Below are 72089 nucleotides of genomic sequence, written 5' to 3'. Positions count from 1 at the left end.
CAAAGTGACCTTTTTCCTTGACATAGTTCTCAAGAATTCTTGTATTTTAAAAATCTGGTTTGAAAGTAAGTTCTGAATAGAATTTTAATATCTTCATTGATGGTTGTTTTGACTGGACAAACAGAGCTTAGGGGAGTCAGTCAAAAGTCATTCGACCACAGACTGAGTTTGTGTGATAAAACCAAATGGCCCCTAATATGGCACAGTACACAGAACGCAATTTACTAAGATCATCTTGAAGTCATGGATAAATCAGTTGGGAAAAACAGGTATTACACATTAGGTATACAATACACTTTGGGCTGGATACTTTTATACCACATTTTAAGACCAACATATTAGTTTTATTACAACAAATATGCTATGTTCCATGTACACCAAAACAGCATGGTACTGTTATAAAATAGGCATAAAAACCAAACGAAACAAAACAGAGAACCCAGAAATAAAGCCAAATACTGACAGCAAACTGATAGTTGAAAAGGCAAACAAACACATAAAGCAAGGATAGGACACCTTATTCAACAAATGGTGCTAAGATAATTGGCAAGTCAGTGTAGGAGAATCAAACTAGATCCTCAGCTCTCACCTTATACAAAATCAAGTTAAGATGGATCAAAGACTTAAATCTAACACCTGAAACCGTTAAAAATCTATAAAGTAACATTAAAAAAATCCTTCTACATATTGCCTTAGGCAAAGGTTTCATGACCAAGAACCCCAAAGCAAATCCAATTAAAAAAAAATAAATAGGTAAGACTTAATTAAATTAAAAAGCTTTTGCACAGCAAAAAGAACAGTCAGCAGAATATACAGATAACACACGAAGTGGGAGAAAAACTTCATAATCTATACATCTGACAAAGGACTAATATCCAGAATCTACAAGGACCTCAAATCAGAAAGCAAAAACAAGTAATTTCATCAAATAGTGGGCTTAGGGGAGGAACAGACAATCCTCAACAGAAGATTATACAAACGGCTAGCAAACATATGAAAAAAAAACGCTCGACATTACTAATTATCAGGAAAATGCAAATCAAAACCACAATGCATTACCTTACTCTTGCATGAATGGTCATAATCCAAAAATCAAAACATAATACACATTGGCATGGATGTGTTGAAAAGGGATTTTATCCTGTTGCTGGGAATGTAAACTAGTACAACCACTAGTTGTACCCTGTTGTCGGGAATGCAAATTAGTACAATCACTATGGAAAACAGTGTGCAGATTCCTAAAGAACTAAAAGGAGACCTACCATTTGATCCAGCAATCCCACTCCGGGGTATCTACCAAGAGGAAAAGAAGTCATTATACAAAAAAAGATACTTGCACACACATGTTTATAACAGCACGATTAGCAATTACAAAAATATGGAACCATCCCAAATACCCATCAGTCAATGAGTAGATTAAGAAAATATGCTGCGTGTTTGTGTGCGTGCATGTGTGTATACATATACACACACATACATTATATATATATACATATATATAAAATATATATGTGTGTGTATATATAAAGAATATATAGTGTGTGTGTATATAAAGAATATATGGGGTGTGTATATATACATATATAAAAAGAATATATGGGGTGTGTATATATATATATTTATATATTTAAATATATTTATATATAAATATATATTAATATATATTATTTATATATAAATATATTTACATATATTTATATGCACACACACACACCCCATATATTCTTTATCTACTCATTGACTGATGGGTATTTGGGATGGTTTGGTATTTTTGCAATTGCTAATTGTGCTGCTATAAACATGTGCCTGCAAGTATTAAGAAAATATGGCGTGTGTGTGTGTGTGTGTGTGTATACATTTTCTTTATATATATATATATATATATATATATATATATATGAACACACACACACACCATGTATTCTTTATATACTCATTGATATATAGTTATGCACACACCCCCCCATGAAATACTGCTCAGTCTTAAAAAGGAATGAAGTAATGGCATTTGCAGCAACTTGTATGAAATTAGAGATATTATTCTAAGTGAAGTAATGCAGAAATTGAATACTAAACATCACATATTCTCACTCATAGGTGGGAGCTAAGCTATGAGAATGCAAAGGCATAAGAATTATACAAGAAACTTTGGGGACTTGCAGAGAATGGTGGGAGGCAGGTGAGGGATAAAAGACTACACATTCGGTACAGTGTACACAGCTTGGGTGGTGGATGCACCAAAATATCAGAAATCATCACTAAAGATCTTATTCATGTAACCAAACACCATTTGTTCCCGCCAAAATCTATTGAAATAAAATTTTTAAAAAGTTGAAATCTTGTTTTGTTACACAATAATAATGCAAAACAGATAAAAGGTAATGGATGGTGTAGGTGTCAGAAGTTTGTGACATTAAGGGATGTGAGAAGATTAAGTGTTGAATGAGAGTGAAGGTTCAGCCTAGGGGTGAATGAGATGGCCTTGGATGGACAACAGATGTCTGTTAAGCACATTACTTGGTCATGAAAAGTAACAACATAGGCAATGAAGCACTTCAGAATTTATACTTAACCATATGAACTGTGTCAAACAAGTTCCAACAAAACACACCAATTCAGGATAAAGAATGATCTCTGGAATCAGATAATATATATATATATATATATATATATATATATATATATATATGTATGTATACATACATATATAAATGTATATATATACACACACACACACACACACACATATATATATATACACATATATATATATATATATATGTATATATGAATCCTAGCTCTACTGGTTTCAATGTGTGTAACTTTTAACAAACCACATAATTTCTCTGAGCCTCAGGTTCCTATCTACAAAATAGGGATAAACACATATGCAATGGAAGGGAAGCTTATTCTAAGGATTAACATATTTGTAAAAAAAAAAAATATAGTCTAATGTCTGACACTAATTAAACCCCAAATTTGTGGTATATACATAGTGGATAACGTTTAGTAGCTTCTGTGATGTGATTATCTTGAATAACTGGGAAAAGAAATGTGAAGCTAAGAAGATGATTTTCTAAGATTACTGTACAACTGATGAGAATCAAGAAAGATAAGTGTTGAATGAGTTAAATGTGACAAAATGATCTCATATTAATTAATATGTCTGCTTAGCTTACATTAAACATTTTTGTCCTCATGGAATCTGAAAAATTCATTTGGGGTCAAGCAAAATCTACAATTTAAGCCACAGAAGAATTTATACAATGATGGTGGTACTGGTGGTAGTGATGGTAAAGATGATGTGCAAGATAAAAGTATCCAGCATTTATTAATTCCTTGTTATTTCCCAACTTTGAAGTGTTATGTATACTACATCATTAATCTTCACAAGAACCATAAGAGTTAGGTATTAAAATTGTTCCTTATATACATATGAAAAAAGTGAAGCCAGGTAGTAACTCTCATAGTCTCACGGCTAGCATGTGTTAAAAGCTGTGATTAAAATCCATTAGTTCAACACAAGAATCTTTATTCTTAACAATTATATACTGCCTCCTAGAATTCTACCAAAGTTACCTGTTATTTGTCTCTTTCCATCATCTACATATTTAACCACAAGCAAGTCTTGATAATTTTAACTCTCATTTTTTATGTAAATCCAAAGTTATCATCTCCTACAAGAACTCCTGAAATCGCAATCTACCGATCTTTTTTTGTTGTCAAGATGGAACCTCACTCTGTCATTCGCGTTGGAGTGCAGTGACATCATCTCAGCTGACTGCAAGCTCCACCTCTGGGTTCAACCAATTCTCCTGCCTCAGATTCACCAGTAGAGAATTACAGGTGCCCACCACCATGCCCAGCTATTTTTTTTTTTTTTTTTTTTTTTAGTAGAGACAGAGTTTCACCATGTTGGCCAGGATGGTCTGCATCTCCTGACATTGTGATCTACCTGTCTTGGCCTCCCAAAGTCCTGGGATTACAGGCATGAGCCACCACACCTGGCCTCTATTAATATTCTCACCTCTTCTCTTGTGGCCTATAAAGAGGACTATAACAAGGATAATAACTAGAAATAAAGTTTGGCTTAAGGAAGAGCAATCTCTTCTTTCCAGGAAAGCTAAAGGAAGAAATTTCACTATAAATTTTGACTTGAAATTCATTAAAATTATATTAAGAAATAATGGGGTTGCTAAAGTTGAAGGAAATGAAGTGAATTATTCCTTTAAAGGCATTTTGTACAAGAATCGTCACCATCATTCTCACTCTGCTACTCTATTTTACTTCTTCTGCATTGATTCTTCCAGGATTAAACCCAGGGGAGGAAGGCATTGCAAAGCACAGTGTCTCATGGTTGGTATAGTTCTAATCTGTTATTGGGTTCTTCTGGATATCACTAGCACTATCATCAGCATTTACTTTAGTCAAGTGACTTTTTTTGTCTTCAGCAAAGACCTTCTACTGAATCTCCCTCAATACACAGCACAGTCTCTCCTCTGAATGGCCACATACTACTATTTCCTAAGCCCTGTATCTTATGGTCTACCCGTATTTAAAGGATTCTTTACTCTTTCAGGCAGACGTCTTTAGCAAAATTCATTTTAGGATAACCTAAAGCCAGATCCCATTTGTGTGGTATAAATTTGGTGTAAGTGAGCTTTCCCTTGACAAAGTCACTACAGTATGTCTTTAGCCCACCAGAGAGGAGTAGCCCTTTCTATTTAAATCATGAATTTTTAAGTACTAATGACTATGTCTTTCAAGCTTAGAGACATTTGAAAAGTTCTCTAAATTATCCCCTTGAATCCCCACTAGCATAGCTTGGCATTAAAGAGGAACAAACCTTTTCTACCTAAATTATTGTGAGACGTAGGAGAACCAGTATAAAAAAAAAAAATCTCTTAAAGACTATCCTCAATTGTCTTTTTCATCTTCCTCCTTATATAACCTTTAGTTATCCACATGTGTAATAAATTAATGGTAGACAGTTAAGGAGCAGAAATTGTGTATTTGTACATCGTGGACAAGGTGTACAAGAAACTAGCTATAAATATAAGGAAGATGTATTATTTCAGAGAGTACAAGCATTAAGCTTTGGCATTTTCCATGCGATGCTGAGCCTTTGCATATACAGAAGTCAGAAATTGAGGTTTGGGAACCTCTGTCTAGATTTCAAAGAACGTACAGAAACACCTAGATGTTCAGGCAGAAGTTTGCTGCAGGGATGGAGCCCTCCCAGAGAAATCTGCTAGAAGAGTGCAGAAGGGACATGTGGGTTTGAAGCCCCCACACAGAGTCCCCACTGGGCACTGCCTAGTGGAGCTGTGAGAAACAGGACATTGTTTTCCAGACCCTAGAATGGTAGATTCACTGCCAGCTTGCACCATCCTCCTGGAAAAGCCACAGATGTTCAATGCAAGTCTGTGAAGGAAAGCAGCTGGGAGTGGGGCTGAACCCTGCAAAGCCATAGGGGCAGAGCTCCCCAAAGCCATGGGAGCACACCTCTTGCATCAGCATGACCTGGATGTGAGACACAGAGTCAAAGATCATTTGAAACTTAAAAGTATAATAACAACCCTGCTGGATTTTGGACTTGCATGGTGCCTGTGGCCTCTTTGTTATGGCTATTCTCTCCCATTTGTTACAGGGGTATTTACCCAATCTCAGCACAATGTATCTAGGAAGTAGCTAACTTGCTTTTGCTTTTACACATTCATAGGCAGAGGGGACTTGTCTTGTCTCAGTTGGGACTTTGGACTTTTGGGTTAATGCTGGAATGAGTAAAGACTTTAAGGGACTCTTGGAAAGGGATGATGGTTATTTTGCAATGTGATGATACTAGAGTTGGGAGGGCCAGTGGAGGAATGATACGGTTTGCCTGTATCTCTACCCAAAATCTCATCTTGAATTGTAATCTTCCTAATCCCCATGTGCAAAGGGTGGGACCAAGTGGAGGTAATTAGAATGTGGGCATTGTTTCCCCCATGCTGTTCTCATGATAGGGAGTGAGTTCTCATGAGAGCTGATGGTTTTGTAAGCATCCAACGTTTTCCTTGCTTGCACTCACTCCATCCTGCTGCCCTGTGAAGGTGCCTGCTACTTCTTTGCCTTTTGCCCTGTTTGTAAGTAAGGTGTAAAGGTGCAACTATGATCACATTGCTATTTTACAGGGATCTAGCTCTGCCTATAAACTTTTACCTCAACAACTACCCCAAATGGATCATTTTTCTTTTCAAGTCCTTATCACATGGTTCATGTTTTTGACCTCTTTATTCCTTACTAAATTTCACTAAGATAACTTCTGTTTTACCTCCTGATTTTCTGATTCAGAAAAAAATTATGAAAATAAAATACATTCAGATTTTTAAAATGCTATTGTATGTCTTTGAAAGTCACTTTAGTTCTTTTCATAGGTTCTCCATGAATCAACACCTACAATGCTGATGGCCTCTTTTCAGGTTCCAGTTGTCATGTATCTTACTCCATATAAGTAATTTTTCCATGTCAGAATCAATAGAATATTATAGGCTATGAACACAATAGTTTTTAAATGCCTAAATCTGTGGCAGAAATTGCAATGTTAAGAAACTGAGAAAGGTGCAGATAGTGAAAGCTTTTTGAGATGAGAGGATATGTCTTTTCTCCAAAAATATGAAAAATCGGCTCATGGCTAGAAATAGTAACAGAGTAAACGTGTGAAACAAAACAATTAAAAACAAAATCATTTTAGCTAACTACATCACTGTTATTTAACTTCTTAACTGAAACTCAGTTTTCAAAATATCAATACATATTTTCTATGTGACTGTTGTATTAGCATTACATTGAAATATATAATACCATTTTATTCCAAGTTTTTTTTTTTTATTGTTTAGAATGGTTTGCATAGAATCATCAGGGATGTTAAATTTTACTTTATTTCTGAAAATTTTATATATGACTTTTTGTAGATAAAGTAATGTGTAATTGGAGTTGAGACTTCATTCTGTATTACCAACAATCATATATCTCTCTGAAATTTAATTAGTGTTACTAACCTAATAGTCACAGATTACTGAACCAAGCAAACAACTGGAAAGCATATCTTTTTATTTAGCTACCTGAAGTATTTAATATAAGCCCTCCTCTCCTGATTGTGTAAAGTGCACAGAGATATCTTTCTTGTTTTTGCTACCTATTCCATTTCATATAGAGGTTTCACGTTTGCATCCTAATTTTCTAACCTTGAAAGCTGGGGTCTTCCATATATTTAATGAAGTCTGGTAATAAATCTTCAGTTTTCCTCGAGTAAGCAATCCTACTGCAGACTCAGCTCTCTCTCCCTTGACATTCCTGAAACCCAAATAAGATTTGTGCTCTGACAGGGTGAGCATTTACTTTATCAGAAAGCATATTAGGATAGGCATGTCTCAGGATAATGTGCACCAGAATCAGAGAGGATGACTAATTTGTTCTGCTATTACGCAAATAATAAAATGATTTAGGCATGTAGATATGAAACAGCCAGCACTTTACAAATTATGTGTAGCATATTTCATTTTAAATCTGGCCAAGTCCAAGAACCTTTTATGTATTAAATGACATTTACAGGAAAGACAAGACTTTATCCAGAACTTAGAAATGTTTACCTAAGATGAGGTAAGAAGATAACAACTAAGAATTATTTGAAGGTATTGTAAGTCATGAACATTTTGTAAGGTTGTTTTTTTAATAATAGTCAAGCTTTGCCAATTTATTCCATGTTTGGAGGTTTTTATCAAATGGCAAAATGTCATGGAAGACACATAAAAAAGCAGTGTAAGAATGTTCATTTGAATTTTATTCTAAATAATATCTTGGTGATCACCTATGTTTCATGTGTATGCATGCAGGTGGATATACCTCTATTCCAGAAAACACTAATTATCTTTAAAACTGGCTAATGCTTATGGGACAGATGTTCTTTGCTAGGATTGTACATTGGTGCACTATTTCTTGAAATAATTAGAAAATACATATCAAGAATCTTTAAAAAATACAAACATTCTTTGAAGGGACAAATCCACTTTGGATAGCCAAACAAATATCTTGAAAAGTCATCAATGACCTATAAACTAAACTGTTTATCACAATAAACATTTATACTTAGAATAATTCTGGAAATATCCAAAATTTTGAATAAGGAAGAAGTGATTAAATCTTAATACTATGATACAATAAAACATCATGCTCTTATTAAAAATTATACTTTCAAAGTTTTAATTGCATAGAGGGAAATACATATACTAAAATTCTTTATGAAAAAGCCAGACACAAATTTACATATATCTTATAGGAGTAGCATAGAATTCAATTATTTAAAATAATTACTTTGTTTTCCCTGCTTGAGAAATTATTTTCTACTTCAAGATTTCAGATTTTTTTACATTTTACAAGTCAAATGTGTCTCTCTTGCAATCAGAAAAGTAGCATACTAAAGATAATCATTATATAAGTTGATTAACAGGGACCATAACACTATACTGATCCCATACCCTTAAATCAAAATATGTATTAAAATTTCTAAAGACCTTTTGAAAACGAATTATGCAAACTATGGGAGCAGTAACTCTAAATTTGTCTTTTGAAAATTAATGTAATTTTGCAGACTTACTTAATATCTCCTTCACTTTAGATCTGTCTTTCTTGACCTATGCTGTTTATAAAAATGTTTTATAAGGAATTAACATTTAATGTTTCAAGGACAAAGTATTTATACTTTTAAATGAAATTTTTCTGGCAAATTTTTTTTATCTTTAGTTTTCATATGGTTTTTGCATCATTGCAAAGGTACTAATTGTCTTTTTGTTTGATAAACAAAGTACTTTCAAAGCAGTCTAAATGACCAAAATGCGTAAGAATCAAACTTCATTGTAGCCCTTCTGAATTATGATTTTGACAAACATAATATCATGACTCTTATACAAACATAAAATGAACTACATTAAACATTTCTTTCAATGTATTAATTAATGAGATTAAATAAGCTGGAAACACTGGTTAAAATCAGAATTTGACTTGCAGAGGTTAATATTCTGTACTAGACAAAATTAGCTTTTCTTGCTAGAGTCAGGAACCATTTGTATTGACCTGAGTTTTCCACAGCTTAAAAAACCAGGCAATAAAAAGTCATTCAAAGATGCACACCGCTAGAATCATATAATCCTATGTAACATCCTTTGCCTATTTCCGAGAGCCAGACAATATTTTTCTGACAGTTTCAACTATTATTTCTGATGGATTTAGGTGGAACATTAAAAATTATCAGACAAGAAAAATGTTCTTTCCAACAGAAGCACAAAGGTATTTGAGCTTCATCTTTCACAGATCATACACCTATTGGTTATCAGCTTTTGTGTCTTGGTTGCTGTCTTCAACATTCTTCCCATTCTTTCTATAATTCAAGAATACATATGCACCGATTTTTAAAAAACTGCCTACCTAAAATGGAGAAATATTTCATAAGAAAGCAGAATATGAGTTCAGGTTGTAGTTTCAAGGGTGTGTGCCTTTTTTCCTGCTGTCACTGTCTGCTCCAGTGAGTTGCATGAAGTATATACCAACATTCATGGAATTAAAATGGGAGACCAAAAAATTCCTCTTTTTGTTACGATACTTTAATCCTTAAGGAGATATGATGGAGAGTATACTACACTTCCTGGAAACTGAGAATAAATTTTTTAATCTAAATTGATAATTAAATTTTTTTCTGAAAGATTATTTAATTGTAGGGAAAGGTTGCCACTAAGACAACAGAAATTTTACTCTGAGTTAGAGAAAAATGAAAGAATGACTGGGATTTTTGTTAAAGAATAATTCCTGTTACAGGGAATGTTCACACCAGATTCTCCCTCCTTCCTACCAACATTTTAGGCTGTGAGAAATTTGGATCACTTTTCTCAAAATGGGGACCCTTACAAAACATTATTTGGAAAACTGATAGAGAGGTGCTCAGAGGTGTAATCACTTGGAGGCAATTACAGAGTGGCACAAAGTGCTAGAGGGAAAAGCTTCCTTTCCAAAGGGATCAAAAAGAGCTGTGGTCCTCAGGGAAGAAATGGTGCACAATGCATGATTTTGTGGTCATAGTGGAACAAAAACAGGATTTGTTAATGTGACATCAAATATGTGGCACAGTAAGTAGTAGTAACATTAGTAACATTAGTAACATTAGCATGGGGTAAGAGAACGCAACAGCAAATCCAGCAGTACTGGTATCCAGAAACTTGGGAAAAGTAACATCTTTCTCCCACTAAACGTTGTAAACAGAAAGGTAAGTACAAAACTAGACATACAGCAAATACTGGTCCAAAGAAAAGTGGTTATTCCAATTTTAAAAATAATGGTTTGGATTATACCCATATGTCTCTATGATGAGGCTAAAATTTTTATTTTCCCTATGCCCAGAGATGTAAAAGCTACATTCATCTTCTTAGATGTTTTCCACGGCCTCCTCAGTTGAAATGACTGAGCCTGAGGATTTATAGTGACAAGAGCAAAAATGCACAGCACACCCGTGTAGCTGGGCCACAGATGCTGCATGAAGGCTCTAAGTGCTTGCAGTTATTTCTATTGCCAAACATAAAACTAGATAACCTTGATTTCAGGGTTGCTAAGCCTCCTATGTAGTAACAGATGACAATCAGAAACTGAGAAGCTGAGAAACTATTAATAATAATTCAGTCATGTGGCAAGCAAATTAAAAACTGCAGATGTTGATGAGCACATTAAATGTCAACTCATACCCTTTGTATTCTATTAGTTTCATGAAGCATTTTGAATTTCCAGTGAATTGGGGTTACATACTTTCCCCACATTAACTCCTTAATATTAGCTTATTTTATCTTACATTTAAAAAACATGCTCTGGTAAAGAACTGTAAACCAGCATCAACTGTATTATCCACAAGCACACTAATATCTGGCTAAAACATTTGCTAATATGACAAGCTTTGTTCTCCCTCAAGCACGCATAAGCTGCTTCTCTATAGAATAAAATTGCTGCTAAGTGCAAAGACTTCTTAACTTTATAAGATTTTCACAAATTCCCGATAGATTAAGAATTACAAAATTATCTTTCACTGGAAATATGAAGCAATTTCCCAAACATATATGCACAAAGTCTATCAAATAAATTCTGAAATGTTTGGCCCAATATTTAAAGAAACTTCTCAAGTGATCTTTTATAATCTTTTCATTATTAATCTGGAGTTCAGCAATTTTATTGTAATCATGCTACCTGCCTTGGGATCTCCCCAGAAAACTCCTGACAAAGTATCACATATTTCTTGACTAGCCTCATGCTTCTAACCCTATCTATTATGTCATCTCAGTGTAGCTTCATACTATCTTTCATATATTTCAACGTTGGACTTGCGTATCTTATAGGAAGCCTGCAATGACTAACCCCATCCCATTCTGATACATGATCTGTTTACCCAACATTGCTCCATACAGGTAAATAATTTACTACCATACTTTTGCTTATAGATTGCCTTACAATTATTCCCAATACACTTCACTTAATCATAATTATAGGTTTTCCATAACTATGTATTTGGAGTTTTTAATAAATTCTGAGGAAGAAAGAGAGGAAGCAAGGGAAAGATAAATGGAAAAGAGAAAATGAAAAATTCATTTGCCATTTTTATGTGTATAAAAGTCAAATCTCTGTTGTTAATTTTTTCCCCAAATTTCTCAAAAGATAGCACAGGTGCAATGACAAGGACACACCCTCACATCAATGTTGTTTCTACCAATGAAAGGCATAGTCTTAACCTAGCTGTGAAGAATCATTAGATAAAACCAAACTGAGAGGCATTACCCAACATATTTGGCTTGGCTTGTTCTTAAACTTCAAGGCTGAGAAATACAAAGTAAGGATGAGGAACTGAATTTGACTTAAAGATGCTCAAAGAATCTAACAAGTAAATGTAATGTTTTACAACCGTTACAAAGGTTACAACGTAATGTAATGTTATAATACATTCATCTGGATTAGCTGGCCAGGAAAAAGAAATCATAAAAATATTACTAGAATAAATAACAAAATTTGATTATTAACCATGATTGAGATAATATTATTGTATACAGTCTAAACATTCTGATTTTGTTAACTGTACTGTGATTATATAAGCTAATATCTGTGTTCATATGAAATAAACACACATATTCAGGAATAAAAAGGCATGGTATTTTGAGCATATCCTCAAATGTTTTAAAAAATTAAACAAAATGGTAGGTAGAACCATATACAAACAAATTATAAATCTGGATATTGGAAATTGCTTTCAACATGTTTCATGTTCTGTGAATTTAAAATTATGTCAAAATAAAAAGTTTTAAAAAGTTGTCCTTCACAGATAAAGAACTTTGATTTAGTATAAATCAGAGGGAAAAACTTTTCTAATTTTTAAGTGCTTTATCATGAAGAAATAATTTTGACAAAGCAAAGAAAAATAAGTAAAACATTTATTATTGGAAAGAACTGATAATTTACCAAAATGAATACAGTAAGAATAAACGAATATAAAGATAATATAATGATATGTAAATTGATAATTCAAAATAAGTAGGACTTTAAAAAACAGAAAAGGGCCAAACCCACCATAGTGTTTTCAGGAAACTTAATATCAAAGGAGGTTGGCATAATCCTCATTGAAGCTCATTTTTTGTTCTTTATTTTAGCCTATGTGAAAATTTTTTTAATAACAAGACCATAAATTACTTTCAAATAAAAGTATACTTTCTGCTAAGAAAAAGTGTCAAAAAATTCTTGTTGCAACACAAATAATTGCATCCATATAATGAAATGCAGTAAGATAATTTAAAATTATGCTTTCAAAAAGAGTTTATTTCTTAAGAATATGCTCATGAAATAATATTTTTCTAAAACAGCTACACAACTGTACAAAAGTATATACATACTACGACTAATCAGTCAGTACTTTACATGTGGCTAAATGCATGAGTTTTGTGATATGAGGAGCACACATGAGTTTTAGTACTGGTTCTGTCACACAGTTATCCTAACTTTGAGTAAGCAGCATAATTTTTTAGGACTTCCACTTTCTTTCCTATAAAATGGAAATATTAATAGTTTCTAGCCCAAAGAACATTGTAACTATCGAATAAAATAATTCATTTGAATCCCTTAGCACAGATCCTGGCAAATAGGTAAAGTAAAAGACATAAACGAAAGAAAAGAAATAACTGTTTGAGATGTATGTACATGTGAGATATAAAGTTACAAGATTTTCATCAGTTCATTTTTGTCAGGTAAGAAGCCACTTAAAGATTAACAAAATAATCTCAGAATTTTGTAGATAAGTATTTTGGATTGGAATCTGCTGGGAGGTTCATATGGTCTTTGATAGGCTTATTTGTGAATCTGTAACCAGCTCTATGGTCTCTGATATAATTAAAAATATAATACATGTATTCATTTTATGTGTATTTTATAACACCTTTATTGAAATCCAATTTATGTGACATTCAATTTATCCATTTAAAGTAACACTTAATGGATTCTAGCATAATTAATGGTTGCAGTGTAATCATCACCATATTTTTAAAAAATAATTTATCATTTCAAAAAGAAGCCCCATATAAATTTAATAGTATCTTTCCATTTTGCCCCAATTCTTCAACCAAAGCAACTATTTATCTATTTTCCATTGCTATAGATCTTCCTCTTCTGGATAATCTTTTTAAATGGGAATTACACAATGTATGTTTCATTTGTGATTAGCTTCTTTCACTTAGCATTATGTTTTCCAGGTTCATCCATGTTGAAGAATGAAATGCAACATTTTATTTTTATTGCTGAATATAATTTTACATAATTATATACCACATTTTATTCACCCATTCATCTCTTGATAGACATTTGAGTTTAATGTTGCAATTAAAATTAATGTACAAGTTTTCTGTGTGTGAATATCTATGTTTACATTTCTTTGGGTTATATATCTAGAAGTAAAATTACTGGGTAATACAGTAAGCTTAGGTTTAAATTTTTGATCAACAGCTGGACTAATTTTAAAATTAGCTGCATCATTTTACAAGCTAATCTGAAAACTACAGGGTTTCCAATTTCTTCAAATTCTTGCCAACACTGATTTTTTTATTATAGCTACTTTAGGGAGTGTGAACTTGTCACTTATGGTGGTTTTGATTTGCATTTTCTTGATGCATGAAAATATTGATCCTCTTTTCATGGGCTTATTGTACACTTTTATGTCTTATTTGGAGAAATAGCTATTAGGATATCTTTCTATTATGTAACTGAGTAATGTGTCATTTTATTGATTTAGAATTACTCTTGATGTGTTCCAGATAGAATTTTTGTATTAGATATGTGACTTGCAAATTTTTTTTTATAATCTGTGGATTGTCTTTTTACTTTATTGTGCCCTTTTAAGCATAATGTTTTCTAAATTTTGTGAGGTTCAACTTACGTTTTTTTTTTCTTTGCTTGTGCTTTCTGTGTCATATCCAAGAAGTCTTTGCCTAACCCCAGATCATTAAGATTTGTCCTTGTTCTTCTATTAGTTTTATAATTTTAGCTATTGAGCTATATAATCCATTTTGAATTAATTTTTTATACAGTGTAAGGAAGGGATCCAATTTCATTCTTTTGCATGTGAATATGCAGTTGTCTCAGTATCATTAGTTGAAGAAACTATTTTGCTACCATGAATCATCTTGGCACTCATGTCAATAATCGATTGACTGAAAAGGCTTTGACAGAAAAATAGTAGAGTGGAGAATTCTGAAACTTTTTTTTTCTGCAAAAGCAATAAGCTCACAAAAAACTATACATAATTGCTCTTTTTTTAGAAGTCTGAAATTATGCCCAATGCCTTGGACATATGTACAGTTATCTTGTGATGACAGTGATTTTAGACAGGTAGGTCTCACTTTGACTAACTCTTTCCTTGATTTCTCTGTTAAACTGTTTGCTTCTTGGTATTATGGGAAACTGTTAGTTAGCCTTCACTAACTGCTTGCTAGTCACTTTACTGTTTCACAGTTCCCCAGTACATAAGTTGCTCCACAGTCTGATCCAATTGAATTTTAGTCCCTTTGCAGACATAGTATTTGAAGCCAGTCTTAGAGGTACGTTCTGTTGCCAGGAGGGCTCTTTTTTAGCCTCCTCTATCCCTGGTTCTCTGTGGTAAACTTTCAGCTCAGCCTAAGTTTAGCTTGCTATTTTCATAGGGAAACTTTTGTCTAACTGTTCACATATTTCCTCTTAGTTGCTACGTTGTAATCTCCGATTCTTTTTTTTTCCATTAGGCCCTTAAGCTTGAACTTTCCTTACTCTGTTGCAAATAAAGTCATTTGTCTTGGGAAAGGCTTCAGAAGTCTATGCTGTTAATCTCTAGCTCTCTGCCTGGGCAAAATCTCTGCCACTGCTCCTGAGGTTGGGGCAGAAAGAGTGGGCTACTTCTTTTGAAGTGGCACATATGCTTTACAAGCATGGCACTGGATTGGAGTGGAGGCCTTGAGTCTTCTCAGCTTGATCCTCCAGATATGAAACATCCTCCATACAAATAAGCTGGAGAGTGGGTGATTTGGCCACTGATAATTGTAGCCTATTGCACCTGTAGAACTTTCACCTTATAAAACGGAGCTGAGTGAATGAAGGAAGAGAACCTCAGACCTCTCAGTAGCTCTTTTCTGGAATAGAGATTCTGCTATGTGGAGCTTGGGTGAAATGAAAAATGCTGGTAACCTTCCCTTCACAAGGAGATACCTTAGCCTACAACATGAAATTTGGAATAGAGGAGCACTATGTTCTTGGCTGCACCCAACCAGGATGGTGCTTCAGACATGCTAAGCTGGGCAGGAGTAGGGTGAAGGTTTATGAGGAGAGTAGGTTCTGGCTCAAAAGCTCAGACTCACTGCTGTCATCAAAATGTATTACATTTTCTTGAAAAAATGTTTCTTATTTACTGTATGGCCTTTAGAAAATTTTCAGATATCTCAAAAAAAAAAAAAAAAGTAACGTTCACCTGTGCATTCAGCTACTCAGGCTTCCATTCAAGAAGTTATGTCTATTCAAACATTTTGATCTAATTGGCTTATAATAAGTTGGATAGTGATTAATAAATCATGTTAATTAACTCATAATGTGAGAAATCAAAGTCAATGTGAAAAAGTATGCTTTCCCTACCACATAGTGACAACTTTTAGGAGTTAGATCTACTATCCCTGTTTTTAACAAACCCATTCACCTTACCATTTATGTAGAAACATCATTTATACTAAACAGCAATGGAATTTGAACTCTAAAGAGCTAAAGATGAATAAAAACTTGCTAAGGAAAGCAGCTTTGGTAGTCTTATTTGATTTTCTTTTCTTCTTGTAATTGTATCCTTTATGTGTGTAATTTACTGTTTTTCCTCATCTATTTATTTTCTATATTCTTACGTTATAGCCATTGCTTCTTTTACCTTTCCATATGCATTATTTCACATTAATAATCATTAAGTTTTGTCCCAAAAGACTCCACTGAACTTCCTCCATTCTCTAAATCTTTCTATTTCATGTGTTTTTTACAAGCCTATTTTAGTGGCAGTGGTCAACTGTATTTTTAGGTTATTTATTATTTAATAAAACAATACAAAATATTTATTTCCAAAATATACTTTTTCCTCAGAAATAACCTTCACTCCTCACGATAGTCAAATTAATTTGTGACCAGCTTTTTAAGGCCAATGAAAAATAAATATTGCAATAATACCCAACCATAAAAAAGTCAACAACAAATTGTATTATTTTGAAAACCTACCAGGAAGTTGAGCTCTCTGTGAAGTTAATAGTCCTATTATTTGTTACTATACACAATTATACAGAATGAGCTATTATATTTTCATTAGCATCACTAGTCAACCAAATGAGTTTGTTTTAGATCTACCTTGTTAACTTCCAAGATTGCTGATAAGTCACAGAAACTGGCTAGCTAAAGGTGCAGGCTCTATCATTTAGGCATTTGGGCTATAGGAAATAGCTCAGCCATGTGACTTTTCACATTTGCAAATCTAGCCATTATTACTATCAAACAGTAATTTAAACTAGTAGACTCTCATATCCAAGCAAATAAATTATCTGTACATATAAAAACATGCAGGCACACATATATCCTCTTACAAGAAATAGTCATTCTGCTAAAGAACAAATACCACTGACTAAAGTAAATAAGATAGTTTTGAACTGAGTGTCTAAGTAACTAATGAACCAACTCTTATGGCCAGTGGCTAGATTTTTATATATGTAGACATATTATTAGTTAAAACTTCATTTCCTTCTAAAATGCTCAAAAAAATAAGCTAAAATTTCAAACTTTTGTAAATTACTAAACAAATAATTTTTAATTTTTGTATTATGCTTTGCTTTGTTTTTCAGATTGTCTATAATAACCATTTATTACATTTTCACCATACAACTATTAATGTAATTATTTTTAAAAAACAGGGAAATTTATTTTTCTGTAATTAAATTATATTAATAGAAATATTGGCATTAAAAAGATCTTGTACCTAATCATAAATGAGGCATAATATGTTAATATATATAAATAATTTTCATTTAGAATTTCCTTGCCTTGGTTTGTCTTTTTTGGAACACAAATATGCCCCCATATAAGGTTGAAATATTTAAATTAATTCTAGGTTAAATTTTGGTAATATTCACAAGGTAATTTATTTCTAATATAATTTCAATCAATAATGAGAATCAGTTATGAAGATGAGTCTAAAAAATAGATTAGTGCAATAATTATTAGCCATTTTTATAACTATAAAATCTTATTTTTAAAAAACTTCATTCTGTAACTTAAAGAAACAAAATCCTTAGTTAACCCAGAAAGCTGAATCAAAACAAAAATATGTTCAAAGATTTTAATCCTAGAATATGTGATTTTATCATCTGTCTTTAATCAAAATTTTCACAATATCATGCCGACTATTTAGGCTGTAGCTACTATTTTTTCCTGCATAATATTTGACTTCTCAGTGATCATAATTCATGTAAAGACATGGAGGGGGAGGGAGGCATGTAGTTTATGATGACAAATAACAAGATCTTGATAGCTTATTAAAAATTAACTATGGGGACAAATTCATACACACAAATTTAATTTCATACATATTACAACAACCTGATCATGTAATTTTATTTCAACTTCAAGAAATATGTGGTTCTACACACTAAGGCTTCTAGTTTTGATTTCATAATCTTGATACTCTTCTGAACAGTGGCCATTTGTTAGTGATTAGTCCAATGATCAGAATGCTTTGGTAAACAATATGATGGTATTTTAGTGAGTAAAGATATTCAGTCTAATAATTTACGCTTGCTTTCTATTTTCTGTCTGCTTTATATGATATTGCTCTAATTTATTTCAAATAATAGATAAAACTAAAATTACTGTTGATGTTTTCAAAAGTGTAGTTTTTCTGCCTGCTAATGAATACAGTGATATAACTTATAAGATGTATGTCAATTTATCTTAAGCAATTAGGTTATAAATAATATGACTGTCCTTTCACATATAATTTTTAAATTACTAAATGTTTTATTGCACATTCTTTACTTATTTATAGAGATTCTTAGCCATAAGATCATAAAAAAAAGTTAAATGATACAAAATTTTAGACATGATATAAATTGAAGGATTCACATTAGACCTCCCATATGGTTGAATAATATCAAAAGCTTCAATGATTTAGTTTCCTATGACATGCAATATAGTCAATAAATCATCTTGAAATTGAATCCATGTATATATGTATATTTGCATGAATATTTTTAGCAAGTACTCTCCAATTTATTTTCAAAATATCATAAATAAATGTAAAAAAAGATCTTACATGGGTTTACAGCATATGCTTGCTACACTGATAAAGAAAGCAGAAATGACTGTGTGTATTAATAGAATATAAGGAATATTCACTTTAGTTACAGAATATAGAACCATCTTTCCTTGAGCAATTATGATTTCATGAATACTGAAAATTATAAAATATAATTCTTTTGTGATTGATTTCTTTCTAATAAATTTGATTTCTTTCTAATAAATAGAAATATTTTTCTAAAATAAAAATAAAATACAAAAATTAAACTGCTTGATTCTTAAAGATATATTGCATTTCACATAAGAGAAAATCTATTCTAGACTTTCAAACACAAGAAAAAAAAGTTTGGTTCATGGAACTGAAGAGTGAAGGAGCATATTTGCCTCAGTAGTTTTTAAATTCTATGTTAAACATTGTCAGTGGGATCTGTTCATGACTTGTTTATTCTGAGTGTCACCTTTAGCCACAAGCTGATTAACTCCATGATGGCTAGATGGCAGCAGAAGTATTGAGGCTCACATGATCACAGCACTAAACACACTGAAAGCCAAAGTCTCGAGTTTATTTGGTTTTGAGTAGTTTAACGAGCTTGAATATGTCATTAATCCTAAGGACTATATTTTGCCAGGGTTAGGTCGTCTTTCCAGAATCAATCACAGAGTCAAGAAACACTGGCTTTGCTTTTAAACAACACAATTAGCCACGAGGCACAATCAAAATAATGGGATATGTTTTCTTGCCACGTAACAAAAATGAAAAGTAAGAGGTAAAACTGTGGGTTTTTCTTTGTATAAGGCTGTCTTCCCCTCACCCCACCCAAGTGCTGTAGAATTTATTATCCTTGAGATTCTAAAATAGGGATGTGTATCTTTTTTCATTATTTTTCCTTGTCATTTTGATCTGAGAAGTCTAATCTTGTCAGTTTAGGAAATTGCAGTTTATTATTTCACCTTCTCCAGCTGCTCTGTTGTCAGCTTTCATACAGCTATCACTGTCCGTTTATCTTTTTTGTTTATTATGGTTATCTCTTTATCATTTCTTATGAGTTCTGAGAAATATTGGGGGCCACTTTTCTTTTTTAATCCATTACTGCATTTGGTAATTTATGGGTACTATAACGACTATGGGTAACTAATTCATTTAACACATTTAGCAAATTAAATGTGTAACTGAAGGTAACCTTCCAAAGTTTTGTGTTTCCTTTATTTGTACTCAACATCCTTATACATCTTATGCAGACTATAAAATAATTATGCATGCATGCGTATGTGTGATATTTTTAAAAATATCATACAATCAAATTAACTTTTTAAAATTTTGGGTACACAGTTATATAATTTTTTAAAATTTATTTTTGAGACAGAGTCTTACTCTGTGGCCCAGGCTGGAATGCAGTGGCAGAATCTCAGCTCACTGCAACCTCCACCTCTCAGGTTCAAGTAATTCTTCTGACTCAGCCTCAGAGTAGCTGGGACTGCAGGTGCCTGCCACTATGCCTGGCTAATTTCTGTATTACGGGTTTTACCATATTGTCCAGGCTGGTCTCAAACTCCTGACCTTGTGATCCACCTGCCTCTGCCTCCCAAAGCGTTGGGATTACAGATGTGAGCCATCGTGCTCTTTAAGTTCAGGACTTTAAGTTCAGGAATACACTGCAGGTTAGTTACACAGGTAAACTTATGTCATGAGGTTTGTTGCAGAGATTATTTCATCACCCAGGTATTAAGCCTACTATCCATTAGTTATTTTTCCTATCTTCTCCCTCTTCCCACCCTTCACTCTCTGTTAGGCCTCAGTATGTATTGTTCCCCTCTATGTGTTCATATTTTCTCATCATTTAGCACCTGCTTACAAGTGAGAATATGCGATATTTTGTTATTTGTTCCTGCATTAGTTTGCTAAGACCAATGGTTTCCAGCAACATCCATGCTCCTCCAAAGGACATGGTCTCTTTTTTATGGCTTGATAGTTGTCCATGTTGTATATGTACCACATTTTTGTTATCCAGTCTATCACTGACGGGCATTTAGGTTGATTCTGACTTTGCTATTGCGAATAGTGCATACATGTGTCTTTATAATAGAATGATTTATATTCTTTTAGGTATACACTCAGTAATGGAATTGTCAGGTCAAATTTTATTTGTCTTTTGGCCTTTGAGGAATCACCACGCTGTCTTCCACAATGGTTGAACTAATTTACACTCCTACCAATAGTGTTATAAGCATTTTTTTCCTCCACAAACTTACCAGCAGCTGTTACATTTTGACTTTTTATTATAATGGCCATTCCGACTGGTATGTGATGATATTTCATAGCGGTTTTGGTTTGCATTTCTCTAATGATCAGTGATATTGAGCTTTTTTTCATATGATTTTTGGCTGCATATATGTCTTTCTTTCAAAAGTGTCTGTTCATGTCCTTTGCCCATTTTTAAAGTGGTCATTTGTCAGTTTCTTGTAAATTTGCGTAAGTTCCTTATAGATGCTAGATATTATTTGCCAGATGCATAGTTTCCAAAAGTTTTCTCCTAACCTGTATGTTGTTTACTCTGTTGATGGTGTCTTCTGCTGTGCAGATGCTCTTTAAGTTTAATCAGATCCCATTTGCCCATATTTTCTTTTGTTGCAATAGCTTTTGGTATCTTCATCATTAAATCTTTGCCCATTCCTATGTCCCAAGTAATACTGCCGAGGTTGTCTTCAAAACTTTTTATCATTTTGCATTTTACATTTAAAACTTTAATCCATCTTGAGTTAATTTTTGTATATGGTGTAAGAAAAGGGCCCAGTTTTAATCTTCTGCATGTGGCTAGCCAGTTATCCCAGCACCATTTATTGAATAGGGAATCCTTTCCCCATTGCTTGTATTTGTCAAGTTTATTGAAGATCAGATAGTGGTACTTCGAGAGATTCATGTTCAATTTAATTCTGATGCCATTCAGTTACTACTTTTTTCTTTTCTTATGAATTGTGCTTTCAGTGTCATGCCTAAAAGCTTTACCTAACACTAGATTTCTTGCAGATTCTCTTTAAAAAGTTATGTGGGTTTTTCATTTAAATTTGTGATCCATTTCGAGGAAGTTACTGTATGAGAAGAAATGTTTAGGCTGAGCTTCTTTTTTTCTATCCCTTTCTTTTTTATTTTAAATATAGATAACCAATTTGACACCATCTTCCCATTTTTCATTAAATTTCTTCAGCAACTTTGTCAAAGATCAAAGGCCATGTTTGCGTTAGTCTATTTCTAGACTCCGTTTTGTTCTGTTATCTATGTGTCTAACCCTTTGTTAAAACCATTTTAATTACTTTAGCTTTATAGTAGTACTTAACATTAGGGAGTTATTTCTCCAAATTTGTTCTTTTTAAAAGTTTTTTTATATTTATTCTCATTCCTTTGACCTTCTGCATGCATTTTAGAATCAGTTTGTCTGTATCTGCAAAAGTTTCCTTGGGGTTTTTATGGGCTTTACATTAAATCTGTAGATCAATTTTAGGAAAATTAACATCTTTTTCATGTTGAGTCTTCAAATTCATGAGAGTGATATGACTTTCTTTTTAATTAGATCTCTTTTGATGTCTTTTATTAGAATTGTGTACCTTTTAGTGCGTATTTTATTAGGCACATTTCATCAGATATGTAAGTATTTCATTTTGGTTGCAGTAAATGGTACTCTATTTTTAATGATATTTTACAAGTTGTACATTGCTAACATATTAGAATATGTATGAAAGCTATTATGTGAAAGACTTTTCTGATATTTGATTAAATATCAAAAGGAAAGTAAAAATAACTACATTGCTGAAATAAAGAAATATGATGTGTATTGACCTATATCCTATGACTTTGCTAAACTCACTTATCAGTTCACAGAGGATTTTTGGCTTTTTTAATTTCTCAAGATTTTCTTCATAGACATTTTGTTGTCTGTAAATAGGCACAGTTTTATTTCTTTCTTTTCAATATGTCTGACTCTAAAAATATTTTCTTTCTTCCTTCAATGTACTGACTAAAACTTTTAGTGTAGGAGTACTGAGAATTGATATTCTTGCCTTTTTTCCAATCTTAGGAAGAAATATCACCTATATTTTTAACTATTTTAATATTCTGTTTATTTTATAGTTACATTTACCTTGAAGGTGTTTTTAGATGTTGATTGCTCTGACTTTTTACATCAACCTTCTTCCTTTCCACAATTGAATGAATGTACCTGTTTGTTATAATTAGAGAACCAGATCATTAGCAGAATTCTAATGGGCCTATGTTAAAAGCTTTTAGCCTAACACAAATGGTAGAAGCAAAAGTGTATGAGTTCCTGTGGAATTTGTACTGCTGTTTGATGTCATGGCAGGCAAACTTATCAAAAGTTAGCCCCAATTATGTAAGTTCACTGACATACATGAATAATAACTACTTGATCCCAGTAACAGAAAACAAGACAGCCACTTGGAATGTAATAGAAGGAACTATGCCAAATTTGACTTATATCTACTTATTGCAAGACTATATTAGAATATGTCTGAAAGCTATTATCTGAAAGGTTTTTTTGATATTTGATTAGATATAGGGATTGAAGGAAAGTGAGAATAATGTTATTTTTGTATGAACATACAGACTGGGTATACACCATTTATGTGCCTGTAGAAATAAAACAGATTTTCCCCACTGAAGGCTCATATTGAAAAAGAAAAAAATAAGTGTATCTTCTAGACACAGATGGAGAGACTTATTTTTCCTCTTCATTTGGTTGCACATGAACTTTTTTTTTTTTTTTACCAGCTCAAGGAAGTAAGTGGGTTGAAAATTAGACACTAACTAGAGACACCTACAAATCATATGTTCAATATGTGTAGAAGATTAACTACATAATTCATAGGTTCTCAAGGCCATAGAGCAGTTATTAATTTGTGTTGCTTCTCATCAGTGGTTGGTTCATCACTGAAAAATTAATTTTTACAGAGCGCCTAAAAAATGAAAAATATAAACTAATGAATTTTTTAATACTTCTGGGCAATAGAGACTCCTTCTCTCTCTCTCTCACTGTCTTTCACATTTCCCTGTTTCAATAGATAGAAAATATATATTGTAAATTACATGTATGTATTAAAATGTTCACATCTTAAAAGAATGGCCAAATAACAATTAATTGTCATGGCTATGTGTTATGTACATAAAGCTTAATATTCTACTCTCTTTAATTCTGTGCATATTTGATAATTTTCAGAATGAATTTAAAATATTAAATCCCATTATTCTTATAAAATTTTTCTATGGTTACATAGGAGTAGATTTTTGAGAATTCTAATATGTTTGTATTAGTGAACTAATATAATTTTACCTAATAAATTATTAAGGCTTGATAGAAACAAGAATTGACATTAAGAAACTCACCCACAGCCTGAGAGACTTGGCTCAAAAATGGGACAGATGGAAAACTAACCACCAAAAGAATAAGACAAATTAAAAATAAGATTGATGTAAAAGACAAAAGTCAGAATGAGTATTAAAATGGTGAAGGAAAAATGTTTTTGCAATATAAGGAATATATGAGTTATTGTAATATTTTCAAGTCAGGTGCTTTATTGTTCTGTTGTAGTCACTTGCCTTATAAAATTGTTTTTCATAAGAGTAGCAGGGCCTGAACAAATTTACTCAAAGTGGTTAGATTTTATTTTTAAGTCATACAAGAGTGAATTACTGAATAATCTATCAATGTTTCTATTTGTTAAATTTCAATTTTAACCAACTGCTTTATTGACATAATTCAATGTAATGATCAAATTAATTTGTTTATAAGGAGATCTGACATGCTAATTGATGATCAACCTTCAAATAGCCATTTTAATAAACACTATTATATTATTGTCTATGATTACACTCACTGTCTAGTAGTAACAGTAATAACTAAAATGCGGCTGGGTGCGGGGCTTATGCTTGTAATCCCAACACTTTAGGAGGTTGAGGTGGGTGGATTATGAGATCAGGGGATCAAGACAATCCTGGCCAAAATGGTGAAACCCCCCATATCTACTAAAAATACAAAAATTAGCTGGGAATGGTGGTGCTTGCTTGTAATTCCAGCTACTTTGGAGGCTGAAGCAGCAGAATCGCTTGAACCTGAAAGGTAGAGGTTGCAGTAAGCCGAGGCTGTGCCACTGCAGTATAGCCTGGGAACAGAGCTAGACTCCATCTCAAAAAAAAAAAAAAAAAAAAAAAGAAAAGAAAAGAAAAAAGAAAAAAACCCATTGAATACTTGCCCTGATCCAGGAATTCTACTATGTGACAGGGACTGGAATTTCATTTAATCTTCACCACAAAACTATAATTTTAGGGCTATAATTATCTTTATTACATAAATGAGAAAACCAAGGTATAGATATTTTACCATGCATATAAATATCTTCAAAAGCTTACCTGTGTTTAAATATGGAAATCAAAGTACAGAAGACTGACAAAAGAATGTAATAACAGTGTACACTTACTGGAAAAAATTTTAACGTTTTCTCCTTCCTAAATTATACTGTAATCTTTGAAACCATCATAGTAAAAATCAAAACCCTAAGGAAGTTATTAAAAATTTAGCACTCTCTGCTCATGTGGGAGTATAGATTCCACTTTCTGAAGAGATTATTATAGATATGCCCAGAATAAAATGCAAATATCACACAGAGTGGGTTGGCTATCTCAGTTGGGTTTCCCTTAGACTTATTATCTCAACATTTTAAATATAAGAGTAGGTGTCTATTCAGTCAAATGCACCAGTCTAAAGGAATATCTTAAAGCAAGTTAGCAGAATCATGAATCAAAATAGCTGCATATGGAAAACCAAACTAAGTTGAGTGTGAGGTGGTGTGAAAAATAAATATGAAAGAATGGAAGAAGGCTAACTCACAAAGTAGGAAAAGGTCAATGTTGAGTACAGGATTAATCTTAAAAATGCTAAGGTCTTTCATTCTGCAGGAAACACATTTTTTCCACTTAAATTTATATTTCAATTTCAAGAACGGGTCATTTCTCATTTCTTTTGACTCCAAAGCTTACCTTCATTCGAGACCTAAATTAATCTAAGTCTTTGTTTTAAATTCCACTGAGTATCAAACAGGGTGTTCTTTTAACCATTTTTTTTAAAGTAAATTCTAATTCAGATAATCACGATAACTTATTTCAACATAATTACTGTCTTGAAGAAACACCTAGTGTGTGCTGACAATATTACTTAATTTCTCTCTCATGTATTTCTTTATTTTTATTTCTATTGAATATTTCCATTTTTATCTTCCCTGAAAGATTTAATTTAATATTTCTATCAGCGTAAATAGGCAGAAGAAAAATGTTTTAGATTGAAAATTAAATCCAGTTCAATTACTTCATCTTGGCTGAAAATGAAAAAACTGATTTTAATTTTACTAACTATAATTTTCCATATTGATTACCTATTTTTAAAAATTATTTTTACCATCATAAGGCATATATACTATATAAAAGCTACTATAAATACTATAAAAACAATTCTCTCTTTATATATATTACAAAATACATTTAGATATATATTAAGAATCTAGTGAAATCTGTTACTAGCATACTTTGTTGTTGTTGTTGAGACGGAGTCTCACTCTCTCACCTAGGCTGGAACGCAGAGGCACAATCTCAGCTCACTGCAACCTCTGCCTCCCAGTTTCAAGCAATTCTCTGCCTGAGCCTCCTGAGTAGCTGGAATTACAGGCACCTGCCACCAGTCCTACCTAATTTTTGTATTTTTAGTAGAGACAGGATTTCACCATCCTGGCTGGGCTGGTGTTGAACTCCTGACCTTGTGATCCACCTGCCTTGGCCTCCCAAAGTGCTGAGATTACAGGTGTGAGTCTCGGTACCCGGCAACTAGCACATATTCTTATTATCCAAATGAGTAGATATAAGGTGTTTACTGCATTGCATGATTAAAACTTAATATTGCCATATTGCTTTCCAGAGGTTTTTAACCAATTTCTAATACCACCAACTCTGAGTGAGACATATATTTATCTATTATTGAATGCATTTTATTTTTCACTTGATCCTTAAGTTCCTTTTTAATTTTCATTTTGATTGAGGTTTCATATATTTTCCATAACATTTAGCTGCAAATGTGTTTGTTTACTCTGTGTTTCGTTGTTTTTTTATCCTTTCTTTTAAAACAATTTTAAGTATATATTGCAACTATATTCTTTTTCTTTGTAGAAAATATGAAAATATTGTCATGCCTCGATGGATATAAGTGTTCAATATTTTCCCTAGAAAACAAATATATAATACATTACAAACTATACATAAATTATGTAAAAGTCTGTATTTTTATATCTATTTTTCTAATTGTTATCCAGTTATTCCAACAGTATTGACTGAATATATTTTCTGTGTGTCTGTGCGTGGTTTTCTTTCCTTTTTTTTTTTTTTTTTTTTGGTATGGGGAAAATTTTGTCCCTCCAATCTATCAACCAATAAGCATTCTATGTAAGTTTTTTTTAACATTTCTTCTTAAATAATATGTGTTCATGGCCTTCTGAGATACTTTTCACAAATTTTAAGAAAGTTCACTAGCATACTTATTAATGAATGTACATAAAAAGTGGAATAATTGATACAGTTTGGGGAAAAATTCAAACCTTAAAACCTGTTCATAGATACTTCAAAATTTGGCTTTGTTGTGATTTTACAACATACAAAGTGAAAAAGTGAACCTGGCCATCTGTAAGTATGGCAGGTTTGACCACTCAGAGTTAAGTTTATTAAAGAAATTCAGGATATTTTTAATTATTAAAATATAGCTCTTAGTCTTCTTGCTTCCTGAAATTAGAAACCCTGCATATTAATGTTAATAATAAAATTGATATTTTATTTGCTTTTGATTTTCAATAGCTTTATTCCAAATTTCATGCTTTTATTTTCAAGGTTTCAAACAGTTCACACTTCCAGATTTAATATTCAATTTTATTCAGTGGCCTTTCTAAAGCTGATAAGTATGAAAACTGAAAAAGAGGGATACACCCATATGCTCTAAATACAATTGCCATAATGGAATGATTTTCATTCATTTATTTTTGTGTTCCCTGCCAAACACTCAATTATTCTGAATAAATCATTAACATATCCAATCAAAAATATAATACAGGATAAACCACTCATTTTCAAAAAACTGTGAGAAAGATTTGTTGTCCGCTTACCAGGTATAAATTTCATTTTCTAAAAGGCTACAATACAGTAAGGACTTTAACTAAACAAAAGTGTCAAAGCTATCGTTATAACTCTGAAAAGTTCATAAAAGCTTCAGAGTTCAACCGAAAACACCATTAGGCAATATAACAATTTATCTTGTTTACTAGATTATGGTTAAATTATTCTATATAGTTAGAAGCCAAGCCTTTATAAGAAAATGTCAAAATTTTAAACCACATAAATGGTATATTATTAATATGACATATTTCCTAAAATAAAAAAAAAAAAGAGGTAACACTACAAATACATGAAGTGTAAAAGCAAAGGCCAGATGTGTTGGCTCACCCCTGAGCTCCCAGCAATTTGGGAGGCCAAGGTGGGCAGATCACTTGAGGTCAGGAGTTCAAGACCAGCCTGGCCAACATGGTGAAACCCTGTCTCTACTAAAAATACAAAAATTATCTGGGTGTAGTGGCAGGTGCCTGTAGTTCCAGCTACTTGGAAGGCTGAGCATAAGAATCTCTAGAACCAGGACGTGAAGGATGCAGTGTCCCGAAATTGCACCACTGCACACCAGCCTGGGTGACAGAGCTAGACTCCATCTCAAAAAACAAACAAAAGAGAAAAAAAGAAAGCAAATGTGGCAAAATGTGAAGATCTATTAAATTTTGGTGATATATACCTCTCTCCATTACACTGCTTTCCAAGGTTTGTGTAGATAACAAGTATTTAAAGTATAAAAAACAAAAGAAACCCGTATTATGAAGAGAAAACTACTATTTGGAATCCTAAACATGCAAATTACTATAAAGCTTTCCTACTTTTTAAAGACTTTTCATAGTGTGATTGGAGATATCTGTTTTGGAAATTAACTTTGCATCCATGGAACTATTTTGTTATGGTAGATGTAATACTAATTTTCTGGTCTATAATAAAACTACCAATTAAAAATGATAAAATGGTTAACAGCAGCAAAATAATTGACAAATTACAAGAAACTTGATAGGAGAAGGTATATAATAATAACTGGGGCAAAGGAAGAGAAGTGATGATTCTTCCATTAGACTCTGAGTCCTAAAATGTAAAATTACACTCTGTCCTAGACACATGTGAGGAGTGTGTTCATCTCTCAATGTGTTTCCATAGACAGTGAAAATGCTCATCTGTCAGTTCTCAGAAATGCTCCTTCAGTCAAATTATTCTTTATCCTAAATTCTGGGGTCATATCTTTTTCCTTGATTCCATGTTGTACTTTAAATATCCTGATCTACAGTGGTTTTATTATTATTATTATTATTATTATTATTATTATTTTTTTTTTTTTATGAGATGGAGTTTTGCTCTTGTTACCCAGACTGGAGTTCATGGCACGATCTCGGCTCACTGAAACCTCCGCCTCCTGGGTTCAAGCAATTCTCCTGCCTCAGCCTCCCAAGTAGCTGGGCTTGTAGGGGTGCACCACCATGCCCAGCTAATTTTATATTTTTAGTAGAGATGGGGTTTCACCACGTTGACCAGGATGGTCTCTATCTCTTGACCTCGTGATCCACCCGCCTTGGCCTCCCAAAGTGCTGGGATTATAGGTGTGAGCCACTGTGCCCGGCCTCTACGGTGTTTTAAGTATTATATTCTATAATGGCTAGAAGGAAAATCATTTTTGTTCTGGATACGAGGTTATAATAGTGAATTCCTGCAAACAGGTAGTTATGGTAAAAGAAAAATATGATTTTTCCAACATTTTAAGACAGGATATTTTTAGATACTAGCATTATAATTTGAAGACATTATAATATTGAACGACTTTGTAAAAAAATATACTATGCTGTATTTGTTTAAAACTGCATTGTTATACATCACATATTTTAATTTATTCATTTTGTCCTAGAATCAAGATTACGAGGTTGAAAGAAAACACTTCATTTTTATTTTACCAAAAAGAAACCTATAGCGTACAAAGATTAAAGGACTTAATCTTATGTTAGCAACATTCATAAATTTAAAAAATGAATATAAAAATTCTGGCTCACTTACAGGGATGGAAATGGTACAACTGAGAAAATACAGAGGTGAGGTGGCGTTGCTTAGGTCTGATAAGCAAAGTGGATCCTAATGTAATGAGCAGTAAGTTTTGACTGATATTCAGGAATGCTTAAACCGCAAACATCTATGCAGATGTTAAAAGAACGTAGTGTTCTTAGGCACAAGATAAATGGGCAAACAATAGGATGCTGCTGATTCCGTACAGGTACGAGAAATCAAAGACCAACAATCAGAAGAATAAGGCAGTAATCCCAAAACAAATACAGTCCTTACCCAGTTTCCATACTGGAGCCAGAACCCATTGAAGGAAGGAAAGGATAATCTCACAGGAACAACCACACTGCAACACAGTAGCTGTTGTTGATAATAACCCATCATTTATTTTCCAAAAGAACCTGTGGCCATTTCCTTAGTTACCATTAACTGAGTAAAAGGGAATATACGAACACTTTGAGTGTATGTCTGCAGACCTTAATTCAAGAAAACTCAGAAAGACCTGGCTAGCTCCTAAGCACTCTGCAGAAATACGTTATAACTGCATTTGTCAACTACATCATGTTTCTACAACCTCTACCCAGATCAACCCAATCTCTTACAGTTGTTGCTGCAGGCACTTTCCAATTAACTTCCTGCACTCAAATCTGCATTTCCGAATCTGTTCCCCAAGAAACCCAACCTAAGACAGATGTTAAATTTGGATATTATTTGAATAATTTCACTAAAATACAAAGTGGCTATCATTTGTATTTACCCTATTCGTGAGGTTAAAAGAATAAGAGCTAATATTGTTAAGGATGAGAAAACACAGCCATTCAAAAACTGTTCAGTGATATTTTAACTGGTAATAAAATTTTAGGGGAGGCATTTAGAAAAAGAATATCTAAATATATTGGATATATGATGGATATATATCCAAAACTACAATTTGGAATCCTAGTATTGGATATATATATCCAATAGAATATATCCAATATATCCATAGAAAATTATGAGTAATAGTGCAGATATACACATTAAGTTTTCATTTCAGCATTGTTCATAACAACAGATTACAATTCGAAGTTTTGTTATATCTACATAATTAGGCAGCAAGTATTATACAGCTACATGATGTATGTGCATATAAAATATTTAAATGTTTAAATAACATAGACATCTTAAATGACTGATTATATATATTTGGATAATTTATATACCCAATGTAATACATAAAAACATTTTTTATGCATTTCATTTATAGTATGATTTCAGGAGATTTACATGTTTTTTACAATTTACACATTTCCTGTTTCATTAGTAAAAAATTAAAGTCATTTTATTTAAAAAAGAAAATGACAAGTTTTGTTTAAAAAAGTAAATGATGGTATTTGGTTCTAGGCTTCGTAATATAGGTGGTCGATTTAGAAGTTCATTCCCCAAAGTTTGTATGTGATATTTCTTACCCTTGATGGAGCATGTGAGAAAACCAAGGAATATACAAGTGCATTATCCTGACAGAGAACAAAAATTGAAATGATTTTTCCATTATGTTCTTATCTAGAATTTTATCGCCAGATAAAGTTTCATAAATTACAAGTAACACACCAGTACCTAAAGGGAATTATTTCTCTCCTTCATGGTTTTTCTCTTTTTCCAGCCCTCTCTTCTCCTCCTCATTTCTTTTCTTCAACTGTGTCTTTGACCTATCACTATCAGATCAAGGTTTTTACACTGTTAAAATGAAAAATTAGCATAGCACAGTCCAATAATCCCCCCTGAAATAGAAGGGCAGTACAGGGCTTGGTGCTCTCAGGATAACGCTGTCTTAAGTCTTCCTGGTACTAACACTGTAAGTACTTACTATAAAAGTCACAGTCACTGCCCATAGCAGTTCAGTAAGAAAACTGCTTATTGCAAAGATACTTTGTGTATGTTGGTTGTCATGACACAGGGGAAAAAGAAAGAAACGGAGTTTCAAGTACATCAAATTATGGCAGATACTGATGGAGTGGAATATACACACATAGTTGGGGTGATGAAGAAAAAAAATGTCTAGCAGTTTTGAAAGAAATCTACCCTTAGTCTGAGAAGTAATGAGGGAACAGGAGCTCCCAGAGGTTACAAGGCATGAGAAGAGATGGATGACCTGAAGAGAAAAGTACAGTGACATAAGAAATCAAAGAATATTTTACCCACAGAAAGGAAATCAATGAAAATGATGAAAGCTATTCAAAGCAAATTCATGGATTATTCCAGTTTCCACAAGAAGACAGGTGCTGCATATAATCCAACAGGATGGAAAGAATGTTAGAAGGTGAGGGGGGAAGCCCAGAAGTGATCATCTAAGTATAATTCTAATTCTAGTCCAAAAAACTTTTGAATTATTATTTTGATGTTTGTCACATAATTTAAAATTATTTCCTGCAGTAAAACTCATTGGCATATTTATATATTTCAGTGCATTCATTTGTACTGTACAAATGATATATTCCAAAAATATTACAGACAAAATAAAACATGCCACCCATATACCTAGCAAACAATTTCAGAATTAGAACTCTAACCATATCTTTGAAGCCCCTGGGTCCCCGTCGTGATGTTAGTCTCCTTTTATCCCAACAAGATCTTACAAATCTCCTGATTTCTCATTTAATAATGCAATTTATTTAAACCTCTGTCAACTTAGAATTTGTAAATAACTGTGTGTCATTCCTATTGGCTCTATATTTAATGTTTTTATACATGTATCAAACTGGGATCATTGAGACACGTCAATTCATCTGTTGTGCACAGATCTGGGATGTGGTAGGAGACCAAAGTTTAAACTCAGACATGTCTTACTCCAAAGACAGTGCTGTATCCCTTTTCTACACTGGTATTTTAGAAAGATCTGTAAAAGTAAGGAGAGTAATTGGCATTTTTGAAAGTGCTTTTGGTTACTCACAACCACTCTAGCAGAAAGCTGCTGTGAGTTAAGGTGATGATGAAAAAGATTCTGTAAGTTTTCCAAGTGTATGTCAATGCCAGGATTTTAATCAGTAATTATCTGGCTTTATATTCTGTGTATGCACTCTCTATATACCTGCAAAAAATTGGGCAAGGTAAAGTATTGAGATATTCACCTTTCTTCTTTTTTTTTTTTTCTTTTCTTTTCATAGAGCATTCACCTCAGCACACACCCTCTTTATAGTTGAGTCCTTTTTCTTCTCTTCTCTTACGGTGGCAGTTCTCAAAGTGAGAACACCACACCAGTTGCATCAGCTACACCTGACCACTTGTTAGAAATGTAAAATTTCCATCCCCCATACCCTACACCTACAGCATCAAACCCTAGTGGTTGAGCCCAGCAATATGTGCTTTATCCACCTCTCAGGTGATTCTGATACACACTAAAAATTATGAACCAGTAATTTAGAAAGGAGTTCATTACGCTCTGGATCAAAGAGAAGTTGCCTGTGGACAAACTGCTTTCCTGATTTTTCAATTTCAGAAGTCTGGACTCTGTTAGAATAGAAATGTAAAAGTTTAACTTTGCTTCCCAGGCTGCACAAAGATTACCAAATGTGGAAGAAAATTAGAAGGGCTTCTAGGCTTTAGAGCCATACAGGTTTGGCCAAGGATAGCTGCTATCCTGAAGTATCTCTCCAAGTGTAAAGATGACAATGTTGCAAGCAGAGGGTTGAGGAAGATTTTTAAAGACTGAAATTCAATGAAATTGAATGTGAAGGTGGGATTCGATTGGAATAAAATAAAGTAATATTGTGTGGGGAAAAGTTTGTATCCATTGTGAAATGAATTCTAAAAAGTACCCTGAAAGAAATAAAAGCTCAACTCATCATAATGAGTTGAAATACCCTCGGCATCTTTCCTCTCACACTCAAATGTACTTTTGCAGTGGTAAGAAGGAACACAATGCTTCCTCCTTTCTTTACTAAAAATACAAAAAAAAAAAAATCAACTTACTTCTATTTGACTTATGAATATGGACAATAACTGCTACAGAGAGCAAAGCAGAAGTTTAATCTTTTAGTTGCAAACTTAATAATTTACTTTAGGAGGCATAAAATTCTTTAAAAGATATTTCAGGCCGGGCGCAGTGGCTCAAGCCTGTAATCCCAGCACTTTGGGAGGCCGAGGCGGGTGGATCACGAGGTCGAGAGATCGAGACCATCCTGGTCAACATGATGAAACCCCATCTCTACTAAAAATACAAAAAATTAGCTGGGCATGGTGGCGCGTGCCTGTAGTCCCAGCTACTCAGGAGGCTGAGGCAGGAGAATTGCTTGAACCCAGGAGGCGGAGGTTGTGGTGAGCCGAGATCGCGCCATTGCACTCCAGCCTGGGTAACAAGAGCGACACTCTGTCTCAAAAAAAAAAAAAAAAAAAACATATTTCAAATTAAAAAGCTATATATTCCTTACTGCTTTTTCAAAGAATGTACAAATATTTAGATTATGTCTAACATATATTTGAGATTGGAAGGTACCCTGCAAGTGCAGAATTAAAGAACCTAATTCATCTGTAGTATTACCACCTATTAGATACACTTTGAACAAATATTTTCAAGGGCAAGTGTCTTGGGTAAAGACTGTCTCTGAGGTTTGTCAATTATAACTCTGGTAAAAATAAAGCTTGCTGTTCATTCCATTTAATTCCCCAAGTAATAATTATGATAGTAACAACAGCAATAATTATAATAGCTAACAATTTTTGAGTACTTTCTATGTGCTTCTAGGTGTTGCTTAAAGTACTTCACATTTATCAGTTTGCTTAATCCTTACAACTAAATTAAAGACTATTATATAGCAAAGTATATTCTTTCTTACTGAAATCAAACACAAATGTTTCTAAGTTAAAAACTATCCCGAAATGATATTTAAGAATAATTGTTTTCATGTTTGAGTCAATTACTTACTTATTTCCTCAGCCTATAACCCATATAGATAAATGGAAACTAAAAATTCAAAAATACATGGGAAAATAAACCTGTGTGTGTGTGTATATATATGTATAATTACATATATATACACACACACATATATATATACATATAAATGTAATATATGTATAATTACATATATAAACACACAGAGAGAGGTTTATTTTCTAGAAAATATATATATACACAAATTACATATATATACACACACAGGCTTAGTTTAGAAAGTTATATATGTACACAATAATTATCATAATTATATGGTGTATATATATATGTGTATATATATATACACAAATATATGGAAAATAATTTCCATATTCATATATATTGTATGTATATATATGTGTGTGTGTGTATGTGTGTGTGTATATATATACACAACTTTAGAAATTACTATTATACTACTTTGAGTAAAGCTTAAAATATCCATAAAAGTATTCACATGTTAAGCCAAGATTAGAGTCAGGATGGAGCTGGCAAACAGGTAAAAATTCAGGCCCCACAAGTTGCAGTTATCAAATGACTTATCTGTAGCAGAGATTCTAACCCACTGATCCTGTCTATTTATAAACATAATAACTCTATTTTCTTAAAGATTGAGGAAACCAGTAAGATAAGTAGTTTCCATTTTCAGTTAATGAATGAACTTTACTTAAAAAGAATAAAATCTTTTACAATGGAAATACTTTTAGAAAATGCATTGGATAGTAAATGTGATTATAACTCATGATAATGAAAGATAATGATTTGGAATCAATCGTTATTTTTTACTAAGTTTTCTGTGGTCATAAAAACTGTTTATAAAACAAGAAGTCTGGGGGAGAAAGGGTGCCTAGTGAGTTGCTACTTTATGGATATAGAATCATAGTTTGTTGAATGAAAAGAGTTCAGGAGATTGGTAAAAACAACAATGTGGATGGATTTGACTCTATTGAACTATAAATTGAAAAACAGTTAAAACGATATGTGTATTTTATCACTATTTTAAAAACATTAGTAAAAGTCTGCCTTTTCCCTGCATAGCTCCTAGTAGTTACCTTTTCCTAATGCGCAATATAAGAAAAGTAAAAAAGAAGAGTAGAAGTGGGAAAACTAACAATATATTTGTTGACTAGCTATTCACAACCAGCTATGGAAGGTATTAGCCTCTCATGTTTGATACAAATTTAAAATCAATAAAATACAATATTCAATTTGGCCAACCTAACGTAACTAATAAGTATGAGATACGCAAATACAGGTTTAGGGGAATCCAGGCACGTTTTCTTATGCTAGAGTACTTGCCAAATTATCACACTGAATGCAGTTTTGTCAGACCAACAAATGCTTATATTGAGTGAGTGCTCTAAAAGAAAACCTAAGTATCACCTAGTTGAAAATTCAATGAACTTCAAATATCATTGATCTTACTGACACTAATTATAAATATCATAAATTTAAAATCTATCAAGAGCTAGGGTAATAAGCATCTTTCCTTAATTCTCAAGGTTAGCAATTTGATTCAGGTAATCCTAGAAAGAATGTATTCCACAACAAGACATAGGAGATAAACGATCACAAATTCAAACCATCACCTTAGTGTTTGACAGTAATTGCGTTGATAGGTTCAAAAACAAAACTGAGTCTTCTTAGGGAAAACTGGTTTCATCTTAATATAAATATATAGAGCATTGTAAATAGTGCAGAAAACTGTGATAAATTTTACAATGAAATATAAATGGATGAAAAATATCTGGGAGAAATTATATATATCCTAACACCGAGTTCCTTTTATAGCTGTGTCAAAGCCCAGAAAGATCAATGATTAGAATGACTGCCATTGCTTAATGTTTTCTGAAAGTGAAAAAACAAATGAACAAGCAAACAAAAGTGAAATCCCAAACCACAAGGAACAGAATGACAACTTTGGGATTGAGGTAAAACTGCATTCAACAAGAAGCCAGTTTTTATCCTGTCTCAGAATGGAACTAAAGAGGTAGACATATGAATAACTTACTTCTCGAACTCTAGGGAGCTGTGGCAAATGTTCCCAAAACAGACACTCCCACTTGTGCTGTGCTTGAAGGACTATAGGCTGAGCTTTGAAAGCAGTAGCATTCAGCTGGGTGGCATTGTCTCTGTAATGAATGCCACTAGTCACTGGTTACCAATCACACTGTTTGCTAATTATTTTATCATGAAAAGTGGTTAGAACAATGGAAGATTATTTGAATAATAAACCATGAGCATTTTTCTTAAAGAATAAAGGTGGATTTTCAGTTGGTGAGCTGAGTGTGGGATGTAGGCATGGTACGTCGATAAGAGAGGAAAATGAATATGTACCTCAAAGATGAATATCCTCAAACTCTTATAGCCAAGATTTTCTAGGAAGACTAAACAAAAAATTGCCATACCTTACATTTTCTCACATTTGAGTGCAAAAAACTTGTTAACAATAAAGTATTACTTTATAAAAAAGCTTTTGGGATTAGGAACATAGCTACTCTAGCCATGAAGTTATGAGTGATTTCTATTTGAAATGCAATGTGTGTGTGTGTTTGTGTGTGTGTGTGTGTGTGTGTGTGTATTTACATATTCTTTTTTCTATTGGACTAGAGTTTTAATTTTAAGTACTATTAGAGTAGCTTCAAGTTTATCAGATTAATCTGTGAGTATCTGCATCAACAGTTTTTGTTTTTTATATACACTCTAAGTTCTGAGATACATGTGCAGCACACGCAGGTTTGTTACATAGGTATACATACACATGCCATGGTGGTTTGCTATACCCATCAACTAGTCATCTACATTAGGTAATTATTCTAATGCTATCCTTCCCCTAGCTCCCTACTGCCCAACAGGCCCCAATGTGTGATATTCCCCTCCCTGTGTCCATGTGTTCTCATTGTTCAACTCCCACTTATGAGTGAGAACATGAAGTTGCTTAGGTTTCTGTTCCTGTGTTAGTTTGCTGAGAATGATGGTTTCCAGCTTCATCCATGTCCCTGCAAAGGACACAAACTCATGCTTTTTTATGGCTACATGCAGGGTCTCATTTTGTCAACTAGCCTGGAGTGCAGTGACATGATCATAGGTCACTGCTCACTGCAACCTTGACCTCCTGGGCTCAAGCAATCTCCCCACTTGATTCTCCATAGTAGCTAGGTCTACTGGTGTGAGTCACCATACCTGGCTAATTTTTAAAATTGTTTGTTGAGATGGGGTCTTACTATGTTTTCCACGGCAGTTTCAAATTCCTGACTTCAAACAATCCACCTGCCTTGGCCTCCCAAAATTCTGAAATTACAGGTGTGATCTACCATGCCCAGCCTGCAGCAACAGCATTTTGACATACAGTTTTAATAATTATTTTGAGACATATACATATATTCTTATCTGTTCTAAAGAAAAACAACTATACAGTTAGGAATGGGATAGTGTGTCTGCATGTATGTGTGTATGTAGAAAATTTAGAAAAAATACAAATCTCCATATGTGGATATATAAAGTTTCTCATTATTAACTCTCTATATCTATATAGATATATCTCTAAAGTAATTACTAAAACTGTACATCAAAATGCTATTTGTGCTGAACAGGCATGGTAGATCACACCTGTAATCTTAGAGATTTGGGGGTCCGAGGTAGGAGAATTGCTTAAACCCAGGAGTCTGAGATCGACCTAGGCAACATAGCAAGACTCTTCTATCAACAAAAAATGTAAAACATTACCCAGGTGGTAGCTCACACCTGTAGTCCTAGCTACTTGGGATACTAAAGTGGGAAGATCACTTGAGACCAGGGGGTGAAAGTTACAGTGAGCAGTGAGCTATGATTTTGCCTCTGCCCTCCAGCCCAGGTGACAAAGTGTGAATCTGTCTCTCTAAAAAACAAAACAGAGAACTATTGATGCAGATGATTACATATTAATAAGATAAGATTGAAGCTACTCTAATAGTACTTAAAATTAAAATTCTAGACCAGTAGAAAAAAAATTCACCAACAATTGTAAATAAAATTGAATATCAATTCACAAAATGGCTTACAAATTTAACCTCACCCTCAAAGCCACAGTTCAAAATGTGTTATAGAGAAAAACCATACATTTGGGAATGGGATAGTGTGTCTGCATATATGTATGTATGTATGTATGTAAATTTAGAAAAAATATCTCTACATGTGGATAGTTTCTCATTATTCATAGATTAACAATAATAAATTAACAATAATAAATATTTGTCTCAGTTAAAGTTCCAGCAAAAATCATGACACTCTCTACAAAGAGATAGAGGAGGATGTATTGAAAGGACTATTAATAAAGATGCTGGTTAAGGGGGTAAAAAAAGCAAAGTACTCCGAAGTGCCTAGTGTTGAGCAACAGCAAGAAGTCACTGCTGTCCCTGGACCTGAAGGAGCTAGGAAGGAGCAGTGACCAAGACCCATCTGGAACTGTAGGTGTAGGAGAGGGAACACCCTAAAACACTTGTAGTTATTGGTAGAAAATATATGAATAGCAAAGACCATCAGTAGCAAACTGCAAGCTAGCAAAGAGGAAGCCAGTAGAAAACATGCCTTGAGTTTTCCATCCTCCCTCCCTCCCACTTTTGGTTAGTGCTTCTTTCTGTCAATCTGAAAGCAGCTAGAGGACAGTAAAGTCTTCTATAAGCCACCCACGGAGCTCAGTTCCTGGGGTACAGAGCAGGTGGGAGAAAGGCAGATTTTGAGTCTTGAGCAACAAAAGGAGTGTCCAGCACATCTGTATGGTGCTTTTAGATCTTCAAACCATTACACAAATCCATTTAACTCAAATAGCCATGAAGGAAAAGTAGTAATAAAGAAATCTGAAGTTCAGGACTTTTGGTTTCTCAACATTGCCCATTTAACACTGTGATGGTTAGTATTGAGCGTCCACTTGATTGAAGGATACAAAGTACTAATCCTGGGTGTATCTGTGAGGGTGTTGACAAAGGAGATTAACATTGGAGTCAGTGAACTGGGGAAGGCAGACCCACCCTTACTCTTGTTGGCACCATCTAATCAGCTTTCAGCAAACATAAAGCAGGCAGAAAAATGTGAAAAGGTGAGACTGGCCTAGCCTCAGCCTACATCTTTGTCGATGCTGGATGCTTCCTGCCCTAGAACACTGGACTCCAAATTATTCAGTTTTGGACTCGGACTGGCTTTCCTGATCTTCAGCTTGCAGAAAGCCTATTGTGGGACCTTGTGATTGTATAAGTTAATACTTAATAAACTCCTCTTTATATACATATTCTACTAGTTTTGTCCCTCTAGAGAACCCTGCCTAATACAAATGTGTAATAGAGTCAGGAATTAAATTGTTCTCTAATTCCAAACAATATTTTTCAGGCTATTTGGAGAAATCTGGGTATAATGAAGTCTAAGTAAATGGTATAGGAAGATGCTGCTTCAGAACTCTCTTTTCTTCCAAGCTGAGTCTTGAAAATACTAATGTAGAACTGGAATATGTAAATAAGACATGGGGTTTAAATAAAACTCATTTGGTTGTGGGTCCATCTTTCAAAGGCCTAGTGGAATCAAACAGATTCTAGGACTTTCTGTGTCACTCTTTTAAGAGAACTCTTAGTATAGAGCATGTTGCAGCACACAATAAAGAATATAGCAAGAAATCTAATAAAGGATCCTCCTACAAGGAAATAATCAAAACTGTACTGGAAAAGTAAAACTCACATGTGGTTTAATGACAGTCACTGAAGACACTTATAAAAGATTTCCAAACCAGACAGCCTCTTTTTATATACAATGAGAATTCTCGTTAGCCCTTTGTACAACCATGTGCCCTTACATGGCCGGAAAAGCTCTTTGATTCAAAAGAAATCCCACTGCCTAAGAAAGAAAATTATCCAGATAAACGTGACTCGAAATCATAGGTACCATTAAATTAGGCTACGTTGTGTATGTTTTTATAATAGCATTAACAGAAAGGATAATCCCAGAAAAACAAGAGTTCAAATAAAACAAGCCCTTCAAAAACATTGTGATTTGTTGTGATAGAGCGTGTTGCGTGTGATGAACAATGTTTTGAGGTGTGCATTTGAAGCCCAAAGTGTGAGGAGTTTGAGGCACATTGACTGAGTTAGAGAGCTTGAATGATAAGCCAAGGATAGTTCATAAATAATAGGAAATGAGAATTATCCCTTCCTTATTTATTCTAGAACGGAATCCTAATAGTAAATCTTTTTGGGGACAGTTCTGCAGGCATTTTGCAACCTTAGAAACACTAAGTAGTATATACATTGCATTAGCTGAGGTAGCGGTTTGCTGTTTTTTAACTATACAAGCTGTATGCCATAAAGGTGCTGTATCATTCATATGATTTGTAATAAATCTTTTGTATCTTTTTCTCACAATAATTTATCTGATACAGAAGTCAACACCTTCCACGTTACTATGCCTAGCTATTGAATTAATTCATGAGCTGGACTAAAATAATGGGCCATTTTTCACCACCAGGATTGTGAATATTTTAATGTCTGAATAAAGATAAGAATAAAGTCAAAGCAACTCAACTTTGTGGAGGCGCCACCAGGAGGAAAACAGATGCTCACATTAGCACTTTAATTCATTTTAATTTAACATCATTTAAATTACAGCTAAAAAATGAGCAGATTGTTGCAGGTAAAAACAAATATTAATCTGAACACCCCATTATGGTTATTTCATGGAAAAATTGGAGAATTACCATCCTTTCACGATACTGGCCATCCTAAAGAGAAAATGATGTCTATTTAGTAAGATCTACGTGACTGCATTATTGAAGCATGCCATCTGTACTGATAAACCAAGAATTCCATCAATTCAAGAATAAAAATACATTCAGAGCAATTCCCTAGAATCGAGTTGACTTCTTTAGTCTATAAAACCAGGACTGGATACTTGAAGGAAAATGTAAATAATTCCAGATAAAACAGTGACTTTTTGAAGGTTCTGAGGCTCTGCCAACTGTAACAATTTGACAACCAAAAAAGGAAACTGAATAGTAGTTGACATAATTTTTCCCTATTTTCTAACAACTTTTTCGATTTTTTTCCAAAATCAGAAAACGTAGTTTTCCCCTTGAAAAAATTATTCACAGAAGACTGAGAAAGATGTACGTGTGAAAATGTGTGCAACATTTTAGTAAATGAATGCTTACCTCATTATGTTCCTCTGCCAATGAAATTAAAGGAAAATGGTATCCAACCCAGATTAAACTCATTAGTAAACACTCTTCATTTTTGACAAACAGTATCAATAAATCTCCACCACCACTACCAATGGACACTTGATGATTAAGCTAATCTTCTAATTCAGTGGTTCTCAATGCTGGTTGCATATTAGAATGACCTGGGGGAAATTAAATCAGCTTTTATATGGTTGAGAACTAATCATCAGCATTTTTTTAAAGCTTCCACATAACTCTAATATACAGTTAAGATTCAGACCATTATTATCCTTGCAAAAGCTGAAGAAATATGAATGTCAAATCTTTATCTGGTATACCTTCATGACTTGAAAATCACTGCAGGTAACCAAATTTCTCCTACCTCCTTTTATCATTAGAACAAATAATATTGTTCTTACACTTAAAGGTCTGTGGGGAGAATTCTTTAGCTAAAAGCAAACATTAAATAAAAAGTTTGCCATATTCAGATATCTTAGAGTTTTATTCCTGTGGGATCTTAAGCAAACTAATTTTTACAGCTTATTTACTCATTTGTAAAATGGGATGACTGTATCTACTACAGTTATCATGAAACAAAACGAGTCAGCCCATGAGAAAGTACCTAGTGAAATGCTCGCATGTGACACTGACAACATGGTAGTTATCAATAAATAATTGAAAACTGTAATTACAAATATCCTTTTGTAGTCATAATTGCAAAAAGTTAAGAGGCTTAATTGTTCATAATTTTTACTTAAGATGTATGCAACAAATATTTATTAAACACTTATCATGGTGAGATACTGTTCTATATGCTGAAAATATAGCAGAAAAAAGCAAACTAAAACTCCCGGCTCATTAAATTTTAATTTTCAAGAAACACTGACAACATATTATGTAAGATGGTGGTAAGGAACAAGGAGAAAAAAAACCTTGGAGGTGGGGAGACAACCACTTTTTTTCAGTGTCCATAAAGCTTTACTGGGATACAATCGTGATCATTTGTTTACACATCTGCAGAGACATTCATTTTAGATTAAATAACAGGGGAATTTCCCTTGAAAGAGTCACTTTTGAGTACAGATCAGAGAGCAGGAAGGGAGCTAATCATGGAGATATCTAAGATAAGGCATTTTAGGCCACAGTAAGAACATGCCTGGGGTTTTCACGTAGCAGCAAGGAAGCTATTGTGGCAGAATTAAATTCAAGTAAGGGCCAAAGTAATAGGAGATGAGATCTCAGAGGTAACATGGGCAGAAGCTGATGTGATCACATAGGGCCCTATGGGTACCTTTTCAAGTACCATTTCAGATATATTTCTATTTCCTGTCCCCATGTTTCAATACAGTTATGTAAAAGGGCTCCGTAAGACTTGTGAGCAAAACATGACATGTAATTCTTGTAGGCCTGATTCCAGAGTATGTACTTGCCTCAGCCTGGTGTCAAGTACATTTGAGATGTTGCTTGCTCTAGCAGTCTTTGTCCCTGGATGCCTACAAAGGACAGGACTCACAGCCTTCACAATGAAAACATAGCAGAAGGCAGAAATAAAGTTGGGTTGTTTTTTAAACCACTAAGATTCTGGGGCTACTCGTTACTGCTTAGGAAATATTCTGACTCATACATAGTTTGTAATAAGTAATTCTGTTTTCGTTCTCAGCCAAATAGGAAACCAGCAGAGATTTTAAAGACAGGTTTGAGATGATGTGACTTCAATTTAGGCAATATCACGGTCTACTTTGTTGAGAATAGGCTGCAGGGATTGAGGCAAGGCTCTTGATAGAAAGAGACTACTGAGAATGTGCATGCTTGGGCAAGGTCAGGCAGCTCAGACATCTCTTTAATTAAAAGGGAGGTGCAGGGAACTGATGTGTCTAGCCTCTGTACCTGCCTCGTTGCCACCAGTTTACCATCTATTCTCTCTTGTCTATCACCCTTAACTAAGATACTGTCTTTACACATTTTTCTTCTCCTCAACTGCTTCTGGTTTATTTCTTACACACACAAACATTAATTATAATAACCAAGTATAAGTAATTGATTTAAAAACAAAACCACACATATTCAAGTACTACTGTGTAATGGATAATAGAGATTTGAACAAATACTAATCCTTTTTTTTTTTTTTTTTTTTTTTTTTTGTATCTTTCAAGTCTTTCAGTCTAGCTGTAGTCTCAGGACAAATACAGCAAGACAGCATATAATAGCAAAAGGGCCCATGGTATGTTTGTTAGAGCAGCTTAGGAAAGAGATAAGTCAGATAATTAATATCAACTTCATGGAGTAGGTAATGTGTGAGCTCTGGGGATAATATGGAACTGTTATGGGCGAAAACATAGCAAGGCATTTCAATAAAAATAAACGCATAGTATCAGTGAGGAAGTAACATTATACGGCAGTCATCTTCAGACAAAGTAGTTAGACTTACTCTGAAAAAACATAATATTTACTAAAAAGAAAGTAAAGAAAAGAAGTAATTTGGAGCAGTACTGAAGCAATAAACTATAAAGGTCCTTGGATCACAAAGTGGAAAATAAAGAACAGCTAAAGAGAACGTTTTAATATTATTGTAGTTTCAACATAATCAAAGAGGGTTTAAAATTTCTTACACAAAGATGAAATAGGTGATTTAAAACATGGTTTTGATAACACACCTGATGTAAAAATATATACAATTTTGTCCTGACTTTAATAAACAAAACTAGTTTGACTTTTGTATTATACACTATTTTATCCTAAATCTAAATTCAGGAATTACAGTGACTGCCTAAGGTAATAAAAGATTAAATTATTATATATTTTCTTGTTAGTGAGAAAAAATTAAAGTAAAAATGAACAATTGCATCAAGGGTTAATGAAAAAATTTACTTTAAAAAATCTCAGAAAAAAATGCTTAATTTGCATTATTCATTTTGCTAAAAATATTTCTGCATAAGAAAAGAGCTTTTGAGTATTTACTAACACTACTATCTGCAAGCAGATTTCTAAAGTATTAGAACAAATCTTATCATTTCCATTGGCATAATGTTCAGTTACAAGTCCAGTCTTCTGTCAAGGTCAAAGGAATTTCTAGAGAAAAAAATAGATTTTATCTAGTAAACAATTATTCAAAGGAAAATTAAATTAGGGGATATTCCAGAAAGGAACTTTTATGACCTAGCAATGCACAAAAGGATGTTGATAAAAAGGTTTCATGTGTCCTTTGGGATAAGTTACATTGCCATTCTGAAATATAAAATGTTATAATTGTGTTAGCATAATCAGCAATGATAAACAATATGGAACACTGTGATTCTTCGGGCATTCGTATTTCAGCCTGACAAAAGATACTGTCTGAATTTTTAAATTGTTTATGTTTGAGGGTATTTCATTCTGATGAAAAAGAATAGATTTCTTTTAAGTATAAAAAATCAAGTTACTAATAAAATTGCTAGTTGAAATATAAATAGTTTTGCACTAACTAAAGCGGTTTTTAAAGATAGGTGGTGATTTTAGGGTCACATGCAAATTTTTTATGATTGTTTTACAATATAAAGTAAATAATGTTGCTCCAAGAATGCAAAATTTGTATTTTTGAATGTTTTAGGTGGCAGTTATTTAGAAAAATGCTGGCATTTAATAACAGGAGAGAAAAATTTTAAAAATACTGCATGTACGAACCTCTGTTTATTATTGAGTGATTGACAAGGGAACTGTATAGATTGTTTTTGGTTTCTTTAAGGATGAATGATGGAGATAGACAGGAAGGGCAGGTAAGGTGGAGACTATAAAACGTGGCCAATGTCAGAAGCTTAGGTCTCCATGACAATTCATTTGGCTCTCTGGATGGTATAGAGGTGACACCAAATAGCCCAAACCAAAGCTAACTGAGTACCTAGATTTGTGAGTGTTACTTTATCAATATTAAGACTTAGCACTTGGCTTACAATGTCAGTGTGTGTTACCACTTTATAGTTCATCCAACTCTCAATATTCCACTCATATAATTTATTCCTCCAGATTGGTGATTTTATTTTCTAATATAAACCCTTAATTTATATTATCCTGTCTTCTAGCATCATGGGCAATCAAGAGACTTTGTTATCCTTCTCAGTCAATGTATGCAATCCATAACAATCAAGCCCCCTTAGATACTATGAAAGAGTAAGGGCATGTACTAATCCCCAATTTTCCACGACACTTATTTTATTTAGGTTTTGTCCAGCTCTAGTCAATTTTCTCTTTCCTCATGTATGGTGAAGGGATCATTGCTCCAATTTCTCTCAATCTCCTATGGCAAACCATAGGTTTTATGCACAGAATATGCACATAACACTCAACATGCTTTGTCTTTTTTTTTTTTTTAATACACATAGTCTTGTTTTTACTTTGTTTTCTCCTGCTCTTTTACTAGGTCAGATAAATTGAAGGATATATGTCTACTACAGTATTGTCAGTTGTAAAGCTCACATTGGAGGAAGCTGGTTTTTAACCATGTTTGTGACATAAGTTGTAAGTCAGCAGAGATTTTCCATAAAGGGCCATATGTGGCCCTTTAAATAAAGCTTAAATATTTTAAGCCTTCCAGGCTACATAGGTCTTTTGAATATATTCTTTATTTTCTTTAGTAACACTGCAGTATTTAAAAATATTCTTGGTGTGCATGCATTGTGAACACAGACCATGAGATGGATTTTGCCTCTGGGCAGTAGTTTAACAACTCCTATTATAAGTTATTGAAACTCATTTACCATAATTTTCTTCATCTATGAGAGTATGTGAGGATTGAATACAACATGAAAAAAGACTAGATCTCATCAAGTGCTTAAAATGTTGGCTGTTATTGTTGGCAACTTATTTATTAGGTTTCCCAGAAGTAATAAGAGCAGTCAGCAAACAATAATTGATTTGTTGCTATTTCATGCATTTAAATGCTGATAGACACATTAAAAACAGATATTATGAGAAGGCATTAGAGACACTATAAAAGCATCTTTTTCCATAAGTGAAATGCAAATCAAAACCACAATGAGATACCACTTTACATCCAATAGGTTGCTTTAACAAAAAGAGTAATGATTATAAGTGTTGACAAAGATGTGGATCAACTGCAATTCCCATAAACTGCTTATGGGAATGAAAAATTAAAAACAGTTTGGCACTTCCTCAAAAGGTGAAACATTTAGTTACCATTTTATCCAGCACTTTCAATTCTAGTCACATACTCAAGACACCTGAAAACTTATTTTCATGCAATAACATGTACACAGATGTTCATGGCAACATCATTCATAATAACTAAAATGTGGAAACAACCCAAATGTCCACTAAATAATGAAAGGGTAAATAAAATAGGACATATCTATAGAGTAGAATATTATCCAGCAATAAAGAGAAATAAAGTGCTGATACATACTGCAACACAAATGAACCCTGAATACCAGATTGGCTAAGTACAATAAACCAATCACACACACACAAAAAAAACAAAAAACAAAAACGTGTTTTAGGATTCTATTTATGTAAGTGTCCCAAATAGGTATATCTATAGAGAAATAACATAGATGCTTAGAGTTAAAGACATTGGGGGAAAAAAAATCAAAAAACAAAAAACAGCACGTTGACTGCTATAAAGGCATAGGGTTTATTTTTCGATTGATGAAAAGTTTCTACAATTGGTCACAGTGATTGTTGCACAACTTTTTAAGTATATTTGAACCATTGAATTCTATACTTTAAATGGATAAACTGCATGGTATGTGAATTGTATCTCAATATACTTTTTATGAAAATAATAAATCAAAAAATTATTAAAAATTCCTCTTAATTCACTAATTTTTTTTATGTACTCTCAACCTAAAATAGGTGAAATATTTTCCAAATGGACTTTTTAGTATTCAACTAACACTTATTTTTAGGGGAAAAAAAAAGTTTTATATAGTTTAGGAAACATCTGCATCTAACCAAGATAAATTAACAAAGACCCGAAATACTGTTTCATGTCAAACTGAACAAATTATGAGTCAACACTTTTCAAGCCATTGAGCATTAGGAAATACAACACAATGATCTAGTCATCACTATGAGATAAGATAACAAACCAGGGAACCCCTAAGATTACTTCCGCTCACTGCCTTGTAAGAGTTTCCAGGCTGTGGCACTGGGAAGGTAAGCCAATTGCCCCCAGAGAGTCTCCCTGAGAGTTGGAAGCCCAGAAAGACCAACGTAAGAGTTCACAGGGCAGACTGTCAGAGAGGAGAAAGTTGCACAATGAGAGAGTTCCAAGTACATGTAGAAGATCATCTTGTATCTTAAACTGGAATATTGTCTAGAATATATATGTGATAAAGTCACTAAAATGGCAAAAAGTAACCACCCAAATGCATTAGAGGGAATAGTTTCTGGAGTCCCCAAGCCAAAGTACGAAGTTTTAAAAAACAGTCATCACTTTATAGACTACTTTTATGTTTTTCTTTCAGTGTTGGGAGACTAAAAAAGAAAAAAAAAGAAACAACACACCTTAGAAAAACAATGTTCAGTTCAAGCCAAAGAAACCTAAAAAGATCACGCTATTTCCGAGGAAGTAAACTGCATTCCACAAGAAAGCTCAGAAATATATGCAGGAACACAAAAATAAGGACCTAAATAAGTAAAATCACAATATCAGGCAACCAGTCAAAAATTTTGAGACATGCAAAGTAAGAGGATAATAAGCTGCAGAATGAAGACAAAAATAAATCAATTTTAACCCAATATAGACTTGATACAGATAACATTAAGAAACAGAATGCTAAATTCATTTTCACAGTAATTTAACATGTTAAAGAAACTAGAGAAAAAGATCAGGAACAATAGGAAAAAATAAATTATAGAACTTAAAAATATCAAATTTGCCAAGATGAAAAAAATACAATGCCTGAAATGAAAATTACACTAAATGGAATTAAAAGCAGATCAGGTATTGCTAAAAAAATAAAAAAAAAAGTAATGGACTTCAAGACTTAATAATAATCATTCAAAATGAAACCAAGAGAAAAAAAAATGGAATAACTGCAGAGCAAATTCAAGTAATCTAAGACATATGTAAGAACAATCTAAAAGGAGAATAGGGAGAGCAGAAAACAAAAAAAACGTTTGAAGAAATGATGGCTGAATAGTTTAAAAATTTGATGAAAATAGTAATCCACAGATACAAGAAGTTCAATGAACTCCAACATAAAATGCATTTAATAAACCAAAAATGAGTAATGTGTGAAAAAGAAAAAAAAATCCTAAAAATATTCAGATTAGAACACACATTTCATATATAGAAACAAAGATAACATATTTCTCATTAGAGACAATGCAAGCTCGAAGACAGTAGAGAAAGTGTTTAAAGTACAGAAATGAAAACTCTCTGAACTAGATTTCTATATCTCAAAAATCTATTTCAAATATGAAGCTGACATAAAGACATCTGGGGGCACACAAAGCTGAAATAATTTATCAGTAGCTGAACTAACTACAGGAAATGATAACAAGATTGTTTCAGGTAGAAGTTGATATCAGAAGAAAATCCAGTCCTAAACAAAATAATGAAGAGCTCTGCAAATGGTAACTACATGGTCACGTATACAATATTTCTTACATTGTTATTTAAATATCTTTAAGACAATGAACACTGAAGACAAAATAAATAAGAATATTAATAAAAATGTATTATGAGATTAATAACATATATAAATGTAAAAATTTAAAAAGAAGAACAGAGCCTCTCAAGGGATAAATGCAGTATATTATTATAAAGTTACTTTAACATATAAAAAGTGGCATAATATCATTTCAAGGTCAATTGATATATTAGATATGTATACTACAAAACCAACAACTGAATTAACAAAAGATAGATATATAAATACTAAGGCAAAAAGAAAATAAAATGCAATGAGGTGAAGAAATACTTGACTTATCAAAATGAGGCAGAAAAAGAGAAAAAAAGAAATAGAAAAAGCATAAAATAAGAAGCTCTAGACATAACCCAATCACATTAACAAATAAATAACAAATACAGACTGTTGGACTACAAACACAAACTGAGACTCAACTATGTACCTTCTATTAAAAGCTCACTTTAAAAATAAAGGTATAAATAGTCAAAAGAAAAATAATGGGAACAATAAACAATGCTAACAATTTTTTTGTTTAGAAATCTGGAGAGGCTACTAATATCAAAGTCGATTTTAAAGCAAAAACACTTACTGTACAAATGAAAGTCATTTAATCATTGCTATGGTTTAACTGTTTCTTTTCTAAAACTCATGTTGAAATTTAATTGCCAATCTAACAGTGTTGGGAGGTGGGACCTTAAAGAGACGGCTCGGCCATGAGGGGTCTTCCCTCCTAGGCAGGATTACTGTCATTATAAAAGGGGGAATTCAGCTCCCTTTTGTCTCTTGATCCTTCTGTCTTACCATGGGATGACAGAGCAATAAAGCCTTTACCAGTTGTTAGCATCTGAATGTTGGGCTATCGAATATCTGTAATTATGAGACTAAATACATTTCTGCTCATTATAAATTACCCACTTTTTGGTACTACAGTAATGCAAATGAACTAAGACAATCATGTAAAGACAATTCCTCTGAAGAGCATAATCATCATCATGTTCATGCACATGGTAACAGTTTAAAGATATATGAAACAAATGTTATAGAGCTGTAAGAAAAAATACAGTCTTACATTTAGAAATTTCTTCATCTGCCATGGTCTGAATGTCTAGTGTCCTCCAAATTTGTATGTGGAAATCCTACCCAATAAGGTGACAGTATTAGGAGGTGGGGAATTCAGGAACTGATTAGACCACAGGCATGGAGCCCTCAGAAATGAATGTCCGTGCTTTGATAAAAGAGACCTGAGAGAAACCCTTCATCTCTTCTACTGTGTGAGGACACAGTAAAAAAATGTCATCTATGAATTAGAAAATACACCCTTACCAGACTGAAATCTGCCATGATCTTGGACTTTCTAGTCACCTGAATTACGAAAAAATAAATTTCTGCTACTTATAAACTACTTAGGTAAGGGTTTTTTGGTATAGCAATCCAAACAGACTAAGACAGGATCCCTCTCTTAATAATCAAGAGAACAAATAAACAAAGTATTTTAAGTATGTAGAAATCTCAAACATTATTATTAACTAAATTGGCCTGGTTCTTACTCATACAATACTCTACCCAGCAAAGTTGAGCACATTTTTTTTTCGAGGTACACAGTCAACATTTTCCAAGATACAAAACATAATGAACCACAAAACAAATCTCAGTAAGTTTTAATATGTTCAAATTATATGATGTCTTATCAAGTGTATTGTATCACTTTTCCCCACAAAAAAAGTCATACATTGACTCTCTAAGTCCCAATGTGACTGTATTTGGAAATATAGCAACTAAGGAGGTGATAAAATTGAATAAGGCCAGAAAACTTAAGCCCTAATTTGGTAAGACTGGTATTTTTACAAGGAATAGAGATATCAGAGAGCTCTAATCTCTCTCCTCGCATATACAGACAAAAGGCCATGTTAAGACACAGTAAGAAGATGGCCACATACGAGCTAGAAAAGGAGCCTTCACCAGAAATCAATACAACCAGCACCTTAATCTTGAACTCTGGGCTTCTATAATGTAAGCAAGAAAGTTTTTGTTGTATAGCCACCCAGTCTCTGGTATTCTACTATAGCAACACAAAGTATCCACGACAGAAAGGAATTAAATTAGAGGTCAATAACAAAAAGATCTCTGGGGGAAAAATCCCCCAAATATTTGGAAACTAAATAACACACTTCTCTGTAACCTATTGGTCAAAGAAAAAAATCAAAAGAGAAGTCATAAAAATATTTTGAACTAAATGAAAATAAAATTGAAGCACATATCACAATTTGTGAAATGCAACTGAAAATAGATACATTAAAACATATAAAACTTATAATAGAACATAGAGAAACATAAAATTCTAATAATGATCTATTAGAAAAAATAAAGGCCTGAAATCAATAAACGCAGCCTACATGATAATAAAAAAAAAACTAAAAATTAAGAGCAAAGTAAATTTAAAGTAACTAGAAGAAAGATGATAAAGATCAGAATGTAAAACTCAATGAAATAGATAACAAAAAACTTAAGAAATCAAAAGTTGATTGTCAATATTAATGAATCAGTAAGACTCTGGCCAGAATTATAAAGAAATAAAGAGAAGGCAAAAAATATGAATACTGTTAAAGAAAGCAGTGATATCACTTGAGGTAACACACATATTATAAGGATAATAAGGAAATATTGTAAGCAAACTTATGCCAATAATTTTAACACAATAGATAAAATGAACAAATTCACTAAAACACTAAAGTAACCATCACTCAAGAAGAAATAGAATAACTGATTTTTCCTCTATTTTAAAATTTTGAATTTGTACTTAAAAATCTTCTCACAAAGAATATGCCTCTCACACATAAATTCATGAGATTCTACAAAACAGTTAAAGAAAATTCATATCAAGGTTTTACAGATTGATTCATAAAACTGAAGGAGACGGAATAATCTTAACTCACTCTATGAGACAAAACTTACCCTGATACCAAAATCAGAAGAAGGCATTACAAGTAAAGAAAATTACACAGTATTATTCACGAACTAAGATGCACATATTCCAAATAAAATTCTAGCAAATAGAAACAATATATAACTTACAAATTGTCATATTAAAATTTAAAAATTTATATTACAATTGCAGTAGATGGAGCAAAATAAAAAGACATTCGACAGTCATTTCAGAATAAATTTTAAAATCACTCAGGAAGTAAGAAATTATAAAGAACCACAACAACCTGAATTTTTTTAAAGTATGAAAAATACTGATCTAATATTGTATTGAATATACAAAACTAAATTGCTTTCTCTTTAATATCAAGAATAATACAAAAATGCCTGCTCTTATCAATCCTGTGCAAAATCATCCTGAACATCATAACCAGTGAAATAAGGCAAAAAAGATAAATTTTAAAACGTACAGATTGTAAAGGCATAATTGAAGTTATCATTGTTTAAAAAAACATGATTGTCTATGCAGACAATTCTGTAGAATCTATTTAAAAAGCTACTGGAACTATTCAGTAAATTTTATAAAATCAATTGTATTCCTGTAGAATAGCAATGAACAAATAAAACTGATATTTTAAGAAATGCAATTGATGAGAATATACAGATACGTAATATTTAGAAATAAATTTACCAGATCTGAAAATTACAGAACATTTATTAGAGAAATTCTAAAAGATTGAAATAAAAATAGAATATTATGCATCCATGGATTGGAAAATTTAGTGTTATTTAGATGTCAATTCTTCCTACACTGACCTATGTAGTTTTAATATAATTTCAACTTATATACTTACAGTTTTTGTAGAAATCAACTAGTATTTTATAAAATTTATATGAAAATACAATCAATTTAAAATAGCCAAAATCACTTTTAAAACAGAATTAAGGTAGAGAGCTAAATGACCTGATTTCAAGATTTATTTTGAAGCTATAGGGGTCAAGATAATGTGGTCAGCATTAAGACAGACAAATAGATCAATGAAACATAATAGACTCTAGAAATAAGCCTACATGTATATAGCCAATTGATTTTTTGCCAAAGTGCAAGGTGTACAGTGTTGAAATATTTGTCTTTTCAAAAACATGCCACTTGAACAGCTGGTTATCAAGCTATAAAAGAATAACTTTGATCTATTATTCATAACATATGCAAAAATTACCTCAAAATGAGTAACACTGTAAAATGTAAAATCTCAATTTTAAACAGTTCTAGAAGAAAACAGAAGAAAATCTTTGTGATCTTGAGTTAGTCAAAGATTTCTTAATTATTACAATACCCAAAAAATAATCCATTAAAAATGACAAACTGTACCTCAGAAAATGCAGTAAGTTTGGCTCTTGAAAATACATGATATAATGAATAAAAAGACAAGACACTAACAGGGTGAAATATTTGTAAATCACGTACCTGACACAGGCCTATATCCAGAATACACAAATAAATATGTACCAGGATATAAACACACATAAAAAAAAAAAACCACTCAATTTTTAAAATTATCCATAGATATTTCAGTCCAGGAATCTTAATTTTGGAGTAAATTTGGATATAAAACTTGTGAGTGTTAGAGCTATTTTTTACACTTGCCTTAAACCTGCTACTAGTTATTCTTTTTCCCTGCCCACTCCACTACAAACCTTATGCCAGAATAAATGGAAATTAAAGCCAAATAGTAAAATATTATCACATATTTCTTAATTTTATTGTGTATGTACACGCACTTCACTGCTTATGATTTCCCTTTTTAATGTATTATACTTGGCTTTACTAGAATAAAACAAAACATTTTTGTGGCTGTTTTTTGGAATATGAAAATCAGAGGTTTATAATTCTTAAGGTATTTAAGAGTTAAGTAAATTTCAAGGGGAAAATTGACAGATTTTTAAAGAACATACAAGAAATAACAACAGATACAAGATTATTATATTGCATAAGATTAATTTTTTTTTTTCAGATTTTACTGAGTGTATACTTAAGAGTATAGGTTATTCACTGAAAAAAAGTATGTGTATATATGGGTGTGTATAAATGCACTTAGCCCATTACTTCTTTCTGATTTCTTGGATATTTTTTTGCTTTAGCAAAGTAGGAGAAAGAACATATTTAGAACAATTATATCTGGGTTTATTACTGAGATTTAAACGTTTTCACTCATCAATAAGTTTTTGGGTTTTTTGTTTTGTTTTTGTTTTGTTTTGTTTGTTTTTGACAGAGTCTTAACTCTGTCACCCAGGCTGGAGTGGCATGGTTCTATCTCGGCTCACTGCAAACTCTGCCACCTGGGTTCAAGGAATTCTCCTGCCTCAGATTCCTGAGTAGGTGAGATTATAGGCACCCAACACCACGCCCAGCTAATTTTTGTGCTTTTAGTAGAGGTGGGTTTCACCATGTTGGCCAGGCTGTTCTTGAACTCTTGACCTCAGGTGATCCACCCACCTTGGCCTCCCAAAGGGCCGAGATTACAGGTGTGAGACACCACGCCCGACCTGTTTCTTCAGTTGTAAAAGTTTTATTCAAATGTAGCATGGGACAATTAATTCCTAAGGTGTTTAAAAATTAAATTAGGACATGTAAAGCCTCTAACATCGGCCTGAGTCTCAATAAATGTCAATCGTATATTTTTTTGACTCCTTACTTTAAGTGTTTCAGGTCTATGCTGTATGTGTTTAGAAACAAATATAAAATAAGTGAATGCACGTAATATTTATGAAATAAAGTGCTCTGGGAAAATGATCTTTTTGTTCCTTATCAATTACTCTAAAATTATTAGTTGGCATAAAGATAATATTCTTTCCACAGTATTTATCTGTTAAGATCATATATTAAAATGTAGACAAAGGGACCATTCTAAAAGATTTTCTGGTAGAAGTAAAAAAGAAAACAGTTTCTTTTACATCAACTATTTGGAAAAAATAGAAAATTTTATGTTCAACGTAATTAACAAAGATCCAACTTGTTTTTAAGACAATGAATAGGAGCACTATTAATTAAAAATTACTTTCTAGTCTGCCAACAGACTTTGTCCATGTCATTTTACTCATCCCATTGATCTCTTACCTCTATGCTGATTCAAGCAAATTAAAATAAAGTAACCAGGTTTTAGAGCAAGAGGGTAAAATAGGAGATTCTCTGTTCATATGCTCTCGCAGTAACAATAGTTTGGCAGTCATCCATGGGAAAAAGTGCCTTTGTGAGAGCTTTGAAATTTAGATCAGAAGTTATGAACCCCTAGTACAGCCGTAGACTAAAGAGGGCTGTTTTGAAAAAATAAGTCCACACCCAGTTAACAGGTTCACCACCTGTGGTCATGGTTACAAACCCGAAAACAGCCTCATCTCCTTGTAGATTTGGCTACAGCTTCAGTTGTCCTCAGTTCTGCCACCAGAACCATCAGTCAAGGGGCTAGGGAAGAGGCATGCCTTCAGTAACAGGCCCAATAACCTTAGTCCCAGATGCGGCCCTGCAAATGCACCAGCCCTTCTCGGCTACAGTCTGATAGCAGTCCTATCTGCCCTGAAACGCACAGGAAAACACACAGATTCATGCCTCCGAGGCAAAGCTGCTGACCTTTGGTCCCACAGCAGATCCTGAAACAGCTTGGTAACTCAGCCTGTTAGCTCTAGTCATAGATTAGTGCTACTTTCACGTGGACCTGCCAGGAGACACACTATTTCATACTCCTCTTACAGGCAAGCCGACCAACCCGAATCTCACAGCAGATCCTGAAGCATCCTGTGGCCTGGCTCTGTTTCCTGTCAGCCACACTCTAGGGGCAATTCTGTTCCCCAGGACCTATGTGAGCATGTAAGCCTGTGCCCCCAGAGAGAGGTTTGCAGACCGCAGTCTCAACTGTGAATCCTGAAACACCCCTATGACTACTTTTAGCCCCTCTCAGCTATGGTTTAGGGCCAGTCCCTCCTGTCCAGGAAGCCATTCAGTGAGCCAGTAGGAGCTCACTCAGGGATCAGAAGGAAGGACATCGGCCTATGTACCTCTTGCAGAAAAACTGTGGATCCTAAAAAGGACCCATTTCCTAGTGCCAGTCTACTGTCCAAAGACCTAGAGTCAGTCTAGTTTTCCCAGGAACCAGAGAGGATTCATGTCTGTTTCAGACTCTGATAACAGTTTCACCAACTACAGCCCCCACTGTAGATTCTGCGGCACCCATATAACCCAGCACGAACCCTACTCAACCATGATTTTGGGGACAATCCCATTAGGCCAGAGACTCAAAGAAAAAGGTCTTTACTTGCCTAAATCGGTCTGTAAAAACAGGAACAAGTGTTTGCTTCTTCAAATGCACAAATACCAAAGCAAAGCCGGACTGATAATGAACAAGTAGGCAACTATGACAGCATCAAAAGAGACTAATAAAGTTCCAATAACCCTCCCCAGAGAAATGGAGATCTAGAAATTGTGTGACAAATAATTCACACTAATTACCTTAAAGAAGCTCAGTGTGATGCAGGAGAACCCAAATAACAGTATCAGAAGGAAAAAAATTGCATAAATAAAAAGTTTAACAAAGAAATATAAATCATTAAAAAAAAGAAACAAACACAAATCTTGGAGATGAAGAATACAACGACAGACTGGAAAATCTAATAGCGATTTTCAACAGTAGACTCAAAAATCAAAAAAAAAAAAAAAAACTCGAATAGTTTAGTTGAAATTAGGATATTAAAAGAGCCAAACAAAGAGAATGCAAAATGCTGAAGACAGCAAAAGGACTTACGGCCTATGATCAAGGAAATAAATATATCAATTATGACAGTTCAGAAAATGAAGAGACAGGAGCAGAAAAATGTATTTAAATAAATGATGGCTGAAAACCTGCCTAATCATAGGGGGAAAATCACATTCAAATTCATAAAGCTCAAACACCACCAAGAAAGATTAACCCAAAGAGGGATAGTCAGAGATACATTATAATTAAATTATAAAATTCAAATATAAGAGAGGATCAGGAAAGTAGCAAAAGAGACTCATCACATACAAGCAAAAAGTCCTAACGCTATCAGTGGATTTCTCTACAGAAACTTTGAAGGTCACAAGTGAGTTACATGCTATGTTCACAGCGTCGGTAGAAAAAAAAATGTCAACCAATAATATTAAACATGTCAAAGTTGTCCTTCAGAAATAAAGGAGAGATACATTTTCAGAAAAGTAAAAGCTGCAGTACTATTATAAATATAGGATGTCCTATAAAAATGCTAAAAATGAGTTTTTTACATTGAAATAAAGGGTATTAAGTAATAATACAAAAACATATGAAAGTATAAAACATTGGTGAGGTTAAACACATAGTAAATTTCAGAATATTGTAATACTGTAATGGTGGTGTGTACAGTAATCCCTTCTCATCTGCAGTTTTGCTATCCCTAGTTTTAATCACCCATGGTACAGCAAAAATATATATATAAGAGACAGAGAGAAGCCATATTCATAGAGATTTTCTTCCCATAAATTGTTACAAATGTCCTCTTCTATTATTCATTATTTTTGTTAATCTTTTGTTGTACCTTATTTATAAATTAAACTTTATCATAGGTATGCATGATTAATTTTAAAAGGTATCATCACAGTGTCCTTGGGATGTCACCTGGGTTTTGTTCACGCCTGCTGGGCTTGTTCCACCTACTTGGCCTGGCAGGCTGCACTCCACTCTTGCTACTGGCCTGAATTCCACACCTTTCAAGAGTGAAATAGGCATACAGCAATGAGGCGTGTGTAAGCAATTGAGCATGAGGTCCAGCCACTGCACACAGCCAGGCACACAGCTGTGGCAGGGTAGGCAGCTCTAGACATCAGCATTGGTGCTGGCTCCATGTGAGGCTGTGGCTAGACCAGGTGTACTACAAGTGCCTTCTGCTGTGGCCACTGGTGAATGTGGTGGTGCCCAAAAGCTTGGAGATATCAGGATCCATAGATCCCCAAAGAGGGTGTCACAGCCCTGGCTCAGGGATCCCATAGGTCTGGGGTCCCTGAAGGGCCACAGCTCTTTTCTCCTTCTTGTCACCCACAAGCTGGTGAGCAGTGGGGCATGTTCCAGCACTGTTTCGCATTTCAGCTCTTTCAGTCTTGCCATTTGGCGAGTCCCAAGTTCTTGTCTCATGTCCATGAAGAATGAAGTATGAGGACAACTGAAGGACGAGCAAGGTGAAGAGGAGCTTCACTGAGCAGCAGAACAGTTTTCAAGAGACTCAACGTGGGTAGTTCCTTTCCTCAAGCAGGTCATCCCTTTGAGTGTCCACCTCTCACCAGAGAGGAAACAAACAGTGGGTAGTATCTTTCTATCCACCAGTCTTCCTGATGAGTTGAGGAGTTCCAAAGTGGGTAGCTCCTTCCTGTAGCTGGTAGTTTTGATATCTGTGAGAGTCTGGCTGAGGCCAGAGTTTTACAGGCTCAAAAGGGAGGAGGTATGTGCTCATTGGTCAATGGACAGCCATGGTCACACCTAGGATAAGCACTGTAAGTTCTAGCTCCTAGTCAGAAACTCTACTCAGAACTGGCAGCCTGGCCCCTTGGCTTCAGGCCATCCCTGACTCGAAGGTGAGGTTTTACTGGGGACCTGCCTCCTTCAGTGCAGGAACCTGTCTGTCTCCTGCCATCAACACGCTGTCCACAATGTTCAGGCTATTGTGCTGAGGGACACCTAAAGGCCTGTGCTGAGCTGCCCTCAGCCCCACCCCAGCCTCCCTCCTGGGCTCTGGGCACCCAAACTCCAGAGAAAGCTGAGGTGGCAGGAGGAAGCATGTGAGTGTTGTCTCCAGAACTCACACACCTGGCTGGGTCACAATAGTGCCCAGGCTCAACCACAACTTTGCTCCACACCAGAGTAGATGCCAGGAGTGGGGAGAGTGAGACAGTGGAAGCAGGCACTTCCAAGCCTGCAGGAGCAGGGGCTTCTTGGGCTCCCAAGAGCAGAGGGATGCCCAGATCCAGAGTCATGGCTGGGTGGCTGCAGCTGTACCTGGAGAGAGTGGGAGAGCTCCTGACCTTCCAGCTCCATAGGGGGTGGGGCTCCCCCTAGTTCCTGGTTCTTGTTGGCTCTGTAGGACACGCAAACCCAGCCACGCCTACCCTGCTGCAGCCAGCGTCTTCAAGGCAGCTGTTCCAGACAGGCCACATACTAAACACATCAAATAATCCTGTTTACCTCTCTTTTGGATGCTCCAGGGGCTCTCAGTAGCATCCCAAAGTTAGGGGTCAGAAAAAACATTTTTGAAGCTGAAATCTGATTTACAGAAGCCTATCAAATATGTTAAAGGTTTAAAACAATTGATATAATAAATTCAATTCTAGCTTACTGTAAGTCATTTATTTAACCACAATGATGATTCAGAAATTTTTCAGAAAGCAAAAAACCTTTAGCTATTAAGTGGGAAGACAACCTTCCCAACAATCTGTCTCTGTATATAAAGAGTTTGGTAATCTCTACAGCTTTAGGCATCAAATGGGCATGTTGAAATATATCTCCCATAGGAAAGAAAAACTACTGGATAGTACTTTTTAACTGTGCTACAAAAGCAAAAATATTAAAAATAACTATAATAACATGAATTTTTAATGGACACACAATATAAAAAGATGTAAAGAGTGACATTAATAGCATATAATTTGTACAGGGGAGAAGTAAAATTTTACAGTTTAAATGTATAACTTGTTATCAGCTTAAAACAGAGTATTATAACTATAGTATGTTTTATTTATGCATCATGGTAACTATATGCACACATGAGAAACCTTCAGTAGATTTAAAAAAAAAAAACTATAGCGAAAAAGGTATTAAAGCATAACACTAGAATAAAAACAGCAAATTACAAAGGAATACAGCAAAGGATAAAGAATCAAAGGAACTACAAAGTAATCAGAAAAAATTAACAAAATAATAAAACGTATCTACCCATCAATAATTACTTTAAATGTAAATAAATTAAATTCTCTAATCAAAAGACACAGAGTAACCAAACAGATTAATAAACAAGATCCAAAATGGTACTGCTACAAGAAACTCAGGTTCACCTTTAAGAGCATATATACACTCTTAGTGAAGGGATGAGAAATATCTTCCATGTAAATGCTAACCAAAAGAGAGTAAGGGTGGCAATATTTATATCAGCCAAAAGAGATTTTCAGGAAAAATTCGTGAAAAAAGAAACATAAGGTCAATCGAAACAAAAAAATGTGTTCAGAGATTACAACAATTATGTGTGTGTATGTGTGTGTGTGTGTGTGTGTGTGTGTGTATGTATGCACCCAATATCAGAGAGCATAAATATATAAGGCAAATATTAACTGAGGTGAAGAGATACATAGCAATATAATATAGTAAGGGACCTCACTATTCTACTTTCAACAATGGATAGGTCACACAGACAGAAAAAAATGCAAAAACAGCAGACTTAAATACCACTATGGATCTAACAGGCATATAGAGAACATTTCATTCAAAAGCAGCAGAGGACATATTCTTCTCAAGCACACACCAACATTTCTCCAGGAGAAATCTTATGTTGGGCCAGGAAAGAAGTTTTACAAATTTAAGAAAACTGAAATTATCTCAAGTATCTTTTCTGAGCACAATGGTATGAAATTGTAAATCAGTAACAGAGTGCAGTGGGTCCAAGATGGCCAACTAGAAGCAGTGGTCATCAGAGGCTCCCATCAAAAAGATCCAAAACAGCATGTGAATCCTGCACCAGCAACTGAGGTATCCAATTTCTGTCATCAGGACTGACTAGGCAGCTGGTGTGACCTACAGAGAGAAAGGAAGAGCAGTGTGCTGTGGCGGCCCACCTGAGAGCCACACAGGGCAGCCAAGTGAGAGGGTGAGTGAACGTGCTACTCAGCCAGGGAAATCCTGCTTTTTCCATAAAACTGTGGAAGATCACACTCATGATCCCACGCCAGTGAGGAGGGGTGGCCATCACCACTACCACAGGTGTTTGCTGTCTAAGCCATCTGAGATCCTTGGGGAAAGGGCAGCAGACAACATGGTGGCTGCAGGGCCTCTCTGCAGGAATCCAACTCTAGCCAGGGAATGAACTCTGATCTCCCTGGGCCTGAGCCCCTAGGGGTAGGGGTGGACATAGTCTTCATGGACCAGCAGACTTAGTCTTTTCTCCTGCTAGCTCTGAGGAATCCCAGCAGCCCAGACAAGTGGGATTCCACTCAGTGCGGCCCACACCCTCCACCAAGGAACAGCCAAAATGCCTCATTAAATGGGTTGTGATTTTTGTGCCACCCAGCTGGGTGAGACATCCTAAACAGGGGTTTTCAGACATCCTATACAGAAGTGCTCCTACTGGCATCAGGTCACTGCCCCTCAAGGTCAGAGATCCCAGAGGAAGGAACAGGAACTCATCTTTGCTGTTCTCCAGCCTCTTCAAGTGATATATCTAGGTGCAGGAGCAAATCAAGATGAATATGGCCTGAAAACCACAGCAGCCCTACAGAAGAGGGACCTGACTATTGAAAGAATAACAAAAAAACAAGAAAGTAACAACAACAGCATTAAAAACTAAGACCCTACAAAAACCTCTTCCAAGGGTCAGCAGTCTCAAAGATAAAAACGAGACAAACTCATGTAGATGAGAAAGAATCAACAACAAAAACAAAAACAAAACACACACACATAAAACACTGAAGACCCCAAATGCCAGAATGCCTCTTCTCCTCTAAATGATTTTAACACCTCTCCAGCAATGGCACAGAACACGATGGAAGATGAGGTGGACAAACTGACAGAAGTAGGCTTCAGAAGGTGGGTAATATCAAACTTCACTGACGTAAAGGAGCATGTTCTAATCCAATTCAAAGAAGCCAAGAACATTAATGAAAAATTGGAGGAGCTGCTAACTGGAATAACCAGTTTAAAGAGGAACATACATGACCTGATGCAGCTGAAAAATGCAGCACGAGAACTTCGTGAAGCATACACAAGTATCAATAGCAGAATCAAAAGATGGAAAAAGAGTATTAGAGATGGAAGACTATCTTGCTGAAATAAGGCCAGCAGGCAAGATTAGAGAAAAAAGAATGAAAACGAATGTACGAAACTTCTGAGAATATAGGACTATGTCAAAGACCAAACTACAACTGATTGGAGTACCTGAAAAAGATATGCATAATGGAACCAAGTTGGAAAACACACTTCAGTATAATATCCAGAAGAATGTCCCCAACCTAGTAAAACAGGCCAAAATGCAGAATTTAGGAAATACAGAACATCCCACAAAGATACTTCATGAGAAGATTAACACCAAGACACATAATCCTCAAATTCTACAAGGTCGACATGAAGGAAAAATGTTAAGCACAGCCAGAAAGAAAGGCCAGATTACCTACAAAGGAAGCTCATCATACTAACATGGATCTTTCTTCAAAACCCTACAAGCCAGAAGAGAATGGGGGCCAATATTTAACAATCTTAAAGAAAAGAATTTTCAACCCATAATTCCTATCTGGCCAAACCAAGCTTTGTAAGTGAAGGAGAAGTTAAACCAATTTCAGACATGCAAATGCTAAGGGAATTTGTCACTACCAGGCATGCCTTGCAAGAGCTTCTAAAGGAAGCATTAAATATTGAAAGAAATACCAGTACCAGTCACTACAAAATACATGAAACTGTAAAGGTCAATGACACTATGAAGAAATGACATCAACTAGTGTGCAAAATAACCAGCTAGCATCATGATGACACAACTTATGCACCCATTAAAATATTAACCTTAAATGTAAATAGGCTAAATACCCCAATTAAAAGACATAGACTGGCAAAATGAATGAAGAGTCAAGACTCAACACTGCGCTGTATTCAAGAGACCCAACTCATGAACAAAGACACACACAGGCTCAAAACAAAGGGATGGAGAAAAATTTACCAAGCAAATGAAAGCAGAAGACTGCCACACAATAGTAGCAGGATACTTCAATACCCCACTGTCAATATTAGATACATCAACAAGACAGAAAATTAACAAGTTAATTCAGGACTTGAACTCAGCCTAGATCATGTGGACTTAACAGATATCTACAGAACTCTTTACCCCAAAACAGCAGAATATACATTCTTTTCAACATCATGTGACATTTACTCTAAAACTGACCACACAACTCGAAGTAAAACACTTCTCAGCAAATGCAAAGTAACTGAAATCACAACCCACAACCATCTCCTAGACCACACTGCAATCAAATTAGAACTCAAGTTTAAGACAATCACTCAAAACCACACAACTGAATGGAAATTGAACAACCTGCTCCTGAATGACTCCTGGGTAATAATGAAGTTATGGCAGGAATCAAGAGGTTCTTTGAAACCAATTAGAAGAGAAAGACAATGTACCAGGATTTCTGGGACACAGCTAAAGCAGTGTTAAGAGGGAAATTTATACCACTAAATGCCCACATCAGAAAACTAGAAAGATCTCAAATTGACACCTTAACGTCACAATTAGAAGAATTACAGAAGAACAAATAAATACAAAAGCTAGCGTAAGACAAGAAAGAACTAAGATCAGAGCAGAATTGAAGAAGACAGACATAAAAATCCCTTCCAAAAATTAATAAATCCAGGAGCTATCTTTTAAAAATAGTATAATAAAATAGATCACTATCTAGACTAATAAAGAAGAAAAGAGAGAAGAATTGGCCAGGAACCATGGCTCATGCCTGTAATCCCAGCACTTAGGGAGGCAGAGGTGGGTGGATCACAAAGTCAGGAGTTCAAGTCCAGCCTGGCCAAGATGGCAAAACCCCATCTCTACTAAAAATTCAAAACCTAGCTGGGCGAAGTGGCGGGTGTCTGTAATCTTAGCTACTTGAGAGCCTGAGGCAGAAGAATGGCTTGAACCTGAGGGGTGGAGGTTGCAGTGAGCTGAGATTATGCCACTGCACTCCAGCCTGGGTGACAGAGTGAGACTCAGTATCAGAAATGGATAAATTCCTGGACACATGCACCCTGCCAAAACTAAACCAGAAATAAGTGGAATCCCTGAATAGACTAATAACAAGTTCTGAAATTGAGGCAGTACTAAGTAGCCTACCAACCAAAAAAAAAAAAAAAAGAGCCCAAGACCACATGGATTGACAGCCAAATTATACCAGAGCTACAAACAGTAACTGGTACCATTCCTGCTGAAACTATTCCAAACAATTGAAAAGTAGGGAACTCCTCTCTAACTCATTTTATGAGGGTAGCATCAACCTGATACCAAAACCTGGCAGAGATACAACAGAAAAAGAAAACTTCAGGCCAATATCACTGATTAATTTTGATGCAAAAATCCTTAATACTGGGAAACCAAATCCAGCAGCATATCAAAAAGCTACATATTACAATCAACTTGGCTTCATCCCTGGGATACAAGGCTAGTTCAACATATGCAAATCAATAACCGTAATTCATGACAGAATCAGAACCAAGGCCAAAAATCACATGATTATCTTAACAGATGCAGAAAAGGTCTTCAATAAAATTCAGTATCCCTTCATGTTAAAAATTCTCAATTAACTAGGTGTTGAGGGAACATAGCTAAAAATAATGAGTTATTTATTACAAACCCAAAGCCAATATTATGCTGAATGGGCAAAAGCTGGAAGCATTCCCCTTGAAAACTGGCAGATAGGGATGTCCTCTCTCACCAAGCCTATTGGACACAGTGTTGGACGTTCTGGCCAGGGCAATCAGGCAAGAGAAAGAAATAAGAGATATCCAAATAAGTAGACAGAAAGTCAAATTGTCTCTGCTTGCAGATAACATGATTGTATATTAGAAAACCCCATTGTCTCCGCCCAAAAACACCTTAAGCTGATGAGCAACTTCAGCAGTCTCAATATAAAACCAATGTGCAAAAATCCTAAGCATTCATTTACACCCACAATAGACGAGCAGAGAGCTAAATCATGAATGAACTTGCATTCGTGATTTCTACAAAGAATAAAATGCCTAGGAGTACAGATAACAAGAGATGTGAAGGACCTCTTCAAAGAGAACTAAAAACCACTGCTCAGAGAAATAAGAGGATGCAAATAAATAGAAAAAACATTCAAGGCTCATAAAGAAGAAGAATAAATGTCATGAAAATGGCTATATTGTCTAAAGTAATTTACAGATTCAACACTATTTCCATCAAACTATCATTTACATTCTTAACAGAATTAGAAAAAACTGCTTGAAAATTCACATGCAGGCTATGCAAAGAGAGCCTGCATAGTCAAGCTAATCATAAGCAAAAAGAACAAAGCTGGAGGCATCACAGTACCTGACTTCTAACTATACTACAAAGCTACAATAACCAAAACAGCATAATATTGGTTTAAAAACAGATGTATAGAGCAGCGGAACATAATACAGACCTCAGAAATAACACCATGCACCTGCAACCATCTGATCTGAAACAAACCTGACAAAAACAACCAATGGGGAAAGAATTCCCTATTTATTAAGTGGTAATAGGAAAACTGGCTAGCCATATGCAGAAGACTGAAACTGGACCCCTTCCTTACACCTTAAACAAAAATTAACTCAAAAGGGATTAAAAATGCAAATGTAAACCCCCAAACTGTATAAAAACCATAGAAAAAAACCTAGGCAATGTCGTTCAGAACACAGGCATGGACAAAGATTTTATGATGAAATCACCAAAAACAGTTGCAACAAAAGCTGAAATTGACAACTGGCATCTAATTAAACTAAAGAGCTTCTGCATAGCAAACGAAACTATCATCAGAGCAAACTGGAACCTACAGAATGGGAGAAAAAATTTGTAATCTATCCATCTGACAAAGGCCTAATATCCAGAATTTACAAGCAACTTAAATTTATGTTTTTAAAACCCACAAACAACTCCACCAGATATGGGGCAAAGGATATGAAAAGACACTTCTCAAAAGCAGACATTTATGCAGGTAAAAACATGAAAAAATGCTCAACATCACTAATCATTAGAGAACTGAAAATCAAAACCATGATGAGATACCATCTCATGTCAGTCAGAATGGTGTTCGTTAAAAAGTCAGGAAACAACAGGTGCTGATGAGGCTGTGGAGAAATGGGAACACTTTTATATTGCTGGTGGAAATGTAAATTAGTTTGACCATTGTTGAAGGCAGTGTGGTGATCCTTAAGGATCTGAAACCAGAAATACCATTTGACCCAGCAATCCCATGACAGGGTATGTACCGAAAGGAATGTAAATTATTCTATTATAAAGACACATGCACACGTATGTTTATGCATCACTATTCACAATAGCAAAGACATGGAAGCAACCCAAATGCCCATCGGTGATAGACTGGATAAGAAAGTGTGGTTCATACACACCATGGAATACTATGCAGCCACAGAAAGGAATGAGACCATGTCCTTTGCAGTGACATGGATGAAGCTGGAAGCCATCATTTTCAGCAAAATAACACAGGATCAGAAAACCAAACACAACATATTCACACTCATAAATGGGAGTTTAACAATGAGAACACATGGACACAGGGAGGGGAACAATACATACTGGGGCCAGATGGGCTGTGGGGCTAGGGGAGGGAGAGCATGATGACAACAAATAGCTAATGCATGCAGGGCTTAAAACCTAGGTAATGGGTTGATAGGTGCAGCAAACCACTCTGTGTATGTATCCAAGAACTTACAGTTTTTAAAAAAAAGTCAATAAGAAGAAAATTGAAGGATTTAACAATATGTGGAAATAAAACATTAAAGCTCCTGAACAACTAATGGGTTAAAGAAAAAGTCAACAGGGAAATAAAAAAGCATCTTAATAGAAACAAAAATGGAAAAGAAACATATCAAAATTTATGGGATGCATTAAAAGCAATGTTAAGAGATAAGCTTATAATAATAAAAGCATACATTAAAAAAAAAGAAAGATCTCAAACAAACCAAATTGACACCTCAAGGAACTAGAAAAAAAAAGTAACGAAGACTAAAGTCAGTACAAGGAAGAAAATAACAGTCAGAGCAGAAATAAGTAAAACAGAGATGAGAAGTACAATAGAAAAGGGCAAGAAAACTAAGAATTGTTTTTTTCCAAAAAGATGAACAAAACTGGCAAACCTTCAGCTAAACTAAACAAGAAATGAAATAAATAAAATCCTAAGTAAAAAGAGAAACATTACAACTGATACTATAGAAATACAGACTCATGAGATTACTATGAACAATTACATGCTAATAAATAGAGTGACTTAGAAAAAAATGTATAACTTCATAGAAACTTAGTTTACCAAGATTTAATCATGAAAAAATAGGAAAACTCAATAGGCCAAAAACAAATAAGGAGAGTGACTCAGTAATTTCCAATCTTCAGACACAGAAAAGTTCAAGATTCACAAGCCATCAGGCTTCACAAGTAAACTCTACCAAGCATTTAAAAAAGAAATAATGCCAATCCTTCTAAAGCTTTTCCAAAAATATTAAAGAGGAGGGAAATCTTCCAAACTACAAGGCCAGTGTTATGCTGATATCAAAGCTGGATTAAAATGATATAGAAAAGAAAATTACAGGCTATATTCCTGATGAACATAGATACAAAAATGTTTAACAAAACACTGTCAAACAAAATTTAACAGCATGTTAAAGGGATCATACACCATGATCAACTGAGATTTTTTTTGTTTGTTTTACTGGAAGGCAGGATTAGTTCCTCTAAGATCATGAACAAGACAAAGATACCTACCCTTGCCACTTCCACTCAACATATTGCTAGAAGTCTTATTCAGAAATTGAGTAAGAAAAGAAATAAAAGACATTCAAATCAGAAAAGTTGTTAAAATGTCTCTGTTGGCAGATGACATGATCTTATATACAGAAAATCCTAGTCTCTGCCAGATAACTGTTAGAATAAATATATTCAGTAAGTTTTCAAAATGAAAAATATATACAAAACTCAGTAGCACTTCTAACACTAATAAATGTTTGCAAAATAAGAGAACAATCTCATTTGCAATAGCATAGAAATATTTAGGAATAAATTCAACTAATGTGGTAAAAAATCTGTATAATGAAAAATTGGAAACATTGATAAAAAAATAAAGAAGATACAAGTAAATGTAAAGATATTCCATGCTTATGGGTAGGAAGAATTGATATTATAAAATGGCCATACTATCTAAAGTAATCTGTTAAGTCCAACAAAATTATTATCAAATTTTCAATGGTAATTTTTGCAGAAACAGAAAAGAAGATTCTAAAATGTACATGGAACCACAAAAGACACTGAATAGCCAAAAAAAAAAAAAAAAAAAAAAAAAAAAACAATTTTGAGAAAAAGAGGAAAGCTGAAGGCATCACTCTTCCTAATTTCAAACTATAGTACAGAGTTACTGTAAACATATAAGTATGATACTGACAAAACAGACCAATAGACCAGTGGAAGTAGAGAGCCAAGAAATAAAGCCAACTATATTCAGTCAACTAATCTTTGACGAGAGCACCAAGAATAAATAAAGAGAAGAGGACCATCTCTTCCATTAATGATATTGGGACAAGCGAATATTCACAGGCAAAAGAATAAAATTTGACCTTAATTTTATACAATATATTTTTTTAAAAAGCTCAAAATGGACTAAAGACTTAAATGTAAGACCTGAAACTATAAAACTCCTAGAAGGAAAGACAGGGAAAATAAATCTAATTGACATGTCTTGGGAATATTTATTCAGATATGACATAACACAGGCAGCAAATGCAAAAGTAGGCAAGTGGCATTACCTCAAAGTAAAACGCTTCTACACAGGTAAGGAAAAAATTAACAGAGTAAACAGACAGGCTATGTAATGTGATAACACATTTGTATACCATATATCTGATAAAAGAGTAATATCCAAAGTATATATGAAACCCATACAACTTGGAGGCAAAAAAACTAATAAACAAATTTTTCAAAAATGAGCAATACCTGAATAGACATTTTTCCAGAGAAGGTGCAAAAATGGCCGACAGGTTTATGAATATGTGCTCAACATCACCAATAAGAGAAAAACACATCAAAATCATAATGAGATATCACCTCACACTTGTTGACATGGCTGTTATCAAAAAGATAAGACATGCATGTCCGTGGGTATGTGGAGAAGAGGGAATCCTTGCACACTCTTGGTGGGTATGAAGGGTATGAATTATAAAGGGCATGAAGTATGAAGCTTCTTCAAAAAATTAAAAATAGAACTACCATACGATCCAGCATTTCCATTTCTATATGCATATACAAAGGAAATAAAATCAGTATTTTGAAGCAGTATCAGCATTCCTCTATTCACTGCAGCATTATACAATAATCAAGGTATAGAAATAATCTAAGTCCATCAACAGCTGAATAAAGAAAATGTGATGTGTGTATATATGTGAATACACAATTGAATGTTATTAAGCCACAAAAAGAAGAAAGTCCTGCCATTTGTGACAACATAGATGAACCTAGAAGACATTATGTTTAGTGAAGTAAGCCAGACACAGAAAGACGAATAGTATAAAATCTCACGAATACCTGGAATCTAAAAAAGTAAAAATCACAGAAGCAGAAAGTAGAACAGTGGCTGCCAGAGGCCTGGAGTAGGGGAAATGAAGAGATACTGGTCACAGAGCACACAAAAACTTCCACTTATAAGATGACCATATTCTGAGAATCTAATATCTGATGACCATAGCTAAGAATACGGTTATGAATACTTCTAGGAAGACCACAAGTTTCCTTCTTAGACTTACAGACACACACAAAATGGACAACTATGTGAGGTGATGAATATGTCAATTAATTTGATTATAATTTACAATGTACACATAAATCACATTGCACATATTTAATATATTCTATTTGTCAATTAAACCTCAATAAAGCTGGAGATTAAAAAAAAAAAAAAAAGGGACCAGTTTTTGAGTAGAAAAGTTTTGAGAAGAAAGGTCCAGGTAGTAAAGATAAAGAAATCTAATGAGAATCAGTGTTTCTCAATTCTCAGGGCCATATCTGAGATGTATAACAAAGTACTAAATAGTATTTATATAAGATAACCCTACACCTCATATTGTGAAACTTAAGCATGTGGTTTTTTTTTGTTTTGTTTTGTTTTGTTTTTGAGTAATCACAAAAATCATTCAAAACTGGGTAAAACCAGGTAACCTTTTAGATGTGCATCCAGGGTAAAGATGCTTTTTTAAAACACCTCTGGAAGGTGGTAATATCACCCTTTTTCCTCTGTTTCGTAGTAAGTATGGATTAGTAGGCTACAGAGTACAACCTAATTCCAGCTAACACTGAAGCATTGTAAGCAAGTAACAGTTACCGACAGGATCGCAATTACAGCCCACAAATTCATTACCCCTTTAACAGAGTTCTTTTGTTTCGTTGCATATAAGGAAAAAGAAACCATGAATTGATAGCCAGTCTTGTATTACTAAAGCTGTAAATTCAATAGAGTTTTGTACCAAACTACCATTTGGTGCTACTACTGTTTATTTGTTTGCTCCTCTTGTTTTGACTAAGGGAATAAGGAGTCTTCCACAGAAACAGCTTGCCTGCTTCCTTCTAAAGCTTACATTATTCTTTGAAACTACAGCCTTATTTTTGTTTGGTCATGTTTTTAAAACCATGTCAATTCTGACTTTAAATTTGTAGCTAAACAAGAATTTCAGGTTTTTTTCTTTCTTTTTATTCTTGGTGAAATAAAATATTTCCTCTCCATGAAAATATAAGAGGCTTTCCCAATATCTAATTTTTAAATCATTTAAGTAAATCAATACCATATGGATTTTCTTTCCCTTACAATGTATGTTTTAAGAAATCTCTATAAGAAAATGTCTCACATTTTTACCTAAAACAAAATCTGTCAAGAAATGTTCTCATCTGCTCAATACACGGCACTTCACTTCACTCTCCAGGTGTCCAATAGCAGTTTTTGCCCTGCTTTAAATCATCTGTTAAGGACGGTGGCCAGTCTCCTACAGATGAGAGAAGTTTGGCCGCTGTGAGAATAAAGAGGCTGTAACTACCAATTACTTTTTTTGGATAAAGTTTCTGAAATACTAAAGGAAGGATACTGGGATAAAAATCAATGGTCCAAACATTATGTTTTGATGTTTTAAAAGAATAGAGAAAGTGCTTTAATAGATCATGCTTCTCTTAGGTATTCATCATAGAATTAAACACAATGCAAACCCAGAGAGACAGCATTCTAACTGGCCTTCTAGGCCGAGTTTTTAGATAGAGTAGCAATAGTGGATCTTGATAAAATTCACCTAACTTATATGACTCTTGTAGATTTAT

This window comes from Saimiri boliviensis, chromosome 2 (assembly GCF_048565385.1).
Source record: "Saimiri boliviensis isolate mSaiBol1 chromosome 2, mSaiBol1.pri, whole genome shotgun sequence".
NCBI lineage: Eukaryota > Metazoa > Chordata > Mammalia > Primates > Cebidae > Saimiri > Saimiri boliviensis.
This window is presented reverse-complemented; position numbering follows the sequence as displayed.